The following is a 72089-nucleotide window of genomic DNA, read 5'->3' on the forward strand; positions in this document are numbered from 1 at the left end:
TTTCCACAGTTCAAGTTCAAGATTGTGCCCAAAACATTCCAAAATCCTTCAAAAATTGACTTAGCCCTTTTATGCCCAGAAAACAAGGAAAAAACTGGAGTGCTCTTAGTCTAGTTTACAGAAGAAGAAGCGATCTACTCACGCTCCTCTTCTGCTCCACATTACAGCCAGCCGATCGTTCCCAGACCCGCCGAGACACTGAAGCAAAGACGGAGGCCTCCAATGATCAGGGAAGCGCTGGAACCTCCGTGTGCAGAAAACAAAAGAAAAACGAGCGTGTGTCTGTGGGTGCGGTTCCCTTTTATAGGAGGGAACCGCCCCGTGAATTCTGTACGCTGTAGAAACGTCTATGGAGAGGCGTTGTCAATGAAGGGGTGTGGTCAAATTGCACAGGGAGCTATATGGCTGTGTTAGAATCATGGCAAAATAAAACACAGTTGCACTAGAACATGGCAAAATAAACACAGTCTGTAGAAAATAGGTGAATGACGTATTTTCTTGAACATAGCAAAATAAACACAGTTTACACTAGAAACAGAAGAACAATGTCTTTTCTTGAATGGGACCTCATAACCCAAATAAAGATTTAAGCACTGCTGAGCATCCTTTATCAAGTCAAGTCAAGTCAAAAGTCTTTATTTCGATAAGTCAAATCATAAAAGCATCACAGTAGTACAAACAAATGACATTTAGTTCAAATATAAAATTGACTGTTGAATTTAAGATTATTTACAAAGTCTTTTCAAGGTTCAATCTTAAAATACATGATTATCAGAAAAAAGTAAAAAGAATAAAAGAATTAAAATTTAAGGATAATCCTTAATTAAAAAACAATTAAACATTAGATGCTAGCCTTTTGGCTCTAATGGACCATGTCCAGGATAAGAATTTCGAGACACCACAGGCAAACAATGGCCGGGTGTCCGATGTTAAGATACGGAGTGCCTCGCTAGAATGCCTGGTTCCCATAGTCCGACATATGGGCCTAAGCCATACTTGCCTTGGTCGGACATAGGCCGGGCAGACAAAGAGAATATGGAGAACAGACTCTTCGCTTTTTTGGCAAAAGGGGCAGAAGGGAACAGTCTGGGAGGGGGGCTTCCAGTGGGCAGTTAGGGCGCGAACTGGAAGAGACCCAACCCTGAACTGAAAGTATAAAGCCCTATCATAAGGTTTCCAGACCAGGTCTAAATAAAGTTCCCGGGATGGAAGCTCCTTATGTTCAAGGAACTCTTTCGCTAACCTGCCAAGAGATGGATCTGTGCTAACTCTGTTGGTGACCCAGTTCCAGTACAAGGTCTTTAGGGTGGCTTTTGGTGGGGAGGACCGGCTATCCCAGGCTTCACCAACACCTAGCTTACCGAGGAGATGTTTAACGTCTTTTAGCCATTTAATTTTTTGCAACCCACCATTGACATCACCTCCGCTAGCCCCTTAGCATACTTAGCGAGTTCAGGCGCTCGCCACAATCTAGCCCATAATAGCAAGGGTAGAAGTTTTGCCAAATCGTTAATGGGTTTACAACCAAGGTCAAGCAAAAGAGGTATCATTGGAGTACTCTGTGGAAGTGACATGATACCCCGCAAAAATGTGTTCTCAGACCTTGTCAACAAATCCATGTTGGATGTGCCCCAAAGCTCTGCACCATAAAGGGCAGAACTAACGCCCTTAGCCTTATAGATGTCAATGACGAGTGCAATAGGCCGAGTCATGGCAGAGTGCTGTTCCTTGTAGAGAGCCCCAACAACCCTCTTGTGGCTAAGCAGCATTTTAAGGAGATGGGGAGTCCACTGCATAGTATCCGAAATTCGGATACCTAGATAATCGAATACAGTGACCCTCTCCAAGAATACATTATTAAGAACGGGGAGCCGACCAAGTTTTTTTGGAGGATTTAATACTAAAAACTTGGTTTTGTCTGTATTAATAACTAGGCCACGTTGGTCACAAAAGGCCTGAAAGTTATCTAGGAGGCTTTGGAGGCCTACCGGGGTCTTTGATATTAGGAGCGTATCATTGGCGAATAAGAGGGTGGGGATTCGCTCCCCCGCCAGGGATGGAGCGTGTGATGGTGTTTTAAGTAGGTGCTCAACAACTCCGTTCACATATAGTGAAAAAAGGGTTGGAGCAAGAACACATCCCTGGCGGACCCCTCTGTTCACTGGTATCTTGTTTGTTTTCTGCCCCTCTCGACCCCACCTCACTTGCGCGAAGGTACCTTCGTGTAGTCTCACTAGACAAGATGTTAGATGGAATCCCCATGTCTGCCAACACTCTCCATAGCTGCCCTCTGGGTACAAGGTCAAAGGCAGTCTTTAAGTCGATGAATGCGAGATAAGGACTGCCTTTGCCTATAACAACCACTTTCCAATAGAGCAACAAGAGCTTAAAGGCCTGCTCAATGGTACCGGTGCCTGCCCTGAAAACCCACTTGATAGTCTGAGAGGATCTCATTATCGCTAGCCCATTGGTGGATTCTCTCAAGTAGTACCTTCCCTACTGTCTTCTGGGTTGAATCTAATAGGCTAATAGGGCGGTAATTGGCTGGGTCCTCTCTCTGGCCCTTTTTAAAGATGGGGACGACCTCCATCCCCTTCCAGGATTCAGGGATGGCCGCACCTTTGTCAATTGCAGTGAGGAGTGTATAAATAAACTTCCCCCATTGGATAGTGTTAGATCTTAGAAGGTCCCCAGGGATACCATCCGGGCCAGCTGCTTTTTGGGGCACAATACAACTAATTGCATATTCCACTTCCTTAATTATGAAAGGGAATAAGATGTTATCTCGAAGTTTTGCCAAAGGGCTGGGAGGGGCAAGAGTGGAAGAGGTTCCTGATTGACATGAGTAAAGGCCTGAAAAGTGATCAAACCAAGTCTGGCCAGTTATATTACAGGTGATGAGGTCACTGTCGGGCCTATCCTCACCCTAATAGTGCTCCAAAAGCGACCAGCATCCCGCCCTGCCGAAGCCTCTCTAAGTGTGTGCCAATAGGCATCCTCCCATTCTTTTTTGGCATTAGTAACCACCCAATTGTAATTTTTCCTGGCTTGCTGGATCAGGGGTTGGGACTTGGTCCTGACAGCCTCAATCAGGGCAGATTTCATCTGCCTACACTTGGGTGTATACCAACCCTGCTTCACTTTTGGCCTTGGGCACCCTTTAGCCCTGTCCCCATGGGTTACCTACTGAGCTTAATTTTCTCCTGGAACAGTGCTGTAACTGTAGAAGGGTCAGGGTGTTCTAAGAGGTGAGTATCCATCTTGCTTAGGGAATCATCCACAAGTTGGCCAATGGCCTGGATTTTCCCATCATCTAGGGCAAGTTTGCGCCAATTAAGGCGCCTTCCGCAGTTAGATGGAATAGTCAAAGATGCGGACCCAAGATTGCAGGGTGTAACTGAGCTTCTACATTCTTACCAGGGGTGATTTAATATTAAAGACAGCAAGTTATGGTCGCTGTCTACAGTAGATATTACAACCATGAATAAACAAAATAGAATCCACAAGGTGGTTTTCAGTGGTCCCTAAGAGGATGGGGAGCACACTGTGTTTTTTAAAATGCCCCTCACACACCAACAGGCCCCTTGGTGTCATGCTTCATCATCGGGGCCTTCGCACCCCTCTACGGGATGCGGCGTGCTACGACAAAACGACTACGCAGGTGCACTTGACAGTGAGCTATGTGAGGGTGTGTATTAAGTGATGTGAGTGAGGTGAGGTGGGAAGGTGAATAAAAAATACCTGGCGCTAAGGATAAAAATACCTTTATTCCGTCCTTGGCCGGTATTAGTAAAAAAAAGTGCAAAGACTGGTTGAAAAAATACGTACTAGGGTATATCAACCAACAACAGTGTCAACATGTTTCGGAGCACAAGGCTCCTTCTTCAGGACGAGGATATGCACTACGATCCTCACCTTACTCACATGGAATGTAAAAGTGTTCAAAAAATATATTAAAAAAAACAATGTGTAATATACCTATCAATGTTTTAAGTGATGGTATGCTCGTTGCGCCCAATTGGCGTTTGAAATATCTGTAAAAGAAAGGCATAGTAAATAAACTAGTCGGATGTCCAGGAACATAATAACCATGCTAGTCGGATGTCCAGGAAACATGAGGAAAAGAGAATTTCTTTTATGACAATGGTAAGTATGCAGAACTCCGCTGTGGATCTGGTACCTTGTGAGAGAAAGACATTTATAGGCGGACACACAATTCTTGACACATTCGCACAAACATACATGCAATCTCCCTGATATAAATGGGAATAAAAAAGATTGGTTTTCAGCGATGGTGCAAGCTTACTTAAGTTCAAAATGCGGATGGCCTCATGAGCCTTAGCGTAGTATTGGGGGTATCACTCCTCGTTGCCCAGTCACCAACCTAAAAGATAGTAAATAGTCGTATTCAGGGAGGTGAAACAGAGATTAAAGAAGCCAGGTTACTGGTGAGTGGAGTGCACCCTCCGTCTTAACTGGCTTTACTCACGGTGACTGCATGGAACGATCGCCTGCCTTCCCCTCAACGCTGCTCCGCTGGAAGTGAACCGTGAAGGCAGAAGTTCGCTTTTTATACACTAAGGTTGGTTAATTGGTTAGGGTAAATTGAATAATTACTGGCGGAAAAAGCCCATATAAGGTACAATGCCCCGTTTCATTTCCGGAAAGGAGCATGTAAGTCCCGGAGCTGCGCTGGGCATGGAAGCGCTGGCTCCGAGGTAGTGAGTCACCAGGCGCGCATGCGCATAGTCGCGCAGGTTTAGCGGTAGTGGTGTTCGCTGGACGCGCATGCGCAGACCCCGTTTGGTAACTAGAGGGCTGTTGCATGCGACGCGCGCATGCGCAAACGCGTAACCAGTCTTTGCACTTTTTTTACTAATACCGGCCAAGGACGGAATAAAGGTATTTTTATCCTTAGCGCCAGGTATTTTTTATTCACCTTCCCACCTCACCTCACTCACATCACTTAATACACACCCTCACATAGCTCACTGTCAAGTGCTCCTGCGTAGTCGTTTTGTCGTAGCACGACGCATCCCGTAGAGGGGTGCGAAGGCCCCGATGATGAAGCATGACACCAAGGGGCCTGTTGGTGTGTGAGGGGCATTTTAAAAAACACAGTGTGCTCCCCATCCTCTTAGGGACCACTGAAAACCACCTTGTGGATTCTATTTTGTTTATTCATGACGCCTAGGGAGACTGAATCCACTTCTCTCTCTCTCCCCCCTATTGTTATTTTTCCGATATTACAACCATATCTAGGACAAATCGCCAAAAAAATAAGTCAAGGAGTATGTAATCAATTCTGGACGTATGGTTCACCCTGTTGTATGTATGTGCCCCCAGAGAATCTGGGACGGTTCTACCACTTAGAGCACGTAAACCATACTCCAGAGTAATAGCGTTCATCTGAATCACCCTCTGAGACCATCTTTTAATAGGTGGGATCGCTAGTGTGGGTATACCCCTCCTGCAGTCATTATCTGAGGTATCTAGAATGTCCTCGCCCGCAAGAGGCTCAAACGTACAGTTGAAATCACCCGCTACCAGTACTGAAGTGCCCTCGCAGATGTCACCCAGAACTTTTTCCAGCACTGCCACTGTTGGGGATAAGGAGCTACCTTTAGTACCCCTGGCATATTCATTAAATAGAACGAGGGGCCTCCCACAACCTAGACTACGCAGGGATATCGTAAGGATATCAGGTGAGGTACTATATTTTTGAGTGATGGTACAACCCAAGGAAATGCACACCCATATAAGGAGGCCTCCCGACAGGTGACCCCTCCCTGAAGGAGACATGGCTGCAGGTAAAAAGAATGTTGAATACCCAACCTTATAGATGGGTTCAAGGCTCCATGTTTCCTGGAAGATGCATATTGCATATGACTCCATCTGGGTATGCCAGTCAGGGAGAGCCATCTTCCTAGCAATTCCTGCTATGTTCCAGCTCAAAATCCTCAAAGGGGGCCCATCGATCTCCACCCTTCCTTCCGTACGGTTATAATGAGCACCAGATGGTAGTGCTAGATCTCCCACAAGTTGAATTGCCTTAGCTAGTGGTAGAACAGTATATGGCAAAGAGACCATGCTCTTTAAATCAAGGATAACTTCTGGGAGGGTAGGAGTGTCCAGGGGGCTGGCAGATACATTATTGCAAATCGGCAAGCCAAGGCCGAGGGGGGAAATAACAGCACATTGTCCCACAGGTGATATATAATTGCAAGTTCCTTCATTTGGAGAGGCTATATCAGTTCTTTCACCCCTAGGCAAGAATGCCTCAGCTTGTGCTGTGAGAGGAGAAAGAAGGGTCAGAAAGGAAGTAGTCAAGGAAGAAGTAATAAAAGACCTACTCCTGTTAGCCCCTCCAGGATCACCAAGGGGTGGGATGAGGATTGTTGAAGGGCAGCCTCTGCGTCAATACCAGGTGTTGCTACCATAGTGAGAATCTTCTCCATAAGGGTCGGGGTTTTGGCAGGGATCGTAATTTTCAGCATACCCTCCCCAGAGCTGGTTGTCAAATCTAAATCTCTGGTGCCAATTTGATTGCCCTGGGTAAAAGTACCCCAGTCCCGGGTACTTATTCCCTCCTCATCATACATATTGGGCTTGGTACAAATAAGCTTTGCCACTCTGCTGTCGTTAAAGTTGACTAAAATACAGTCCCCTTGGATGTTCTTAACTCTTCTCCCTGCCCAGCCAACTCGTCTAACAAGAGTAATCCCGCCATCTAAGCCCCTCGGGAGTGGCCTGTTGTTATTTAGCCAAAATGTAACTTTATTCTTAAGTTCAGAATATGATTCCATTTTCCCCTGTTTTAAACAAGGGACTCCTACCAAAACAGCCACATAGGGCATACAGGCTGGAGGCAAGTTGATACAGGGAGGGTTGATTTCTCTAGTGTGGACTGGGTTGGTATTTGTGGGTAGATCCTTATTATGACTCTCTGTATTTCTGCAATTCTGGGTTGCCTTTTGTGTCTGAGTAGGTGCGGTGACGCTAGACTCCTTATCCCCTTTAGGTGGTTGTTGGAGTATAGGTTTGCTGATCTTAATCTGTTTTGGCGCTATCTCTGGGGCTCTACTCTTGGGGGCCTTCCTTTTCGTGGGATTATCACCTCCTTGGGTCACTGTGGCGGCATCCGGCTTGGTAGTTGGAGGTTTCACCACTTCAGGAGGAGCTATCAAGGAATATTATTAGTATGTAGCTTGATTAGGGTCTTTATCGAGAAGAAATTATCCAAAGTTCCCTGTTCAAACCGATCAAGTCTTGTTGTGATCTCTTTCAGCCTCTCAATTAGATGCAGGATGAAAGACTTCAGAATATGCTCGAAGGAAGTAATCAAGGGAATATCCTCCTCAAGACGGGGGGACACGATGAAATGGTGTCACCACTGGCAGGGTCTTTGGGCTCCTGGCTATCGCGTAGTTTGTCACTAAGATACTCAGGTTTGTCTTGTAGGCATACGTCATGAGACAAACCTTGGGCCTCAGTAGTAACCGCAGCATCCCTATCTGCATTAATTACATTGTTCCTCGTGGCCCAGTTTCTTGCCTAATTTATTGCGAAGGCTTTCTTATTCCTGGTGCCCTCCGCTATCCCTTTGCTGCTTATTACCGTTGGACATTCATTAGCAGTACGTTTGAACTGACGCCTCGCCAGCTGCCCTCCAGTTCTTACAATAGGGCTATTGCTGCTTAGACTTGACTGCATGTCAGAGGTTGAGTTAACGTTAGCAGGGGTATTGCAGTTCTCATTAGTAATAAAGGCCCCACCCTGAGATAGAGAGTCGACAGTAGCATGGTAATGGAAAAGGGGAGGGGTCAGTGATAATCTAGTAAGGGAAGGGATACCATCTGGGAATAAATCTTCCTCCGTGGAGGTTGGGTTCTGTATCGACACGGGATTGCCACCACCTGATGCATTTACAGGCAATAGGGGAGGTACAGAACCAACAGGAATCGAGAGGCGACGCTCAGTGCTTTCAATAGCGTTAGCCACCACCACTATAGTTTTTTGGAGCATACGGTCTATGGCGGTTAGACTAGGGAGCTGAGGTTTGGCAGGTTCTTTTGTCTCAGGGGTTGTATCAGGAACAGAAATCACAGGATTGCGCTTCCCCATTCTTTTAACTCTGTATAGTTAGGCTGAATACAGCCTTTTGGTTAGACAAAGTAAAATATAGGCCTCTGATGTTACATAACCATGGACCCTAGAACATAACTGTCAAATAACAAGTGAACAATACAATAACGCGTAACACCAAGAGGGATGGCCCAGCCCGGCCTCACACGGCCACTAACGGCCAAAAACGCTCCCGCCCTTGTCCCGGGCTTCTCCCGGGACGGTCCCGCGCGCTCCCGCGCAGCAGAGAGGTGGACCAGATAAAAGGTGTCAGCAGAGGGGCGTTACTCGAGCCCCGCTGCAGGTGTGAGCGGCGAAGAGGATCCTGGTAAGTTGAGTCCGTGGGCTATTTGCGCGTCTCACACTCGCGCCAGGCCCCCACTTGTGTCCGGTTTTCACAGGGCTCTCAGGGCTCTCCACTCGGCAAAAAGACACATCCAGGGTCAAATAAGGAGTTCCTTTGTGAAACAAACAGGCAAACACCTAGCGCTGCAGCACCCGCAAAGCGGGTGCGGCAAGGTGATTTAAAGCGCCAGCAGGGGAGGTGTTACTCGAGCCCCGCTGCAGGTGTGAGCGGCAAAGAGGATCCTGGTAAGTTGAGTCCGTGGGCTATTTGCGCGTCTCACACTCGCGCCAGGCCCCCACTTGTGTCCGGTTTTCACAGGGCTCTCAGAGCTCTCCACTCGGCAAAAAGACACATCCAGGGTCAAATAAGGAGTTCCTTAGTGAAACAAACAGGCAAACACCTAGCGCTGCGGCACCCGCGAAGCGGGTGCGGCAAGGTGATTTAAACCGCCAGCAGGGGGGCGTTACTCGAGCCCCGCTGCAGGTGTGAGCGGCGAAGAAGATCCTGGTAAGTTGAGTCCGTGGGCTATTTGCGCGTCTCACACCCGCGCCAGGCCCCCACTTGTGTCCGGTTTTCACAGGGCTCTCAGGGCTCTCCACTCGGCAAAAAGACACATCCAGGGTCAAATAAGGAGTTCCTTTGTGAAACAAACAGGCAAACACCTAGCGCTGCGGCACCCACGAAGCGGGTGCGGCAAGGTGATTTAAAGCGCCAGCAGGGGGGCGTTACTCGAGCCCCGCTGCAGGTGTGAGCGGCGAAGAGGATCCTGGTAAGTTGAGTCCGTGGGCTATTTGCGCGTCTCACACTCGCCCCAGGCCCCCACTTGTGTCCGGTTTTCACAGGGCTCTCAGGGCTCTCCACTCGGCAAAAAGACACATCCAGGGTCAAATAAGGAGTTCCTTTGTGAAACAAACAGGCAAACACCTAGCGCTGCGGCACCCTTTATGGCAAAACCACCAATAGCGTGCAGAAGGGAAAACATGATGCATTTTACCACATATTCAACGAGGTGATGGACATGTGCTACATGAGCGTCTGCCATAACCAACAGCTAGGCCAATGGGCGTGACAGTGCCCCTAGGGCCGCAGCCCATAGCCATGACAGTATTACAAAAAAAAATCCAATCAAACTTCTAGGCATTATTACACTTCATAAGACAAATGGCACCAGGGTAACAGGACACGTTAGGCACCAATTGCCTTGTCCCTTCAAATTGGAAAAAAGAATCACTTATATTTTCATACCCAGAAACGCTTGCAAACCTCAAACTTTGACTAACAAAACACGTTTTCCTTACATTTCTTTGTTGGAAAGTTCTGGACTTTGCAGGGAGCCCTAAATCTCCTACCACTTCCCATTCCCCCAAGCGTCCTGATAAAAATGGTATCTGACTTGTGCTGTAGGCCTACTGCCCACGGCAGGAAAGGCCCAAAAATACAATGTGAAGACATCAGCATTTTCTGTCACAAAAATGATCTGATTTGGCAATGGGGGTAGCAGCGTTTGTTTGGCTGGAGATCGATGGACACTCATGAAAACCTACAAAACCCAGTTATATCTGAAAACTAGACACCCAGGGGAGTCCAGGGTGCTATGCATTGCATGAATCCCTCGTTTTCTTACCCGCAATGCTCTTCAAACCTCAAACTTTGCCTAAAATTCCATATATTTCTTGCTTTTCTGTGGCGTGATGAAAGTTTATTGAAAGTTGGAAAGTTTTTAAATTAATTTGCATGGTTAAATAAAACCTTTGCATCGATAAATCCACAATGTTACACTTAATGTAAAATGGTTCCATGGAACGAAGTACAAAGGATACAATTTAGGAGTGTCACTACCAAAAGATTAAAAAAAGGACACAGTACTGACAGGTCCCCATTACAGTGTCCCAAGCACACATTAAACAACATTGTCATTACAGAAATGGTTAAGAATACTTATATGCAGAGCAATAGACTTTTCAGATTAAAAGAAGAGTGGATCAAGGAAGTGACTCGACACTTGAGGTGGCTTTTGTGAAGTATAATTACTTGTTAAGCAAGTTCCAAGTATGCAGGGTGTTCCCTGTTTTGAGTCTTTTATGTACAAGTATTTGTTCCTTTTCCTTATTTATCACTGCCATGGGTTGCTGTTAGTTTCTTTTCGACCTTGATGAGAAATCTCACGAAACAGCAGTTCAATTGCGTCTCCCATGGGGAAAAAGAGGACAATACAGCCTGCCTGCATGATCTAATAGCTCTTTGGTTGAAGAGTGGGCATAACATTTTTCTCTCTCCCAAAACGTCCTTACAAGTGCATACCAAGTGCAACATGTCTTCTTTCCCGTTTCAACATAGCTGGCAGTCGATTGCGGTAGGGTTGCTTTTCCATGGAGGTAGGTTTAGGAGCGATGGTAGGATGCCCAGTCAATATATCTGGAACTTTTCTTTTAGAAAGTTAGAAAAGTCTGTATGAAAGTAGGATTGGGGTCAGGCTATGTCATAGCTTTGCAGCACAAGCCAAACATGGGTACAGCCTGCCACTACTACCTTGTCTTGGGTCAGCAAGACGAGATTGAGGGTTTTATTTACTGCATTGTTGAAGCTGGTGTGTGTTGCCACTGTTGCCCAGAGATCTTGCAGGCCAAGTTGCGTTATGGATTCATTGAGGTAGGCATGGGAGTGTGAACTTCTTCTTGTTATCAGTTCCAGCCACAGATGCAAATTTAAAGTTTTTGGTTTGGCGTTCTTAATTTTGGGCCAACAGTTACTATACGCACCTCTCCTGACAAAAAGCCCAAACTCCAGCTTTATCTGATAAGGATAGGTGTATTTTGGAAGGCCAGAGAGCATTCTATGGGACCTAAACACCATCCTTCCCAGTGTTGATACGTCCCTTCCATTTCTGTGACAAAAATTCCAGCAATCAGCAGTAACCCACAAAATTCCTACCATCCAGCGCTCTCCCACTTGTCCCGATAAAAATGCTACCTCACTTGTGTGGCTGTGCCTAGTGCATGTGACAGGTAAGCATCAAACCAAGGTCAATAGGAGTCTCGCTGGAGCTCAGTGGGAGTCTCGTGGAGCTGAGTTATGCCCCTGAGCACCGAAGCAGTGAAGGTGTAATGAGGTGATTGGCTCAATTCACTTTCACTGAAATGACAAAACCCTGCCATGCTCTCTGATCGTCATTTCAGAGAACCTCTTCCCCAGCTCCCAAAGCTGGAATAAAAACATGGAAATCTTTCTGGTGTTTACCCCATAGGGATTTCCTGCCCCAATGTAAGGCTGTGCTGGAGCAGTCCTCAGCACCCAAGCTCTGCTGCGATGGACGGCTCCAGCACATCCTCAGCATGCAAGGGGTTAACTTTGGAAGTTACTACTGTCCCCAGCGCCCCTACTTCAGCATCTGGATCATCACCCTGCAACCACAGGAATGCAAGCAAAACACTTCTTCTCTCTGAAGAATCTGTCCCGATTCTCAATCTTCTGCTGTGCCAAACCAGGGGTATCCAAAATGGATTCCATTGGCTTCAGGACTCAGGCTCACTCTCAAACATGCCCTTACTACTGCACACGTGCTTCACACACACATGCACCCAACAAATATTCATGATTCTTGCACATATGTAACAGTGGACCTTTATACAAGAGGGCTTGGAGGCTATTCTGACAGAACTACAGATAAACACGTATGGTCACACAATAAATTTCAGAAATACTGTATGTTGCCACAACCACTTTATGAGCTATACCTGTGGCAGGGTCAGTAGTCCTCTTGGAGGGCATGCTTGGTGCATCCATCCATTTCACAGGATAGACCTAGGACCTCTCTTAGTCAGAGACAGGCCTAGGCCTCTACCCACACGCTAGACTAACTTGGCATAATGGCAAAAATGAAAGTCAGGATACCAGACATATATGCAGTCGGGCACGCAGGGAAGTACACTGTTATACCCTGCTGGGAACATTTCTGCCCCAATACAAATGCATAAGTGGACAAAAAAGTGAAGAAAGGTATTTGATTATTCAAGAGCCCCAAGCTCATTTCTGTAAACAGAAATAAGGTCACATTTTCTTTAATATTGTGCACACGCCTACATTTAGCCAGCTATCTTCAGAGTGGCAGCTTTCACCTGAATCATATGAAGCCCTCTATAACATTCAGCCAGGCCCTACGATACAACTGGATATGCATGGGTGTAGCAGAGCTGGATGAAAACAATGAATTTTGAGAGATATTTTAAAAGACTATCAATACATGTGGATAACCAAATCATCAGAGCATCCAGGATTCCTCAGTAGAGTTTCTTGGAATACAAGGGACTTAACAACTCAGGATTGTCAGAGAATTACAACCCGTTCTACAGAAAAAAGAACAATATTCCCCTAATTGAATTCTGACAAACAATCAAGGTTCCATGATATAATATCATGAAAAACACTATTGGTTCAATGTATTCATCAATAAAATCCTTAGACAATGAAGGAGCAGATCATCATAAACAAGGCACTTTACACTGAAAAATACAACTTCACATTCATAAATCTGGACAAAGGCGCTTTCAAATTAAGTAAAATAAATACAGTCATAATGATAAAATCACCCACTATAGGTTAAAATGAAAACTAAAACTCTACCAACTCCACCCCCAAAATGCACCAAGCTATATTTTTAACATGTAACTAAAACAAAAAAAAAATCTCCAACAGAAAAGTAAAACTAACCCAACCCAAATCATGAGACCATCAAAACGAAATGGAAGAAATTCAAATGCAACTTAAAGCAACAAGGGTGGGAAATCATGTTAAAAATTATGTTCGCAAACAAAAGAAAACATTTTTAACACAATAATTAATTTTACATTTATGATACTTTCTGACAGAATGGAAAAAGAGATACATATATCACAGCACAGAAAGGCAAACAATTGCCTTCACACAGTTTTAGACACACACAGCTAGGAAAGCACGGCCCCAAAAACGTGATTTGGACATGCCCTAAATATTGTGCAAATGCTTGCTATGGGAGGGCCTAAAATAAAAAACAATAGACTAATTAACCTTAATGAACATAACCACCCCGTATGTAACAGACATATAAGTGAGGCAGTACTACAAGATTTAAAAACACTAATTTCCAAGAGCCCACTAGACAAATTTTAGAAGAGTTATGCCTTAAATGCATGAGCACCTTACAGGTCATCTACCAGCAATCCATACCTCAAAATGACAAATATCACCTACTGAAAAAAGCCACAAGTCAAACCCCTGCTATCCCTAGAAGATATAAAGACATACAAATTCCAGGACGCTTAATCACCTGAAGAGCCCTTCCTCCTAAACAACAACCACAATAATGATGAGAAGAATAATTATATTTGCAGCTGAAAATAAGCTTATAAGACTAGGGGCCTGATTTAGATCTTGGCGGATCTGGTCCCACCGTCACTTTTTTTTTATGTTTCACCACCTGCCTTATTGGTGGTCTGCCCGATCGATTTAGATGTTGACAGTTCTATGGACAAAAGACCATCTGAGTGCAGCCGACTCGGCCAAGATTTCCCTCCCACGTCGACTGCGCCATAGGCAAAAGTGGCTGTCGGAGGTAGTCCAGCCAGGATTATCGCCAGCCTAATCACAATGGACCTTTCCGTCGGGACAACTGTGGTGGGGATACCTCCATACTTGAGTTGGCGGAATGGAAGGAAATTAGGTAAAAAAATTACCTTTTTTCTGTTTCACACATTTCTGTCTTGATTCTAATTGACAAGGTCCGTTCTCTGCTGCTTGACCATGATGCTAATCAACTCAGTTGTCGCCGGAATTCAACGTATGTTTTTTATAAATGTCTTACTATGAATCGCGTGTTAATATTCCCTTTAGCCTTGTGTATTTTTGCACTGTCCTTACCTGCAATTGTTCTTTTGTGCAATACATCAATAGTGATTTTACAACTTATCATTGTGAAACGAACACACCTGTGTTGAAAGGTTTTTTTTGTGGTGGTTGTGGGGCATGTGGGTGCACATTCAATGATGTGTTTTATGTTATATGTGTGTATGTTCCAAAAGGGGCATGACCCATTATCTACATATATTTTTGAACCACACACAACCTAATTGTGTATTGACACATCATAATAGGGGTGCTTACCAGTCTCCACTCTACCAGGGATTCACTCCTTCGGGAAACTGCCTCTAGGACAACACCAGCACAAAGGGGAAATATAAATCCAGCTTGACGTTGATGGAGTAATGTTAACTAGCAATGAAATCCGCCATTTTTCCAGAGGTGCGCCAATTGCACAATGCTAAACTGTCTGTTGATGCACACTTCGGTTCAGCCAGCACACATCTAAATAGAGCTCGACGGAGTACTTGAAACAGCTGCCATGGAGGGACAATGGGAGTTCAGCCAAGATCTTAATCAGCCCTAAGTCAATGTGAAACTTGGTTGGTTGAACAAACTTTTAAAATGTGCCCTCTGTCATACATGGTGGACATAATACCACAAACATATCCCTCATGTATGCACTGCTGCCTAACAAACAAAGTGTAACTTATTATGAACTTTTAAACCATATCAAAGTAAAAACTATCAACTATTCTACACACAAACTTATAATAGACTTTGAACAGGCAGTGTTGCAAACACTACATATTTTATAACAACACACAGCCAATCTGCTATTACCACTACAACCAAAGAATTAGGCAGCATCTGCAAAAATCTACACTAAGTGTAGAATATGCAACAAACAACCAGTTTGCCTCTGAAATTAAAAGGTTAATAGCTCAGGCATATGTACCTACTACGGATGTAGGTAACCATTAAAACATGCTAATAGAATACCAAATTAACAAAAGAAAATGAACAAACTGAGTACTTCTAAAAAAAATCAGTTGACAGACTGCACAGCTCTGGACACAGGTGCCAACCCAAATTCCAAATACCATGGTGAAATGTCTACAACAGCACCATAGCACCATGGCTTAACAAACCAAAACCAAAAAAGCTGTGGAACAATGCAGTGGAAGAATGGCACAATGCCTTCCAAGCTACACTTGGAAGAACCCAACCAACACTTTACAATTTCATAGAAGCTCTCTAAAAAGAACAAAGCTACCAAACACTAAGGATAGAACATTCAGTGAACCAAATCAAACCTATGATAACTAAACAAGCCAGGGAAATGTATGAGATGCTACAATTCCAAGCCATACTCTTTGTAAATTACAAAGGGGCTCACTACTTAGAGATGATGCTTAACTCACTATTATAAGCTACCCACCTTCAATATATTCACAAATAAAATAGAGTAAACCCTAACATCATTATAACGTAAAGCTATTTTAAATATATTTCAGAATAATTATTTTAACAAACCAGTCTATCACCAAAATATAGTAATAAAGTAGAAAATGAGACAGAAAAATAAAAATAGTTATTTTTATTTTTTATTGAAAATTGTCATAGGAGAACAAATAATATACAATATAAAAAATGTACAAAAAAACTCACGAATTAAAACTGTCACATACAAAATAAAATGTTTCAATTGTAGTTAAAGCATAAGACACATACATATTAAAATACAATATTCCTGTCCCCCCAAAAATGAAAATATCATACTTGTGTACCTGACAATCTTGATCCAACTCCACCTCATAAAAATCCAATCCACAAAAATGTAAAAAATAACCAGTAAGCAGCCCAAAACAATGCAAAAATGAAATGTCCAAATGAAATCCACCGAAGTAATCCGCAGTCTTTGGAAACTATAAAACACCCAAAAGAATTAAAGTAAAAAGATCTCCAGGGAATACAAAAATTCAAAGGGACTTGAAAAACAATGTTGGTTTAAATTAAACAAAATGAATTTCAGTAATAATAAAAAACATCAAAAATCTCTTCAAAAGTTCCACTCTGAATTGTAATCTTTAAAAAACCATAACAAACCCACCCTCACAAAACATACATCTCAAATACATTACAAATATGTTACAATCCTACAAACATATTACAACATGCAATTATATGTACAATAATATACTACTACCAAACTATACTAAGACTTACACTAAATTACAACGCAAAACAAACTGCCACTAAAAAACCACATCAAATAAAATAAATATCATAATTTACAATAACGATAACCACCCAAATCCCCCATCCCTAAAACCCTCAAAAAAAATAAAAAAGGTCTCACATTGTCCGTCAAACCATATCTGGGAAGATTGGATATGTTGCATGTACGCAATGTTTACCTCACTACCATGTCACAACAACACATACCTACAAGTGTCTTGTCTTATAACATCTTTATTCCATTGTTCCAATAATAGGCTGGCATGAAGTCAGAGATATAGCTAGTCATACATGACTCAAATATTCTGTGTCAGTGATCACATTTTCAGGTGCGGACCTTAACAACCTGGAAGGAGGGGATACATCAGACAATTTACTCTTGAATAGGTAACATAAAATTGGTCTGTGTCATCAGCTGGAGCCATATCACCTACCTCACAAAAGGAAGCTCACATCATTAAAACCAATAAACAGACAAATGGCAGTGCCACAGTTTCTGATCACAGGGTCATTCCAATACAGTGTTGCTGTATCTTATAGAATGTCATAAACAAATGTCAGTGATGTGCCACAAGCAATTTGGCCTACAATGAGGAGACACATCAGCAGCTACAAACAGTTTATACACAATGAGGATTTAGCCGATGTGAAGGGAGACTGGCATGAATTGGGCCCACAACAACATTTTGTTGGAGCACATGATGACACATATTGCATTAGAACAACCACATGACAAGAACAAGTCCAATGGATTCCTCTTAATTTCCCTCCTATCGCTGTGCAAGCTGTCTTGATAGAGGTTTTGCACACCCAAAGTCTATGACAGTCATTCCCAGGAACAATCCATGTCCACTCCATACATCCAAACAGCATCATATACCTGCTAATGTCACAACTCTGAAATGTCCAAATGAAGATGTCATGGTGACATTAGCTATCAAACCATACGTGTGATACAATTCACAATCAACTTCTGGAGAACAATGTCAATGACAAACATCTAAACTCGGCGGCATTCTGCGGGTCGACACTAGGTACTCCCACAGTGTTCGTTCTTTGAGGAAAGTGTGACTAAAAGACAGCACTACTCTCTGGAATCGCATGACCCTTTGAAATACGGAATACAGGAAAATCCTCAGGATAGAAGACCAAGACAGGTGAGAGCCTTTGGCCTCATGAGTGTGCCTGGTGTGCATGCATTGAAAGGCAGAGATACATCTAACAAGCCTTGACAAAGGCCCCAGACCCGACCGGGCTCATAGCACGGGCCGAAACATGTTGGCACCAATAAAGGAGGTTTAATTTCAATACAAAAAACAAAAAACCTTTTTATCCATACCCCAGGTACCCTATGGATAAAGGAAACCTTTAGGGTATACCTGTAGGTAATTTTAACCACATGCCTTTCTTCTGAATCCCTGCTTATCCAGCTTGATTTAATCTAAAAACTCAAATTCTATCTTTGGTTGAGTCCACCCTGTTGGTATCATCCTACCATGGTGTGGATATACGCCGATGATGAAGTATGTTAATGTTAGTATGTATTTGTAAGCGCTCGTACGCCCGGAGGCTTCATGGCGCTGTCGGAGAGAACAAACGCACAGGTCACAGTGGAAGGGGAGCAACTCAGCAATGCGCCAGGGTAAAAAGCCAAGTTTTCAAAGATTGTCTAAAACTGAGGATGTCATCAGTCAGTTTCAGGCGAAGGGGGAGAGAGTTCCAGAAGCCAGCCGCAAGATGGTCAAAACAGCTGCCTCCAAGACGTTTCCTCTTATAGGGTGGAACAGTTAGAAGAAGTTTATGAATAGACCGAAGATTGCGGGAAGGGGTGTATCTCTTAAACATGTCTCTAATAAAAAGAGGACCAGAGTCATGAAGAGATTTGAATAAAATGCACCCTATTTTGAAGGCCACGCGCTGCTCCACAGGCAGCCAGTGTAGCTGTTTCAAACCAGATCTGACAGACTGCCTTTTGGAGAGATTCAGGAGAAGTCTGGCAGCCTGGTTCTGAACAAGCTGGAGGCGTTTAAGCTCTCCAACTTGGATTCCAAAATAGAGACTGTTGGAAAAGTCTAATCTTGACAGAACCAGGGAGATGACGATCTGGGTGAGGGCTGCTGGGGAAAAGAAGCAGGCGATTTTCTTAATTTTCTTCAGCTGGAAGAAACTAGCTGAGACAACGGCTCCTACTTGTTTTTTAAGAGAGAGGTCCTCACTAATGTGTATTCCTAAGCTCTTGACCGAGGAAGACTTAGATGGAGGAGCTCCCATGCTGGGAGGCCAGAAACTAGGGTTCCAGCTAAGAGCACTCTTTCCCGGCAAGACCAATTCGGTCTTGCCAGGATTAAGTTTCAGATGACTGCAGCTCATCCAGTTCATAATGTGGGACATCGTATTTTGAAATTCAACCACGGAGTCCTTGGTGTTTAAAGGAAAGATGAGCTGCAAATCATCTGCGTAGTTAAAGATTGTCACCTTGGCCTTCCTAAGGGAGTACAGAAGGGGGCGTAAATATAAATTAAAAAGCAAGGGTGATAACGAAGAGCCCTGAGGGACTCCACAGGTAGAAGGTATGGTGGGAGCAGTGAAAGATCCTAGTCTGACGGCCTGAGTGCGCCCGGTGATAAATGAGCGGATCCAGCTCAGTGCCGTGCCCCTGAGACCTGCCTGCTCGACACGGTCGACCAAGATGTTATGGTCGACCGTGTCTAATGCAGCCGAAAGGTCCAATAACACCAGAGCCTGATGTATTCCCTCATCTGCATTCCGTCTCAGAGTATTCTGCACCGAGAGAATAACAGCCTCGGTAGAATGGCCTGGGCGAAAGCCAGCCTGGTTCGGTGTAAGGTACTCTGATGCTTCCAGAAATCTGGAGATGCTGTTGCAGACATGAGACTCCAGAAGTTTGGCACAGTAGGGTAGCAAGGATATGGGCCTATAATTTTGCAGGTCCTGCGGGTTGGCTCCTACCTTCTTCATCAAGGGGATAAGAAGGGCTTTTTTAAAGTTGTCGGGGACTTTAACCTGAGTAAGTGTTCCATTCAGTAGAGAAAGTATACCCTCAGGAATACTAGTTCCCACTTCCTTCAAGATGTAAGGAGGACAGATGTCATCAGGGGAACCAGATTTAACTTTGGTGAGAAGTTTATGTAAAGTTGTGCTGTCAACATGGGGGAATACGGTCAGAGTCGCAGTATTGTGATCAGTGTCATCTGATAAGAGCGGGGACTGAGTGATAGGAATGCTTTGTTTGATAGTGCTAATTTTGTCGGAAAAGAATGAATTGAGAGAATTACAAACCTCTGGAGTAGGGACTGCCGGGAGAGAGGTTCTATCGCTAGCACTCAAATTCTCCACGATATTGAACAGCTCTTTGGACTTGTTATGAGCATTATGAATCTTTTTAGAAAAATAATCGGTTTTATGTTCCAAAATAAGTTTTTGGTAATCCTTACGTATCTTACAGTAAATGACTCTATCTGCTTCTAGGTAGGCTGTTCGCCATTTACGCTCCATTTGGCGGACTTCAAGTTTTAGCTTTTTCAAGAAAGGTGTAAACCACCTATGGGCGTCATTGGGACGGGAGCGATATGTGAGTGAGGAGTCTAATCCAATATCTCTGTATCAAATAAAAATGAAAATTAAGGTTAAGGTTAATAAAATACACTTACCTTTATCATGCGTCTCCAGGCTGCCCTCCTCCTCCTCACCATGTTCCTGCAGAATCCCCTACATCAGACGTAAGTCATGTAGGACTGCGCACACACTCGCCCTCACACACACCCCGCATCCATCACAGCCATACCAGTGGCCGCTGGCAAGATGTGGAACGACTTTCCTCACCAGTTCCGTACAGCCTCCTCACTGGAAGACTAGAGAAGAGACTCAAGGCCTGGCTCTTCTCCTGGTGCCCAGATACCAATCGGGGAGACAGGGTTGTTCTTTACAAATGTTGTTCATTGATTGACAGAGTAATACATATGTAACATGTTTCAACACATTTGTAGTGGTGGTGATGCACTTAACAGTCACCAATACTGTAGTTCCAGAGGCTAAAATGGCAGATGCCTGACTTCGCAAATAGGACATTCAGAACCTACCACTGCCAGCGGAGGTTGACCGTGCGGTGGGTGATTTCATTCACGACAGACACAAAAATAGGTGAATAGTGATGATAGTGTTGGCCACAGCATAATGGCTATGTCCCTCTACGCTGATGACCATGCATGTGGGGTACATGTACACCGTGGTTTGAATTATAACCCACTGGCCTCATTGACACTGCTGCTATCAATATCTCCTCAACTTTAGCTGCTGTTTGCCACCTCTGGGAACAATCATGCATGGCCTAGCAGGTGAGAGGGCCACTGCCTTTTCTCCAGCGGAGCTGGAGCTACTGGTAGAAGAAGTGCTTACCCTGTATGGCCAGCTCTGTTTCACTCCATCTTCCATTCCCATATGCTACAATATGCCTCTGAGTCCCAGAGTGAATCCTAATTCCCCTTGTAACATTTTGTGGTACCTACATAGAACAATCCTGTAATGGATTGTGGAGCACTGTACATTGTGTACCTAACATCACTATTGTTATGTTTGGTGTGTGGTAAGTCCTAGATTCTACTTGTGGTGCATGCACATATCTATGCATGTATACATTTCATGGTACCAATGATATATTAGCTAATCAGATCATGGTAAATGTACAAAGAAATGTACAGGTTTTACAACATGAGCTGTGCATGTACACTGTAAGAAGCAGTTGAGGATGAGGTTAGCTATGTGTACAGTCCCACATATCACTGAGCCCAAACCAGGGCTCGCCAAATTGTTGTCTGGGAACTAGCTATACCTCACAGACTGCTTCAGAGTGCCACACAACCTTGAGTTCACATATTGGATAGCCGAGTCAGGGACGTGGCGATGCTGCCCTCAAGAGAGATGCATGTTTATTCGAAGGTGGTATCTATTTTCTCCACAGCCAGGAGTACAGAGTCTAGTTTAGAGTCCATGGTGTCTGCTCTCAACTGCCACAGGGGTCAACGACCCTCAGCTACTCAGAGGAGTGGCCAGGTGTCGACACCGCCCCATGTGCAGACGGCCCATTGTTGCGCTAAACACCAAGGCGCTATGTATGACATGCCATGCATGCCATGCAAATCAGGTGTACGCTAGCCAGGAATCTTCATTCAGGCGGCACCAAGGGAAATCCCCGCACACCCAAAAGCATAATAACAGGGTGTGAGGAAAGGCAGCACCACCTGGTCGCCTCCTCTGATCTAACGATGGTGACTAGATTCCATGTTCCCTAGTGCCCTAGCGAGTAATGGCAGATAATGTTGCGTGCCCAAGAGCCTGGGCCCGAACTGATCCCCGTTTCCCTGGCACCCGCTGCCACCAGTGGCCAAAATCTGCGACTTGAGCCAGTTAGTGGAGCCCCCCGCCAGGCTTGTACGTTGTCCTTGGGGATGTGAGTCCACCGCAGCACAGGGATTGCTCAAGGCACAGCATACGCCTCCCACAAGCACTAGGCCTGGACCCCAGGGCCTCCTCCGATCTCCGTTCCACCTTTTCCTCACTGGACATCGTCGCCACTAAGTCCGCTGGGGAACCTACCGATGCAGGTGATCCAACAGGGCCCTCTTAGGCATGATGTCACAGCGATCCTGCTACACAAGTTTGGTACAGCTCAGGGGCCTCACCCTCCATGGCGTCTAGGCAGTGCCACCTCCTCCGGCCTGTGATGCAGAGATGCGCAGCCCACATCGGAACTCTCCTCTATGCACCCCTGTGTAGTGGTGGCCCGTGTTATGCAATGCAGACCTCCCCACGTTGGTGCACAGGAGCGCCTCTCCCGATCACAGCTCCATGGGGCACCGGGTCTCACACTGGTCAGCAATGTGTCTCCATGCGACCTACCGGACTTCGCCACCAGGTAAGGGCAATCAGCAGTCCACACCCATCCACCCCTTCCAAGGGTCCCTTTCCAAAATGTCAGACCACCCCTTCCAACTCCCAAACCCCCCTCCTAAACATCAGTCCACCCCTCTTCTTCCAAACCCCCACCTTCCAAACCCAAGGACACCCCTCCCAAACCCAAACGTCCCCCTCCCAAGTAACATCTTCGAGGTGCCTGCCATGCCCCTTTGTGAGGAGGCTCCCTAGCAGTGCCACAAAAGGCAGGTTGAGTGGCACAACGGTGTTTTGGACTACACAATGTGAAAATGGACTGGCCATTGGCATACTATATTTATTGTTTTTACAAAATTAAACATTTGCTTTGTTTAGACCATATTAGTATTGCTATTACTTTTCTAACTATTTGATGTTATTGGATACTTTGTGATGTGTGACTAATGTTTGTTAAATCCCTGATTGCAGATCCATTTGTAGTGATTAGTATGATCAGACCTTGGAACCAGTGCTGGAGTTACAAAGCACAAGGGTAAAAGTTCAATGGATGGATATGTGTGATGAAAACCAATTGAGGCTGACAACACATTAGGCGGTATTTGATATGGTCAGTATTTCAGCTTGAGGTGGCCAATGTCAACATCATTTAGCTTGCACTTCTCCTCATGATGTAAGTTGGATATGTGTTTGATGTGTACAAGTTAGTGATTTGTCCATCCACACATGAACAGTGTTAAATTGTCATACAGCCAAATTCATCAAACTAAAATCGGCTCGCAAAGGGCCAGATTCTGAGACTCTGGCCCTTTGCGAGCACTATTTTTGCATTTGGGATTCATCATCCCAAATGCAAAAATCGCAATTCCAGAAATCGCTAAATTGCGATGAATTGCATTTAAGGAATCTCAATTTGAGATTCCTTAAATGCAATTCATGAATCATTTTAAAATTGCGAATTCGCAATCTGGGGCCGCTATTTACCGCGAAGTCTAACTACGTGGTAAATAGCAAAAACTTTGAAAAATGCACTAAAGTGCATTTTTCAAAGTTTCATGTTGTGCACACACATGCCCTAAGGGCATGTGTGTGCGCAACATATGTGCACACATCAATTTAAGGGGTGCAACAGGATGTCCTTTGGACACCCCTGCACCCTTGAAATCGCAATCTCAATTTGCGAATCGCTAATTGCGATTAGCAAATTGAGATTGTCTTCCCGTTCATTCCTATGGGCCTCTAGGCCCATAGGAATGAATGGGGAGATATTCCTTAATTGCGACTCGCAATTTGCGAGTCGGAATTAAGGAATTATTAGAAATCGCTATTTTTTCAGTGAATTCTTGATGAATAGCATTTTGCTATTCCTTAATAGCGAATCGGTATTTTTCGCTATTAAGGAATAGCAAAATGTGTTCTTGATGAATCTGGGGGATACTTTATTAGGAATTTTAATTGATGTGTCCATTTTTGTGCTTGTACTTTACACCTACTTTATATTAATCTGAGACAAATTTTGTTACTGCTGTGTTTGCTTTCATGACTTGCGCTTACACATTACACACAAATGCATGGCATTTGGGTATGCTTATGGTTGTCCCTGAGATACTTCCAGCCCGAGGTCCTGTGCACATGGAAGTTTTGAGGCATGGGCAAAATGGACTGTGGCCCAGGGCCGCAGCTTTCAAGGGGTCCCCCTGGTATAGGCAAACCTAATTTGCATCAATTCTTTACATTGTGACCTTTGAATGTTTCTCACACTGATTATTTGAAATCCCTTTTACCTGACATTACCTTTTAATGTGGGTTATGTGTGAGAGTCCATTATAGAGATTTAGCTGAGAAGGTGTGTTTCAGTTTCATGTATCTTTAATATTACAACAAGGACCTAGCATGCGAGCAATGTAAGGGTGTCACAGAGATAAATTGGTGTGATATTGACAAGAAGTTGCTGCTATGTGACTCAATTAAATGCACCTCACTATCCCTGATTATGAGATGTGATACTTTTGTAGAGTGTACCTGGCCAAAGAGGGTATCATGGAACTGTAATTGGATCATACATTGAGAACAATTATCAACAGGGGCCCACAAAATATGTTTGTCCCAGGGACCACAAACACCTTGCCAAGTCCATGACAAGGCATCTGTTTGCCGAGTAGTCGATGGTAACAGGTATGAGTATAGCTTACCGTCAGTTGCGCCCACAACTGTGTCGATTTTGGACATCATCAAGTAGGAACAGCAGCGGCAGGATGTGTAGGATGAGATCCATGGCAGCACAGGAAGTGTGAAGCTGAGTACAGTTGAGTTTCAGCCTTTTATATGTCCCTTTCCACCAGCTCAGATGTAGAGGTTGGACCGCCACAGTCATGTTGGCAGGAAGGCACATCGTAATTGGGTCGGTGGTAACATTGGCGGTCCCCCCTTCGACAGATGCTACAGTCTTTCGTCTATGTAACTGCATGCATTGTCATAGGACGGTCGTACCACCAACGGCAGTGATTCCGACACCGTTTTGATGACAGTACCATGACCGCCAAACTCGTAATCAGGTCCTTAATGTTTTTGAGGCCTACCACCATAAATTGCGATTTTCTGAAATGTATAGATAGGTCCAAGTTATTCATTGAAGGTGCTGCAGACTCCTTGCAGTACGAGCAATTAGAACAGCATCATTGGTATATACTAAACAGGTATAACTCTTCCTCCAGCTTTGGGGACATCAGCTCCGATGTCAATTAGCACCTCCTCTATTTGGATAATATACATAGCAAATAAAAGAGGAGCAAGGATACTGCCCTGACAGACAGCTCTGTTTATTTCAAAGGGCTGGGTGCATTCCCCGTCTGGTCTGTATCGAACCACCCCTGTTAGGTCTCTATGTATGTCCCTCATAAAATTTATAGGTTTCTGATCCACCCACAGGGACCAAATCTTATCCATGCTAACACAATCAAAGGCTGAGCTGAGGTCCATTAAGGCCCTACTGTATTCATCCACCATGAGGTAAAGATTTAGATTTTTCTCAACTGTCCTACTCCCAGATTTGAACCCATATTGCAGGTCAGAAAGAATCCCTTTCTCATTGGCCTAAGTCAAAAGTCTCTCCAGGATCACTTTCCCTAGAATCTTTACTTCAACATCAATTAATGATATTGGCCTACAGCATGCGGTTTCCAATCTGACCCCTTTTTAAAAAATATGAACTATTATTGAGCGCTTCCAGGCTTCTGGATGCTGACCTTTAATGCTGCATTTATATGTAAGGTGAGAACAGAGGCCAGAGGTCCAAAATTATTTCAGCACTGGATGATGAATGTTTCATAAATATTAGTGAGATTGAGCTTGGATCCGGATACCTCATAAGTATGCAGGGCTGAAAAATGGTATGTCCAGGCCTGTGCCTATTCCTACTCCAATCTAAACCATTTTGAGGAAGGTGTTGAGCTGTAAAGGAGTTAAACTCTCACTCCATTTTGGGGAAGGTGTTGTACACTAAAGAGATTACATTTAATATTCCCACTCCAATCAAAATCATTATGAGGAAGGTGTTGGACACTAAAGGTGTTAGATTTAATAATCACACTCATACATCAACTATTTTGAGGAAGGTGTTAGATCCTAAAGAGGTTACATTTGCTATACCCTCTGCAATCTAAAGCATTTCCAAGTAAGTATTGGACCCTAAAGGGTTAAATGTACTTTGCCCATTCCAATCTAAAACAGTTTGGGAAGGTGTTGGATACTAAAAGGGCTACATTTAATATCCCTACAAGACAATACATACTTTTCCTAAATAACAAATGATAATAAAAAAATATATAGCTTACAATACACATCTACAATTTACAAAAACATCCAAAACCTAAAAATAAAACAATATAAAATAAAACACAAAAAAGAACATTTAAAAATAAACAAAAAAATTAACAATCCTGTAATTGAATTTGATGTAGTAAATAAAAAAATACTACAATAATATACGTTCAATATTTATTAACCAAAACATTTTGTTTCAATCAATTCAATTCAAATCTTTATTTAGGCTGATTAAAAATAGGCCATAAAGGACATCACATCTAAAACAGATCCATAATATATCAGTAGTATAAGCTCAAATTTACATTAATTTAAAAATAGATCAAGTATGTTCACCGTAGTATAAGTTAAGTCACCAGTTTCATCATACGTCCAAATTAAAAAGGAGCATAAGCACACATTTCCGTAAACATTTTTTACCATCACTACCCACATGTCACAGTTGGCTGAGATTAAACGGAGATAGTGCAAAAGAAGAGAACAAAAACCTCAAATAGGATCCGCCATGTACTCCTACTATTACAAACATAAAAAGGGGCGCCTCAGCCTAACTCCACCTATCAAAGGCGGGTTCAGTGCAGGTCTTGACTTATTCAGCATGAACACATTAGAAAAGAGAGAGAGGAACTCACATAGAACTTGACTACCTAAATGACCCAGGACATAGTTGTAGTTCAGAAAGTTAGCCTTCCATAATTTTTCTAGCCTGAATGACTGCTTTCAGGAAGATACAGACAAAGTAGGAGGTTTCATGTGACCTTAAAAACTGCAAGTGAAGAAGAGCTACTCTACACCAACGGAAACCTAACTTGCATAACAAAGGCTTCAGAAAGTGCTTGTGTGCTAAGATGTACAGTTTGCAAAAAAACATAAAGTGCAAAAGTGATTGTGTAAATTGATTATCAGTGGGGCAAATTGATTCTGTGTTTCCCTCCAAGTCTGGGGAATTTTTAAAGGACAAGGACCGAAAATGAGTTTATAATATAACTACATATAAGACGGTTGGGATGGGAAGTGAGAAAGCTAGGTTTCCTTTAGTACATTTGTTTTGTTGTAGATGGTTGTATTTTATTTTCAGAAAACCCGAGAGAAGAGAATATTTCAAAATAATAATCGTGCACACGTTTATTTCAATTAGTCTTCATTTTATGTCCAACCCAAGTAATGTGGGACTGACGAGTAATATTTTGTAGCTTCTGTTTTTATGGTGTTTTGGTGCAATAATCAGAATCATAAGAGGAAGAAACATGGAGCATGAATGAAATTACAGAAAACCAGAAGCAAACAGCTGTTTTTGGCACACTCATATCCTACAAGGGAAATAGACTGACTAAGGAAACGAGATGCTAAGCCTCCATCTTAACGTCTGTAGACAATAATGAGAAGCATAAGGGAAAAGCAGACACAAAAGAAGTGCCGTGCACCCCCGAGGGAGGGGGTGGTGGGGAAGAGAGGTAATTGCCTTCCGTTTATAAAAAATAAAAAAACTTTACGAGGCTGCGGTACACACTTCCCCAGTCGGATCGCATTTCAGCATCAGTTCTCCGGGAAAGTTCAAATGGTTTCCTGATAAACACCATTTGAGCTTGATTTCGGTGGAAAAGAACAAACAGCTCAGCTAAAAGTATACCTTCACCTAATAAATGCTTCTCAATCCGTTGTTTTTCACAAAAACAAACTTTGATTTCAACCAGTTCACACGATGTTCTACTTCCTGCCAAAAACAACAGAAATCAAGGTTTTGAAGATAACTAGAGAGTGTAAAATTACGAAAAATGTATTGTCCTGTTAACCACTATTTAAAAGCGTGCACAAAACAAGCCTGGTTCCATCAATTATTATTCTTCTTCAATAGGACCCAATCAGCCTTTTTGTTGTTACCTAAACGTTGGTAATATATATTGCACGCATTGGCAAAATGCAGCTCAACTACTCAAAAGTAGTTTAAAGATTATTCCTGAAACATTTCTCTCTTAGAATGTCCACATTACACTAATACGCCAAGTGAAATAATAAATGATAATTACTACACTTGTATAGCTGCCTCGTTTCTAGGTGCTAATAAAACGTGTTAATTATTAAACTGCGGCCTTCATTACGAGCGGCTCCGTTAATTAAGATATGCACGTTAACTCCTGTAAGTGCCCATTATGCAAATTATGGGTTTGGTGACAAATATCGACAGGTTAAGACGGTCGCTTTTTATCTGGGAATAATGTCCAGTATTTACCAGAATATGTTGCTTTTGGTGCAGTAAACGCCCAAACCTGCATGCCATTCCACAAAAACTCGTGACTGGGTGGTACTTATCTCACCTAAGAAATCCCAACTCAAAGGTATCTGATTTTTTCAAGTATGATATATTTCACACCAATTACCATGCTACTCATAATGAGTGCCTAAATCGAACTTCATTTTCAGAAGGATGAAATGCTGAGTCGATCTACCAGAATATAAAACTGCGATGTTCATTTTTCACGCACATTTCTGCAATCGATGCATTAATCCACTAAGCTTTTTTACCAGTAATTTGTGTGCTAGTCTTAGGCACTACCTTAAAATAGATATTCTAAGAGGTGTGTAGTTACTATTGGTGCAGGAGTTGCAGTGGCAGCAGCGCACAGAGCCCTCAGTGGCTCATTGAACCCTGATAATTGCTGTATTTTACTGCATACAACAGGGCAATTTTTCTTTCTTGCAAAAGGGCCCGAGGTATCCAAGCTGTGCTACTGTATTCTGAACTAGTCTGTCTTGGGTAAGAATTTTACCGAGTGAGCTGAAATGAATGACAGATTCCATGTGTCACTTTTTGTGATTAGTTTTATAAATTAATATGCACAAATGCGCAAATAATGATAGAGCGCGCGAGGTCACCCAGCCAATGATTCCGCCGTTTCCGGCTTCAGGGCCCATATACTTTCAATTCACACTATTCATTGACCAGGCGACTTCACGGGCTGCTATCAATTGTGTGTGCTTCCCTACTTGTTATGACTCAGTGTACCCGACTTACCATCCACCGACACGGGTACCTATGACTTCAATGGATCAGGGGCCTAGCTGTAAAAGGAAAGGCAGCAAATGCAAATTTCAAATAACATTCAATATTGTTTAAATGACCACGGACAACTGGAAGTTTTAAAATGTTTATCTAAAGATCGTTATCATCAAGCATTAGATACACAAAGATAAAGCAATCAATAACCAAGATAATGTAAATGATATAACTATAGAGAAATAACGACAGGGTAACCATTCAAATGTAATATGGAATGCAAATGGGAAAAAATACTAAAATCTCAGAAATGTTTAAGCCTGGGCAGACTATGCATGGGTTACTATAGGAGGGCCTATAAAGAGTAACACGCTAAACTTAAAGTAAAGGGACCTTTAAACAGTCTAGGTAAGGAGGTTCTAGACCATATCAGAAAATGACAAACAGCAATGCAAAATATAATCTCTAAAAGATTGAGAGACATGGGAACATATCATGAAAAATATGCAGATGACTTTCGTTTAATAGTATGCGGTAAAAGCATGGAAAATCAACATATGCAAAGGTGTCACTTTATTATAGCAAAAGGTAGAAATATAGAAAGGTGCAAGTTTAAAAGAACTTAGAACAGTATTTACCTAGACTGGTGTGGAAACCAAACCCTGGCCACGGGTCAGTTAAGGACAGGAAACCCTCAAGGAAGGATACCCCTCAAAGGACAGCAGGTGCAGAATGGACACCCCGGACAGGACAGGATACCCTCAGATTAGGAATCAGGACAGGACCTCAGGACAGGACAGCAAACCCTCAGGACAGGACCGCTCAGGACAGGACCGCACCCGCAGTTTGGAAGCAACGCCTGCGTTCCACCCTCTCTGCAGCTATCGATCAAGACCCCGATTGGGTCAGCGAACTCCCAGCAAAGTGCTTTGCCAGCACTTTAAGGTTCAGTAAAACCTTAGTCTATGGTCAATTTCGGACAGAGTGCTCTGCAGCGCTCTGTATCTTCAGTCACCTAATGAGTACGATGGGTCAGTGACAGGTCAGCTAAACCAGACAAGTCGGACAATTCCCTAGGTAAACCCAGGGTAGATATACTCTTTTGGGACGGTGTACCACCCCCCAATGTTGCAAAGTGTCAGAATCCCTCAATTTGGATTGGTCCTAAAGTAGGATTTGGGTAACACACCAATCAGAACACGCTAATTTGAGCCTATATTAGCATACTTGGGTACCGCCTAGAGAGATTGGGGTTCTCATGAGAAACTGTGCAGAAATACGAGTGAAAATTAACATTGTAACACATGAGGAGCAACATTCGCCGTTCTCGTAGCGCAGAGGTGGCTTTCCCAGGCGCATCTTGACTGTGGCTGCCAGCTGGCTGAGTTCCACTGTCCAAAGTGGCCACCTTTCAATGCTCCCTGGTCATGCGCAGAAGAGACCGTCAATATGGCTCCCAATCAGTTTGGACCCCCATTCCCCGCGGTACATGAAAAGTAAGCGAGAACAAATTAATACACAGAAATAACGTTATGAAATCACATTCACAGGGTTGTACTTTCAACTTATCATCATAACATATACTTATGCAGTCTAAATGTTAGCTACATGGAAACAGGCACAAGAGCAGTGGCACGAGCAGTACCACATGATGGGCAGAGCTATGTATTACGCATGCGCAAAATTTTCCCTCCAACTCTGCAGACGCGTCAGGACACGTGAGTGTGGCTGACGCATGCGCAGTAACTAAATACAAGCGGCAGCCATTTTAAGTGACTCGAGTAAATTATTTTAGTAAAACATATAGGCAAGCGTCTTAATCTTTATTTAAACTAAATATAAACGTTAGTAAGACTTACACTTATTACTTTGTTACACATAAACGAGGTTCTTGACTTCAGCAAGTCGCAAAATATGCGAAGCTTTGCTTCATCAATCCCCTCTTTGATGATATTTACTATCATCACAAATAAATGGAACCAGATGCCAACTTTCTTTCACACTTTATACAATTCTATCTCTTCCAGCAATCGTTCCAATTTCTCTCTTTCAGTTTTGGTAGGGTGAGAAGTCTTCACCTTTTTGTATATCTGATCATTCACTTCTTCCAATTCAATCTCATCCACACTTCGTTTCACCCCTCTGGCATTCACTTCATGCTTTCCGGTGCGCTTGCGGCATTTGCAGCAGACAAATATGAAAAATAGGATGAGACCTATAATTCCAATTGGCATCAGTACTTTGAGCAATAAGCCTTTACCTATACTAGCGAACCAATGACCTATATTTGAGAGACCATCTACCAGTCTCTTCCAGGCACTATCAACCTCGAGTGGTCTGAGTTCCTTTGCCAAATTAGTAATATTTTTCACATATCTTTTGATCTGTACACTTTTATCCGGAATATAAGTGCAACAATGTTGCGCCTTCAACATCCGGCAGACTCCGCCCTCTTTCGCTAATAAGGTGTCAAGAGCAAGTCGATTCTGCAAAACCATTGATCTGATCGCAACCATTTCGGTATTGACCAGCAGAAATCCATGAGCTGTCTCAGTAGACAATACATCCACTATAGTAGACAATTTACAAATTCTATGAGTGTTCAGAACCACTCCCACTCCAGGTATCAGTGCACTGAAAATACTACCCATTATTTCACCTATGCTTTCTCTTTTACTACGCACTAAGCCATTAGTATTTTCATTGCTTCCAGCGCCTCCATTCACATGGTATATTTTCGGGAAGACAATGCCAAAATAGCAACTTCCATACCAGTGATCCGGCAATTTGAAATAAGCCTTGTCCCCACAAATATAATAAATTCCAGGAAACACAGGCTCTGACCCATTTTTGAAACCCCAACCTCCAATTACCTTGTAATTATGTTCGCATTCACTGGAACCAATGAAAATGTTATTATAATAGCTAGTCTTCTCGCGGTGAAGACATAGCTTGCCTTTCTTTTCAAAATCCAGCAACAGAGCAGGACCCGCCCCACCAGTTGAGGTGCCTTCCATGTTCTCTGCCCACTTTGGCTTTTTCTGACTTTCGTCATTAGCCTTCTTTTGTATTTTAATTCTCCTTTTCTCTGCCATGTTTAGGAACATCTTTTCCTGCTCATGCAAAGAACAAGTCAAGTTATCTCTGTGTGCGTCCGCTATGTCAATGTTACCTATAGTCAGGAAATAATCTCCCATGTATCGTATTGCGTCACTTTTGGTATGTACAGGATTCAAGTTCCCACGTATAGGAAGTTCAGAAAAGATCACGTCATTGTTAGAGTAATAGTACTGTAACGGTCCTCTTTTGTAAAATAAGCTAGCTAAAATGCTACAGGAAATTCCGTATGTCAGTGGCAAGTGATGGTATTTCACGCCTTCAGCTACAGAAGTAGGTAGCTTCATGCAGACATAGCAATCTTCAATTTCCATAGTCTCTACATAGTGTATTAACAAGTTTGCGAAAACATTTAAGCGTGTCCTGTTTTTGATTCTATGATAATGTAGTTCCTCATCTGATGCTTCTAAGTCTCGTTTTGTTTGTCTCAGTGCTCTTTCATGTCTAGCTACACTCTGTGTTGTCAGCTCTTCACTGTCAGCATTTACAATTTCAGTAGGGACAATGTTAGTATCTTTACTCACAGCAAAGGGTATAAAGATTGTTAGTCCTATCCAGAGTAATATCAGGACAACTACACTACAGACACATACCTTGCAGCAAGTTTTGCAACAGCTGCAACTAGGTCTACCACTCACGTTTGAATCAGTCATTTTGGCTCAGAAGAAGTTTCTCGACCCCTCTTTGTGTCTTTACACGAGTATCTTACTTTGTGCAAATTCACGGCGGCTCTTCTTCCTCTTCGTCAGAATACTCAGGGACGGGCTCTCCGTCGCTTACGTCAGTGATGTCGAGATCTTCAAGCTCTTCTAACACAAGTGTCCATTCAGGTGACTTGTACTTTTTGTTTTGTCTCTTTATCCGATCACTCCTTCTTTTGGAAGAGTCTTCTGGTTGTTCTGCTATACGAGCACTTCTCCTTTCTTCTGCACGTTTTTCTTCTACTGTTTTTATTCTCAATCTCAATTTCTTTATGTATTTAGGCTCAAGATGCTTTCTTTTCTTAAGTCTCTTGGTTGGTACTTGGACTTCGTTTCCTTCTCTTGCCCTTTTATTCTCATTAGCTTGTGGCAATTCTGTTTCAGTTTCTTCTTCTTCTATCTGACTAATTCCAGGGCTAGTATCTGTTTCTTCTGCCTGGGTACTAATCTGGCCTTGTTCAGGTATACCGTGTGTTTGTTCTTCAAGTGTCTCTGATTCTATTTCCTGAACACTTTCTCCTAATCCTATCTGATCCTGTTCAAGCTCTTCGATCTCTTGATTTTCTTCTGCTCGAACTATTACACTATGTCTAGTCTGTCCCTTCCCGATATCAGGTGTCAGTGGAGGAGTATCAATCACTTGTTCTGTATTCCTCTCTTGTTCAAGATCCTTCACTTGTTCAGTATCGGGCACTTGTTCAGTCTTATTCACTTGTTCTGTATCAATCACGTGCTCTGTCCCTGTCTGACCTTCTCCTTCCTCAGTTTTGATGTGAATCTCAAGATTCTGAGGCTCTTCGCCTATGCCTTGCTTTTCCTGACTAGTCCACTCTCTACCTTCCCAAAGTCTTTCATTTGTTCGAATAGGGTCTTCAGTGAGGTCAATCAATGGAATCCACTCTTCTGGCCATATGCTTGGCAGCTCGTCTTCAGCTACTTCTGGCTCAGCTTCTTGGACCCCTTCAGCAGGCTGGACTCCTGGTAGTTCATTGTCAACTATTCTTGGGCCAACGTCTGCTGATTCTGCAGCTTGACTGGTACTGGGCTGTACGCTGTCAGCTACTTCTGGTCTGGCTCCTGCAGAGTCCTCTGCTGGACGTCCTTCAGCTTCAGGCACTTCGTCTGGTGGTACCTTCTGGGTGTGGCTGGCGTGTATCCAACGCGGAACCCCAGCACACTTGACTGCTGTGGTAGTAACCAGAATCACCTGACGTTTTTCTCCCCACCTTGGCTCCAGGCAGGTCTTCCGAGTGTGCTTCTTTATCTTCACCCAGTCCCCCGGGACCAGTTTGTGGAGAGGAGTCGTTGGATTGAGGATGGCGTCTTCTCCGATCTGGCGAGAGATAGAACGCACTTGGTCACCCAATCTCTTGCAGTATTCAAGTACCAAATCACCAGTAATACTCAACAGTTTGCTTCCTGGTACCCATGCTTGTCTCATTATTCTTCCCATAATTATTTCATGGGGACTTAGGCCTGTTTTGCGATCAGGAATACTTCTGAGTCCCATTAGGACCAAGGGCAGGGCCTTCACCCAGTTCAATTTAGTTGCATCACACAGTTTTGCTAGTCTGTTTTTGATAGTTCCATTTATTTGTTCCACCACTCCAGAAGCCTCTGGACGGTAGGCACAGTGTAGCTTTTGTGCAATTCCAAAGGCCTTACAGAGTTCATCGATGACGTCATTATGAAAATGTGAGCCTTGATCTGATTCAATAGTGACTGGCACCCCGAATCTAGGTATCAGTTCTTTTAATAAACACTTAGCTACCGTTTTTGCGTCATTTTTGGGAGTAGGGAAAGCTTCCACCCATTTTGAAAATAAACAGACCATGACAAGGACATATCGTTTCCCTTCACAATGGGGCATGGTGATGAAATCAACCTGTATCCTTACAAAGGGACCCCCGGACCTCCCAATTTTTCCCAGTTCCACTACAGTCTTCTTCCCTGGGTTCATCTTTTGACATGACAGGCACCTCTGGCAGAGGGACTCTGCTACTTTCCTGAACTTTTTACTGTACCAAGTCTGTTGGAACACTAGAATCATGGCGTCCCTACCAATGTGTGATCCTTCATGTATCAACCTCGCCATTGCGCTAAGTAGGTGTCTAGGTAACACAGGCATACCAGTTGGACCTATAATGACACCATCCACACGTCTTGGTCTACATCCATCTTCCTTCCACTTCTCTCTTTCTTGCCAAGGTGCCGCCTGCTGCCACTCTTTCACCTCATCCCATGTAGGCACTTCCTCAAACACCTGAAGTTGGCAGCTGGTTCCTGGCCCCCCTCGTTTTGGATTCACGATATACCGATCTCTTGCGCACCATTGGGCCACTCGATCAGCATAATCGTTCCCCAGTGATACCTTGTCCATGCTCTTCTTATGAGCAGCACATTTTACCACTGCCAGTTCCTTTGGTAACTGGATTGCCTCTAAAAGGTCTTGAATAACTTTTCCATTTCGAATAGGAGTACCCGATGAAGTCAGGAACTCCCTCTGCAGCCACAACTGGCCAAAGTCATGCACAACCCCATAACAGTACTGACTGTCAGTATACACTGTTATGCGTATGTTCTTCCCAATTTGGCAAGCTTTTATCATAGCAATCAATTCGGCTACTTGTGCAGACTTGATGTGATATAAATAACCTGCTTCCTCAATTTTCTCGAAGGACACTACTGCATAGGCAGCACTCAAGCCTCCTTGTTCATGCCTTAGACATGAACCATCTACAAATAATTCTTTGTCATGCTCAGGCAAGGGCGTTTCTTTTATGTCTGGGCGTGGCTTGGTATTGAATTCGGTTAGGTCAATACAATCGTGTTCATCATCCACCCCCCCTTCCATATCCTTTGGGTCGGGGAGTAAGGTGGCTGGGTTCAGAATACTGCACCTAACAATGTTTACATTTGCAGCACCCACAAGAATCCTCTCATATTTAGTCAGCCGACTAGGGGTGAGATACTGTGTTTTTGTTCTGGTCAACAAAATTACCACTCCATGCGGAACATACACAGTTACCGGATGTCCCATGACAATTGACTCACTCTGTTCCAAACTAGCACAGGTAGCAGCTACTGCTTTCAGACAACCTGGTAATCCAGCAGCCACTGGATCTAAGGTGGCAGAGAAATATGCCACAGGCCTTCTCGTTGTGCCATGTTCTTGAGTTAGGACTGACAATGCGCAATTATCGCGAGTGTCACAGAATAGGGCAAACTCTTTGGAATAGTCTGGCATTCCCAGTGCAGGAGCAGTACACAGACAATCTCGTAGTTTGGTGAAGGCTGTTAAGCTTTCATCATCCCATTCTACAATCTCGGGTGTTCCTCTCTTAGTCATTTTTATCAAGGGCCTGGCTAGAACTGCAAATCCCAGAATCCACTGCCTGCAGTATCCTATCACACCCAGGAACATTCTTATTTCTTTCTGAGTACGGGGCAACTGCATCTTTTGAATTATTCTCACTCTTTCCGATGTCACTTTTCTGACACCTTTTTCTATCTGGTGCCCCAGATATTTCACTGATTTTGCACAAAACTGTAACTTGTCAGGGGACACTTTATGTCCCTTTTCACACAGATGATTCAGTAGGGCAATGGTGTCAATCACACAATCCTTATGACTTTTAGACGCCACCAAGAGGTCGTCTATGTATTGCACTAAGACAGAGTTCCCAGGTAAGACCAAAGTTTCCAAACATTTTTTCAAGATCTGATTAAAGATAGAGGGGCTCTCTGTATACCCTTGAGGGACCCGGTTCCAGCAATACACGTGACCTTCGAAGGCAAATGAGAAAAGAAATTTGCTATCTGGATGCAAAGGAATGGAAAAGAATGCATGACACAAGTATATCACTGTGAACCACTCAGCATCCCAGGGAATCTGATACAGAATCACTGCCGGGTTCGGGACAATAGGGCAACAGGGAACTACTATTTTGTTAACTTTTCGCAAATCCTGCACTACTCTGTACTTGCCACTAGGTTTCTTAATGCCCATAATCGGAGAGTTACATGGGCTACTCATCACCTCCTGTATGATGTTTCCTTCTAACAATTTCTTGATTTCCACAGCAACACCAGCTTTCACTTCTGCATTCATCCTGTAGGGTTTAGTATTGGGGTATACCGCATTGTCCTTTATTGCTATCTGTATGGGGTCCACATTTTTCATCAACCCTACATCTTTCCCAGTAAAGTCCCACACCTCCGGCTTCACTGCTTCCTGGAGTTCTTTGGGTAAATCCTGCTTGGTCATTCGTTTAATTTCCGAGTCAGGGCGGACTAACATTAATTTATAAATGCCGTCTTCATCTGGGGTCTGAATTTCAACACCCTTTGGTGTGCAAAAGATGGTACAGTTCATTTTGCATAGCAAATCACGTCCCAGTAAGTTTACTGGACTGGTGTCGCAAACTACAAATCTATGCATTTCCTTAAAGTTTCCGATTGAGATCTCCATGGGCTTGGTAACAGGAGTACTAATCAATTAATTAGATACACCCACTACTTGGATGGCTTCTCCCGAGAGGGGTAGGTTTGGAACGTCCACTGTTCTCACAGTAGAACGGGTAGCGCCAGTGTCCAACAGAAAGGTGACATCGTTTCCGTCAACCTTTCCTTCAATGTATGGTCCGGACTGGTCTACCGGCAAGGAGGCGCCAAGTACGCACTCCTCGTCCTCCCCTCTCAGGCCCCGTCAGTACTGGTCATCACAAAGGAAGGTATCATTTAAAAGATACTGCGAAGTTGCTGCATTTCTGTTCTCATTGCTTTCCCAGACTTCTATTTCATCTCCCTCTGCCTGTTTTCCCCTGTATACTTGCTTTGGTGCTCGGGGCACCTGAACTGTTTTTACCTGTGGTTGAGTCTTTCTCGGTCTCTCTTTCTGCGTCTGTGGAGTTAAATCAGGAGTTTTGGAGTTATCTTCGGGCAAGTAAGGACACTCGTTACGCCAATGTCCAATTTCGCCGCACTGATGGCAGGGAAATTTCTTCATAGCCTCTTCCCTGCTCATTTTGGGCCGGGGCTTGCCTCCTCCCCCTCCCCCAGGGCCTTCATTCTTAGCATTTTTGACCATGTTACTCAACTGCTTTTCCTGCTGCTCTGCGAGCTTCACCTGAGCCCACATCACTTTTTCCTTTAGAGCCTTTTTCTTTTCTGCCATCTCGTCCTCGCAGTACTTTGCGTACCGCAGGACCTCATCTACCTTTTTGGAGTGCCAACAGATTTTGTTATCTTTTATCCACTGACAAATCTCAGGTCTTAAACCATTTACAAACCTGTAAATGAAGTGCGTCATGTCCTTCATCTCGATGTTATCTATACCACTGTATGTTTTAAACACCTGTAACAGCCTTTCATAATAGGAGTGCACTGTCTCCTCTCTTTCCTGCGTTGTTCTGTCTATCCTGGTCCAACCAGTTTCCTTTGCTGGGACCTTTAGTTTCAGATGCTGAATTACTTGCTCATATTTTCTCATCACTTCTTTCGATGGTTCCCCAGTTTTTTCATCTCTCGGGTATTCCTCACTAGGCCAGGCTATAGCTATTTTACACTCGGTCCATAGATCGACTGGGACCACAATGTCGAAAAACCCATCCAGGTCTTTCCACAGGCATTTCTGTACCTTTACAAACCTTTCCACTTGCCGGTACCATTCAACTGGCTTCTCCCGCAATTTTGGGAAATCGTTAGTAAAGGACACAATATCCTGTCTGGACCACGGAACGTGCACATACCTCCCACCGGGTACTTCGCGCATGGGGCATAAAGTTTCGGGCTTGTCTACTTCTCTCAGAGGGAACTCAGGAGTAGCTTGTCTGGAGCGGGCCTCCTCTTTCTTATGTGCCCACCTCGTTTTCCACCTTTCCACGTCTCCCCATTTTTGCAAAACTGCAGGCAACTCTTTAATCTGCAATTTTCTTCCTGACACATTCAGACTTTCTAAATCTTTGTCGGAAAACTCAGCTCGGTATGGTTTCTGCAAGGGCTTCGATCTTGATATATCTATCCCCATACTAGCTGCAGTGTCGGTCAGTTTTTCATGGAGCACCCTAGTACTCCGGGTAAGACTTTTACACATAAACAGCAACTCTTCTTCAGAATAGGTATTCAATCTGTCTAACCCCACATTTCCTGCCATTAATTCCTCTATTTCTACTCTCAGTTTGTAGAGGTCTAAAGGTTTCGTTTGCGGAGCCTGTTTTTCTAATTCACGACTCCAAATTTCAATTTCTTCCGGCGTTACCAAAGAGACACTCCTAGTCCCTGTTGCTGATTCTAATTTAATTTCTTTCGCATCAAAAGGATTATGCCTCTTCTGCACTCCCTTTCCGGTCTGTTTGTTTGGCAGATCCAAGAACACAACATCAGACTCACACTCACTGGACTGATCATCTATTAGTAAGGGCTCTTGCCTCGGCGGGGCCATTATCGGGTTCATAACTGGAGGGTTCAGACCTCCTTGATTATTCCCGTACAACCGAACCACGGGTCCGATCGTTACCGGAATAGTCAAAGCTTCAGGACTGGTATTTAACTGGGAAATTTTCTGAATTATTTCTGACCTCTGTTTAGCTATGGCCTCTTGCTCCCTTTCATCTAACACTCTTCCTAATGTTCGGTCAGGTATCATCTGTGGGGTCAGTTGAGGCGTAAAACTCGGGGCAGTAGGATGCGTCTCACTTGGTCCCCCACCATAATTTGGTTTCGGGAACAAAGTTCCCGTGCCAAATGACCTACGCTTTTCCCCATATGGAGGCTGCAAAAAGGGTACCCCTGATCCTACTGGTTTTTCTTCGTTCTCATAAAGAGGTCTGGGGTAAAATGTTCTTTCACGGGAATATTTTTCCTCTGAGCTCTCGGGCATTCTAGGATATATATTGCGTACCTCCGGGGGCTCGGGTTTCTCAAAATAGGGCAATACCTGGCCCCCTCCCCCCCTACATAGGGATCTGTCCTCCTCCTTAATAGATGGACGCTGGTGGTTCTCTCCTGTACTGGAAGTTCGGGCTCCCTCATTATAAGGGGGCGGACTTCTCGTAAAGATGTCATCTAACAATTCATCATCTGACTCTCCAAGAGCTCCCCAATGCTTACACTTTTCTGTCCTTTTTTCTTCCCCCGAAGGGTACATGCTGGCATCATAGGAAACAGACCCTCAACAATCATGCTCTGCCTCCACTGTTTCATCCTCTTATCCCTGGTCTCTTGTTTCAGCCTGGGGTACCATTTGGTCAGACCTTTGTCCATTCGGGGTTTCTCTCTTTCAAAAGCCTCAATCTCCCATTCCTCTAATGCCTCATACTGCGTTAGTCTCGGTCTGGGATGCAATTCATTCATGCGGGTTCTCAAATTGAATAAAATTCTACCATTAAAAGTACCGTCTAACGGAAAAGCCAATACTCCGTCATCTTTTGTGTACTTCACCCAATTCTCCAACCACACACAGGTGTTGTACCCTCGGTCAAACATCATGAATGAGGCAGGAGTATTCGGTGGCGGGACAACAACGCCTTCCCTAGATTTAATCGGTTTGTCCGTTTTGAAATAATTCTTCACCCTACTTACAAGGGACATCTTTCTCTTTCCTCCGTACATAATATCGTATCTATTGGCTTTCCACTGATCCCTTTCGAACCCTTGGTTTCTTGGATCGGGTCTAGTCTCTGGACAATACGAGTGCCACATACGATTTCTACTCTCAACTTTGTTTACAAAGCTACCTCCAATCAGAACGCGCCTTGCAATTCTGTGCGACCAATGAGGTGCACGCGTTCAAATAGTTTCGACCAATGGGTGCGCGGCCCCTTCGTGAGACAGTTCCCACTCCTCGGCGCTTCACCCCTCCTTTACAATTCCAGCCCCGCTACCCGCCCGCTGTTTCTACCAGTCCCAGCGCGGCACGGAGTGACGTCAGAGGCTCTTCGCGGCTGACTCCCTCCCTTCACAAGGTAACGGAAACTTTCTTTCTTTCTTTCTAAAGTGCTCAGTGCTTGGTTATTTAACAACGAATACACATTCGCCACAGTGCTCAAGTGTCTAGACAGAAAGATTTCTTTTACTGCAAGTAAACTACTTCCATTTACTTTTCACACGCTGCGGGCAGATCTTTTCCGCCTACCCTTCACTCTAGCATCGGTGAACCTGTTATTCCCCTAAACTCATCCACTTCTTTCCGGGATATGTTCCGAGTCTAAGGTTTCTCAGCGGACCCCTTTGCTTTCACCCAAGCTCCGAGGAACCTGCTACTTTTCCGATGTGACCCTTACTAGGTTACGCCACTATGGGAATTTTGCCAATGAACCTCGTTACTGACATTTATTCACACATGTATTCAGAAAACCCTAGTTAGTGCTTCCCGGTTATCCTAACCTGCACCTAACTTTCCTTTAAGCCTGTGACCTCAGGACAATGGATTCTATTCACCACTTGCCCTTTCAATTCCCCGGGGAGTTCGGACAACAAGAAACTAAACGGTTGACAAACGCATGGATTAATACATATAACAATATAAGAACAAGAATAATAATGAAAAAACAGTTCATTGATTTCAGCAGCGTATTCACAAGAGAGTGATCAGTTCCCTCGGAACAGCCGCTCTTATAGCAGCATTAATGTACTAGCAGCTTCCGACTCAACTAGTCTAACTAGTTCTACCTAACCTTTAGCTAGTCCCTAACCATCCTCTGCTACCAGAAAACTGATAGAGCGCGCGAGGTCACCCAGCCAATGATTCCGCCGTTTCCGGCTTCAGGGCCCATATACTTTCAATTCACACTATTCATTGACCAGGCGACTTCACGGGCTGCTATCAATTGTGTGTGCTTCCCTACTTGTTATGACTCAGTGTACCCGACTTACCATCCACCGACACGGGTACCTATGACTTCAATGGATCAGGGGCCTAGCTGTAAAAGGAAAGGCAGCAAATGCAAATTTCAAATAACATTCAATATTGTTTAAATGACCACGGACAACTGGAAGTTTTAAAATGTTTATCTAAAGATCGTTATCATCAAGCATTAGATACACAAAGATAAAGCAATCAATAACCAAGATAATGTAAATGATATAACTATAGAGAAATAACGACAGGGTAACCATTCAAATGTAATATGGAATGCAAATGGGAAAAAATACTAAAATCTCAGAAATGTTTAAGCCTGGGCAGACTATGCATGGGTTACTATAGGAGGGCCTATAAAGAGTAACACGCTAAACTTAAAGTAAAGGGACCTTTAAACAGTCTAGGTAAGGAGGTTCTAGACCATATCAGAAAATGACAAACAGCAATGCAAAATATAATCTCTAAAAGATTGAGAGACATGGGAACATATCATGAAAAATATGCAGATGACTTTCGTTTAATAGTATGCGGTAAAAGCATGGAAAATCAACATATGCAAAGGTGTCACTTTATTATAGCAAAAGGTAGAAATATAGAAAGGTGCAAGTTTAAAAGAACTTAGAACAGTATTTACCTAGACTGGTGTGGAAACCAAACCCTGGCCACGGGTCAGTTAAGGACAGGAAACCCTCAAGGAAGGATACCCCTCAAAGGACAGCAGGTGCAGAATGGACACCCCGGACAGGACAGGATACCCTCAGATTAGGAATCAGGACAGGACCTCAGGACAGGACAGCAAACCCTCAGGACAGGACCGCTCAGGACAGGACCGCACCCGCAGTTTGGAAGCAACGCCTGCGTTCCACCCTCTCTGCAGCTATCGATCAAGACCCCGATTGGGTCAGCGAACTCCCAGCAAAGTGCTTTGCCAGCACTTTAAGGTTCAGTAAAACCTTAGTCTATGGTCAATTTCGGACAGAGTGCTCTGCAGCGCTCTGTATCTTCAGTCACCTAATGAGTACGATGGGTCAGTGACAGGTCAGCTAAACCAGACAAGTCGGACAATTCCCTAGGTAAACCCAGGGTAGATATACTCTTTTGGGACGGTGTACCACCCCCCAATGTTGCAAAGTGTCAGAATCCCTCAATTTGGATTGGTCCTAAAGTAGGATTTGGGTAACACACCAATCAGAACACGCTAATTTGAGCCTATATTAGCATACTTGGGTACCGCCTAGAGAGATTGGGGTTCTCATGAGAAACTGTGCAGAAATACGAGTGAAAATTAACATTGTAACACATGAGGAGCAACATTCGCCGTTCTCGTAGCGCAGAGGTGGCTTTCCCAGGCGCATCTTGACTGTGGCTGCCAGCTGGCTGAGTTCCACTGTCCAAAGTGGCCACCTTTCAATGCTCCCTGGTCATGCGCAGAAGAGACCGTCAATATGGCTCCCAATCAGTTTGGACCCCCATTCCCCGCGGTACATGAAAAGTAAGCGAGAACAAATTAATACACAGAAATAACGTTATGAAATCACATTCACAGGGTTGTACTTTCAACTTATCATCATAACATATACTTATGCAGTCTAAATGTTAGCTACATGGAAACAGGCACAAGAGCAGTGGCACGAGCAGTACCACATGATGGGCACAGCTATGTATTACGCATGCGCAAAATTTTCCCTCCAACTCTGCAGACGCGTCAGGACACGTGAGTGTGGCTGACGCATGCGCAGTAACTAAATACAAGCGGCAGCCATTTTAAGTGACTCGAGTAAATTATTTTAGTAAAACATATAGGCAAGCGTCTTAATCTTTATTTAAACTAAATATAAACGTTAGTAAGACTTACACTTATTACTTTGTTACACATAAACGAGGTTCTTGAATTCAGCAAGTCGCAAAATATGCGAAGCTTTGCTTCATCAATAAGATGCCATGTGGTAAATAAAGACAGCACGACTACTGTCCCAAACATGAGCATCGTCATTAATTTTATCAAAATGAGCAGTAAAATAATACAGACATGACAAATGAAGCACCATTGTCTGTACCTGTTTACAGAAGTCTAGTCTAGCAACAGAACTTGGGGTAAAATTTACAAAGCAATGATGAAACATAGGATAGCAAGTAAAGTTGGTATGCCGCATTGCATCAAAGAGAGAGAACAGAACAGTGCTGTATCTACTAAGGGGTGGCACTGTGCTGCTCTCTCCTTGCGTTGACATGCTCCAACTCAGACACTCCGCTCCATAGTGCAGGGGTTTCTGCTTTGTGATAAGTATAGTTTTTGTTCAGGAAGGGTTACCTTTTGTAACAAGGTGGTTGCACAAAACAAGAGCTTTTATTAATGAACACCTCATCCATCAGGAACAAGCAGCAATGGTCACTGGCCCCCACTACTGCTAACATTGCATATTCTTTATTCCTCAGATTGCAGTGTACAGGAAGATACCACGCGTCTCCTTACTTTAAAGACCCAACAATTTACAACTAGAACTCCTGAAGACAGTACATTCTAAATCTAATGAATAAATCTATAAACATCTACCCACTTAGGAGTCAATAAGTTATATGATTATTACATTCATTTACAAAATATTGTGAAATCAACTAACATAGTCTTTTGGTTACTCCAGACACTTACAATTATGAACCCTCTTCCTACATGTTGCGAGCTCTTCTTTGGAAGACTCACCCTCTTCCTCAGATGTTCTTGCATCACCTTCTGATGACCCAACCTAAATTGAAACAACTACACAGAATCTAATACAGCCAGACAGCTATTATTCTACATTCTCCCATCTTCTGTTTTAACAGCATTTTAAAAACATTTTACAACGTTCAAAGCTTTAGTGAATTTATACCAAGGCACAAATCCTGCAGGAGCCCTTATTCTCACCCAATCCTTTTGTCAAAATTCAGCTTCCTTTTCCTTTGTAGCTCTACTTCTCATTCCCTCCAACTATTTAACCATTACATTTCACATATTTGTCCCAAATTATCCAACCGTGACATAGCAAAGTGCTAGGAGCTCTCTCTTTAAATAGTTCAAAACGAGATTGTCCCGTGGAAGCATGTGATGGCATACAATAAACTGTAATTCTTTGTGTATCTCAACCTTCTAATCCAAATAATTTACTCTTGACAGTCAAATACTCTCTTTTAATATTCTATTGAAACTCTCTACCACGCCATTCGTTTCTTGATGATATATAGAATTCATTTTATGAACAATCCAACAAGAAACAAAAAACTCTGTCATAATTTTTTACCGAATTGTGGCCCATTATTCAAGAGAATAGATAATGGGAAACTCTCTTTTAAACACTTTTTCTAAGAACGTGATAACACTGAAAGAAGAAACATCCTGCACACATACAGCTTCCACTTTCTAGAATATAAATTCAGCAAAACTAAAAAATATTGTGTCCGATGTTCGCCTCTCGAAGGATCTATAATATCAATGGCAACTTCCTGCCAGGGATGATCTGAACATTTCTTGTAAATCATTGGCATTTTAGTGCACCATACATATACTCAATATTCTCTCAACTCTTGATCTACCCCCAAATCCATACCGGGCTACCAGAAACTCACTCTTAACCTTTCCTTGATTTTGACTATACCCATTTGATCCTGGTGTGCAACAGATATAGAACTATTTCTCAGATTAGAGGGAGGGATATATATTTTTCCCTATAATAAGATCCCTCTGTCCACTGATAACTCATCTTTTATCGAAAACCAGGATTTGAACAGTAACCTATTACCTGAACCACTTTTATTACGTCAATCATCTCAGAGTCATTAGTCAATTCCTCCTTCTAAACATCGTCAGTCAACAAACCCAACATTTTCTCACACACATTTATACACTCATCAAAAAACTTTTCCACCATCTCTTTTTGATCCAACTCAGAAACTGAGACAAACAGTCTGCCGATACATTATTAACTACAGGTAAATGCTCTATTTCTAAATCAAATTCTTGCAAAGCAATAACTTAATGCCAAATGCCTGATCCTCGAGGAAGTAAAATCAAGACCTCCTTTCTTCTGAAAAATCTCTCTCAATGGTTTATGATCTTTACAAAGTTTACATTTAGTTCCCCAAACAAAATTACAAAACTTATTCAATACCCAATATATTTCTAATGCTTCCCTCTCAATTACAGAATAATTCTTCTCTGCTCCTCATAAACCACTTAAAGCACAGGAAATTAAAAACTCCTAACCATTTTATTTCTGCTTCAAAATTGCTCCAAGTCCTTTGGAACTCATATCAGTGATAATTATAGTTTCTGCACCAGGTAGAAAAGCTTGCAAATTAGGCACATATATCAAATCCTCTTTCAAATTCACAAATTCTTCCTGACATTCTGAACTCTACAAAATGTTTTCATTCCTCCAAACTAGAGCTCTTAAATGTGTTGATTTTCTCAGCCACATTTTCTAAAAGCTTGCTAATGTACTGCACCATGCCTGGGAAAAAAAACTTTTCTTTAGAAAATGGTTATTTCAGTCTCACAATTTGTTTTCTGAGTTTTATATCGCGTGAACTCAACCTGAAGGTTTTCACAGTATTTTACATGAGCACCAGTTGTGTTACAGAAAGACAAATTCATTTTGTTAGGCACGGAGAGATTAGGGGGCAGATGTATCATCTTTGCAGATTGCTAGTCCTTAATGGCAAATTTTAATTAATCGCTAATAAAGACTCGCAAAATGCAATGTATGTAGGTTTCGCAATAATAATTGTGATTCCTACATATTCCTTAATTGCGAATCGCAAATTGCGATTCGCAATTAAGGAATACCTTCCCATTCATTCCTATGGGCCATGAGGCCCATAGGAATGAATGGGAAGACATTCGCAATTTGCCAATAGGTACTTGCAAACTGCAAATGCAATTTCAAGGCTGAAAGGGTGCCAAAAGGAGACCCTGTTGCACGCCTGAAATAATCAGGTGTAACATATGGCTCACATGCATGCCCTACGGGCATGTATGTGCGCCACATGGCACTTTAAAAAATGCAAATAGTTAATTTTTCAAGGTAATCGCGAATTACCACCAACTTGAAGTTGGTGATAATTTGCGATTTCGTAAGGCAAATTCGCAAAACTTGGGTGCTTCCAGAATTGCATTTAAGGAATCGCAATTTGCGATTCCTTAAATGCATTCACAAAATAGGGTATCGCAAATTTTGCGATTCCCTATTTTGCGAGGGCCTTTTGGCATTTTACATACCAAAAGGCTTTTTCCTGTTCACAAACGGGACAATTCTGAGAATCGGCCCGTTTGTGAATGGGAAAAAGGCTTTATACATCTGGCCCTAAGTGATTTGCCCAGATTCACAGGATGTTGAGCGTCCCAGCCAAGACTCAAACCTGATTCCTGCGGTTCAAGGTCAACCACTTTGGTGTAACTTAAATATTTTATAAGTGCTACACCTTTCCCAGAGATCAGAGGTCCTAAATAATTAACCTCATGCACAGCAAACTTACACTTTTCTTTTTTTAAAGTCAAACCAGCTGCTGAAGTCTTTTCAGCACCAATCTCACTCTAAATGTGTGTTCATTCAAATTACTCCCAAAAATTAAAAAAATCATCTTGATACTATTTCACTCTGTTAATGCCCTTCAACACAGATATTATTGCTTTCTGATGTAAATGTAAATGTAGTGGTACTTGTATAGCGCACGAATCACTCATGAGGCATCTCGGTGCTTGTACGAATACCGCTGAGGAACCCTTCCTGGCCTTTTCCCTGTGAAGTGCCCACTCCTGGGCACCCCCAAGGTGAAGCCAGGCATCCTAGCGTTGTTGGGGCCGTTGCGGAGATTAAGCAAGCTATTGCCCAGAGTTGCAGAGTGGGACCCATGATTAGAATAGGCACCGAGGCGAGAATTATCAGGTCAGAGGAAGTTGAGCCCAGGACCCGCCGAGGCAGAAATTGAACCCTGGTCCCGGGCTAGACCTCTGCATCGGGGTTTGCCGCTCTAACCATTGAGCCAGACTTCTTCTGATAAACAGATGAAAAGAAACAAGACTAAATGGCATTCTTTAAAACGTAAATGCGCCCACCGGAGTAATAATAGCTGTGAGCTGCTGGGAACTACTTGATGATATGCTGTTATTAGATCAAGTGTGGTGAAATATTTTGCCCCAGCCAGGGTAGACACAATCTCATCAATATTTGGAATAGGAAACCTATCAACTATAACCTTATGATTGAGCGCTCTCAGGTCCACACAAAGCCTAATGTCGCCACTGGCCTTACTATTGGAGCCACCCACTCAGTATTCTCAACAGGTGTTATTATACCCTGATTAATTAACTTTTGTAATTCCTGATCAACTATGTCCTGAAAACCTACAGGAATATGTCTGATTTGATCTATTACAGGCACTGCTCCCTTCCTCTACCTCATATGATGTTGATAACCCTGGATTTGTGATCTCATCTAACCATAATTTCAAATCAAACTTATGATCAATGGTTTGAAAAGAAAAACAAACTGTGTGGTATGGATGTATGTCCTAAGAGTTATGGTGATCAACCAATAAAAATGTCAGGATAATACTACACCTTTTTGTCCAAAATTATACTTTAAGGCATTTTCCTCTTTGTATGTGTTCTGTAGAATGAAGAACACAAGTAAAGAGGAGAAAACAATGAGAAATGAAAACAGCCCTTCTTGTTTATGCCTACCTCATTTTGGTACAGGATTTTGGTGCAATTCCCTTCTCTACAAAGATTTGTAGAGAGGCATTTATATCAAAGCCCATGAGTGGTTGCTTGGGAACGCCGATGTACCAACGGATTAGTGACATAATATCGATCATTATAATATCAAAACACAAAAATATTGGAAATTAAATATTGATCACAACATTTCTAACTTCCTATGCTTACTATAAAAAGCACAAATATCGAGAATACAAATATTGTTGTAAAAAATATTGATTTTTACTAATATTGAAAACAAAAATATGAGAAACAAAAATATTGTTACCTTTAAACAAACATAGAGGTGTCGATTCCGATTTGGGAAAAAGCGCTCCGATTAGCTGTACCGAGCGTTTTTCCCTTACGAATCGTACACCTACAACGTCCCCGTACAATCTAGCAAGTACGATCCTACCCCAAAGCAGCACTCCGTACGACTCGTACCAAACAACTTACAACTAGAAAGTACATACGGATTGTATCCGGGTGACGCGGTACACTACGTCCGAACGTAAATAGGCAGCTCCTTCCGGACCAGGAAGTACGATCCGTGTTGACGACACTCCGTACGGCCCTTTTGCTACGGGAGCTGAAAATAGCCGTAAAAGCAGAGTCCGGCCCGAACCCCACCCCGGTACGCGACATACACGACATGAATCCCATCGTCCGTGTCATCCCAGTACTGTACGCCTACGACCTCGTACATAGAAACTGACAACAACGCAGACGGTGAGTATAACCTACCGCAACAACGGAAGTATACCTGTATGGTGCGCCACACGCGCACATCACCATTGCAACAGTGAAACGTGACGCACATACGCCATTAATGTCAGGGTACGGTATCGCATATCACCATTGCAATAGTGATACGTGCAGCATATACGCCATTAATGTCTGGGTAGGGTGCACCACACGCACGCATCACCATTGCAACAGTGAAACATGCCGCACATATGCCATTAATGTCGGGGTCAGGTGCGCCACACGCAGGCATATATCACCATTGCAATAGTGATACGTGCTGCACACACGTCTGTAATGTCTGGGTACGGTGCGTCACACGCTATCGCATATCACCATTGCAATAGTGATACGTGCCGCACACACGTTTGTAATGTCTGGGTACGGTGCGCCACACGCTATCGCATATCACCATTGCAATAGTGATACGTGCCGCACACACGTCTGTAATGTCTGGGTACGGTGCGTCACATCGGAGTGGTGGGTGGAAAAGACTCCCAGCAGTGCATAACAGTATAGGGGTGGGTGCAGAGGACTCCCAGCAGTGCCCAGACATAGGAGGGGTGGGTGCAGAGGACTCCCAGCAGTGCCCAGCAGTGCTCAACAGTATAGGGGGTGGGTGCAGAGGACTCCCAGCAGTGCCAAGCAGTGCCCAACAGTATAGGGGGTCGGTGCACAAGACTCCCAGCAGTGCCCAGACATAGGAGGGCTGGGTGCACAGGACTCCCAGCAGTGCCCAGACATAGGAGGGGTGGGTGCAGAGGACTCCCAGCAGTGCCCAGCAGTGCCCAACAGTATAGGGGGTGGGTGCAGAGGACTCCCAGCAGTGCCCAGCAGTGCCTAACAGTATAGGGGGTGGGTGCAGAGGACTCCCAGCAGTGCCTAGACATAGGAGGGGTGGGTGCACAGGACTCCCAGCAGTGCCCAGCAGTGCCCAACAGTATATGTGGTGGGTGCAGAGGACTCCCAGCAGTGCCCAGCAGTGCCTAACAGTATAGGGAGTGGGTGCAGAGGACTCCCAGCAGTGCCCATACATAGGAGGGGTAGGTGCAGAGGACTCCCAGCAGTGCCCAGCAGGGCCCAGCAGTGCCCAACAGTATAGGGAGTGGGTGCAGAGGACTCCCAGCAGTGCCCATACATAGGAGGGGTAGGTGCAGAGGACTTCCAGCAGTGCCCAGCAGTGCCTAACAGTATAGGGGGTCGGTGCAGAGGACTCCCAGCATTGCCCAGCAGTGCCCAACAGTATAGGCAGACCCCCCAGGATATAGCGGCATAGAGTTGCAAATTTAACGGCACAAAAAAGTAAATTTAGCGGCACAACAATGAAAATTTAGCTGCATTATTGCGGCACTTTATTTTACTCTTAATCATTCCTTTTCAGCCTTAAATCTACGCAAACTGATTTAGCAGAGTATTTAACTATGCAATAGGCATAATAAACTTGAGTTTTTTTGCTATATTCTCCTTTGTGGTAACATTCCAGGAGTATAAGCTCAGTCAAGCACAATAGACCCCAGGGACGCCCCTGACCATGAAGACGTCAGAGACACTCCGGACCATGGAGATGTTGGAGACACCCCATGCCATGGAGACATCTCCCCCCCCTTTGTACAGACAACAATGCTGGTTCAGGAAAGAGTTTAAAACGCCAGCACTATTAACTGGCCCAATCTGAAAAGTGGCGCTAATGTCTTTGCATGTGACAGAAAACATTCTGGTCACTTTGCAAACACTTTGTCTAGTTGGATGCAGTTATTTTCCATGTATTGTATTGTATCTTTCATTTATTTACCCCTGCTGTCCCGAGTCTGCAGCTCGAACAGAATATGCCAGGGAAAGACCAACAAAATGTTTCTTTCCTTTTTTGGATCCATTTCACAAGGCAACGAATGGAGAGTTAAGAGCCGCTTGCTGAAGTCACGGTTTTCCTTCAGCAAGCTTGGATGTGGGAGGACATAGTGCTCCACGGACCACTGACCAACAATCCTCCCCAATCCCCCCCCCTGCCTCCCGCCTCCCGCCCCTTCCTTCCTGAGGCTGCCGTAGGAACAGAAGAAAATGCCCGAGAAAGATGAAAGAGCACTTTCTCGAGCTGAAATTCAAACACTGCCTGGCTTTCTCGAAATTCTCGGAGACTCACCTCATCTTCCAAAGCGCATGGACATAAATCCCTTAATGCAGTAAAGGCGTGCAACAGGAGTTAACAGGCTATTACGGCTGTACAGTGCCACGGAGTGACGTGTGCGCGTCAGCCAATAAGATGTCACCATCTTTTCTGCTGCCTGCCGGAGTCCATTTTTCGCGGCCAAAATGTTCAATATCGCGGCCATCGCGCTCTTCTGCTAATTTCGCGATTATTTTGCAAATCGTGAAATCGCGAAATGCTGGAGCATCTGTATAGTGGGTGGGTGCACAGGACTCCCAGCAGTGCCCAGACATAGGAGGGGTGGGTGCACAGGACTCCCAGCAGTGCCCAGACATAGAAGGGGTGGGTGTACAGGACTCCCAGCAGTGCCCAGCAGTGCCTAACAGTATAGGGGGTGAGTGAAGAGGACTCCCAGCAGTGCCCAACAGTGCCTAACAGTATAGGGGATGGGTGCAGAGGACTCCCAGCAGTGCCCAGCAGTGCCCAACAGTATGGGGGCGGGTGCACAGGACTCCCAGCAGTGGCCAGACATAGGAGGGGTGGGTGCACAGGACTCACAGCAGTGCCCAGACATAGGAGGGGTGGGTGCAGAGGACTCCCAGCAGTGCCCAACAGTATAGGGGGTGGGTGCAGAGGACTCCCAGCAGTGCCCAGCAGTGCCTAACAGTATAGGGGGTGGGTGCAGAGGACTCCCAGCAGTGCCCAGACATAGGAGGGGAGGTGCAGAGGACTCCCAGCAGTGTCCAACAGTATAGGGACTGGGTGCACAGGACTCCCAGCAGTGCTCAGTCATAGGGGTGTGCATTTCCAACATAATACAACAACTACATACCTGTATGTGTCCATCCATAACCTGTAACCCTCATGATAGTTGCATATCAACACATCGCTCACAGCAGTGACCTACTCCATGGAGAATGGTATCCTGTCACACACTGGGTGACACACCACATGTGGTTGTTTTGTCTGATCCCACATGCATATTTACCCACGTATTTTGCTGGCACACACACCCCCCCCACCCCCTCTATCATGACTCAATAGTGTCTAGTCATGTAACAGAACACCAAAGAAATGAAGCACAAATGGACTAATAAAGTGTCATGTACATCCCGGACATGATGTGAATGTCCAGGTGGTGAAACATGTACTCCCTCATGGAAGGAACAGGGTTGAAAACCCCTAGATACAAAGCACCCAAATGTGTTTTGGGTGCCCAAATGTCAAATTTTACAATCTGAATCATGAGGTCAAGGCCGATAATATTGTCATGCATAGTGTGAAAAATTACGATGGACTCCCTGAAGGCATTACTACACACTACAAACCCAAGCACAGTGAGTAGCATGGATGGCACTGACCAATTATCTGATTTCATTTGTGAGCAGGCATGGCCATTGAGGAAGGGAATGTACAAATCTATGGGAAATCCATACAAAAGTCACCACAACAACTGTGCAACAGTCTGAAGATCTCATGTGTCACTGAGGAAGGGACACTTTTTCGAATAATGTCTGTATGCAAACTGCACACACACCAATCTAGATAAATTGTTGCAACATTGGGATAGCATAGAGATACCATGGTCCACCTCATTCCCACCTGAAAAATAGACATCTTTCACAATACCAAAACATTAACATTACACCAACTCGTAGGCACATAGCACCATGAAATGCAATAGTTCAGAATGAAAAATAAAATGCTTGATTCAGCGCGATAATGTAAGTGAATAAATAAATGAGTCCAGGCTCACAAAAGGCCAATGGCCAGTCCAAAATACTGTCCATTACAGTGGTGACTTTGTGGAGGTTGTCACCCCTAAACTTGCCTGCACATGGTGGAGTTAGAGGTCTGTGGACCCATGGGGGGCATCATCGGAGTCAGTGTCCGGCACCGCAGGGACAGGAGAGGGAAGGGTAGGTGTAGTGGGTGCAGGTGGGAGGATTCCTCCACAGTGGCAGGTGCAGCGCAAAAGGTTGAAACATATTCAGCGCTGCACACTGCTGCCAGTTCTGACAGGCTACCACCTGAACCCGGGGACCCCATGGGAGTAGAGGTAGAGGGCTGTGAGTCAGGTGTAGTGTGTCTGTGGGTGGGTGTGTGATGTCTGTCCCCTTTCCTTGTGAGTGTGCGTACATCCCCCTGAGATTGGGTGAATGGAGGTCTGGGCTTAGACTTACGTGTGGGTGTGCTGGGTGTCTCTGTTGGGGTGTGTGATCTGGTGCGTCTGCGTGTATGGTGGAGAGGTATGGGAGAGGGGGATGTGGATGGGTCAGAAGGAGTGGGGAGGTTTTGACGCTGCAGGATGGCAAGTGCTGCCGTCAGTGTAGAGTCCATGGACGACAAACTCCGACGTTGATCAGACATGTCAGCTGACATGCCCTCCATGAATGACAACAACTGTGTCATGATTTGTGTTTGGCTACGGAGGACAGTCAGCATTGACGTCTGACCAACTAGAATCTGCCGGAGAAGGTCCACAGACTCAGCACTGAGGGCAGCAGGGGAGACAGGGGCAGGGGCTGCGGTGCCGGGGTCAAAGGAGACACGGGGGACAGCACAGACCGAAGGGACCCTAGCAACTGGGAGGGTGATGATGGGTCTGGAGGAGGAGGGGACAGACATAGTGGGTGCAGATGCCATTGCTGCGTATTCCCCCTCCTCCTGGGGGCCCGAAGCCGAGCCGTCTGCATGATATGATGTGTCTTGCTCATGAGGTCCGGCCGCCTGACTCCCCTCACCCTCTGTGCCACTGCCTCACTCTGATACCTCACAGCTGGTGGCACTGTGGCTGGGTCCCTCTGCCTGGTCCGTGCTTGTGTCTCCTCCACTTTCGGGTGATGATGCTGTTGGCAAGGAGAAAGTAAAAATATATATCAGTCACCTGTACACATCAGACATATGAGCAACAAATCATTTAGGGACATTTCTAATCATGGCATGCATCATGATTCACATGCCACATAACTCAGCACATATTTAAGTCTAGTACTGCACAATTGTCAGAGACACAATGCTCCTTGTATACAAAGATACAAGTAACAGACCAGGCCACAACTTGAATGAGAGTCACAATGGTGAGCCACTGTATGTCAACAGGTCAGGTGTTGATCCATCACCGTTCTGTTGCCCACTCTGCCACCCCAGTCTAGACATGGTCATGTTTAAATCTGTCTGACCCTGTGCCACATGTGAACAGTCCTGCCCGAACTGCCATGTAATGCCATCCCCGGACCTCAAACAAGCTTTCTATCACCTCTCATTGGCATCACAGCCGTCTACAGCCAGGCTTGCATGAAACAAAGATGTGTATACAAATAAGCATGGCTGAAGACGGCTGTAATGCCAGAAATTGGTCCCAGGAACCTTGTTTCCAATACAGGGAAGGCATGGCTTTACATTTTAGGCTGGACTGGTCCCATGAGTCACATGGACATACAGATTTGCACATGACCATGTTTGAACTTGGGGGGCAGAGTGTGCAACAGAAATTTGATGGATAAAACCCTGACCTGTTGACTGGGTGTGAGTATATGATTGGTACAGAGCCTCCCTCCATCACCACACACTATTGTGACACTCCTCACAGGGGCATCTATCACCAGATCATACAGTTGCTAGCACATAACACACACTGGCTGTCAAGTGAAGTGGCCCACATGTCCAAAATCCTGAAAATGCCTAAGCTAATGTGCCTGCAATTGTGAATATTACAAACATCGCTGCATTGTTCACACACCCTCAACCACATGGGAAATGTGAATACAGTAGTGGGCACACCAAGACAAAACTGTGTTGCACCACCAATACATACATGTTGCACAAATCTATGTGTAACAATCATCTCTGTGAGCCAACAACATAGCCTCTAAATCCAACAATGACAGCATTGTCCAGCATCACAGGGTAAGTGCATAGTGATGAGTACACATCAGAAATTACATACACAGCTCACCACTGACAAGGCAAAACTGGCAGGCCCATCACACCTCCCCTGCACAACACCCCCATCACTCCGTAAATGTGAGTGATACAGCTGAAGTAGTGAATACTCTGTTTCAGGGTATCAATAACCGTGCAGCAAATTAAATTAACACAAGGTCTCCTCGTGTGGCTGCCCATCCATATTGGTCACAAACAACCAGCAACATATTCTTGTGACTATGCACACACACACTGCCCAGTGTGAGTATGCACAAGCCAAACATTGTATACATGGGATGTGTGCACATGTAGCTAACACATGCTAAATACAAAGTATACCAGGGTCAAAGGCCACTGAGGCAGACCCGTCCTGAACTCCATGTTGAGACTCATGATCAGTTCCAAATAATCATAAAGGGCAAACACAGTGCACAGGTCGTGGAGCAGGTAAGGTACCAACATGTGTCACAGACCTCCCTCCAACATGATGACGTGCTAAGCAATATGCATACTAATACATTGCACCCTAGGAGTACATGCGCAAAAATGAAGTACCCAAAGCAGGGTACACATGTGGAGGAGGAGAAGGGATGTAAAAGAGCATCAGCTGAATATGGGGCATTGAAATGACAATGCATAAATTGCCTGTCTGACCAGACCACCCTAACTGTGGGAGTGTTACCAGGCTTCTGAGCACTGCAGGTAGCATGTGACACATATTACAACAAACAGACATGTACCTACCCCCCTCCTTGCTGCTGCCCCTCCTGCAACTGCATATGGAGGTCAAGAAAAACCACTTCCAGGACGTGGGGGTGAGGTTACGGGTGCCGCCAATCCGGCGTGGAGCTTCAAGCTTCAGCTGGACCCGGGCGATACGGCGGATCCAGCACTGGATGTCTTGCCACCTCTTTCTGATGTTCCGGATCCTTCGGCGAGTGCCCCCCACAGACCTGACAGCCCTGGCTATGTCCAGCCAGATCTCCCCCTTCTCATAGACAGTTACCTGTGAGGAATACAAAGTGAAACAATATCAGTACACCTGCTCCATGTCCCAAAGACACACACTTGCACCACAATGACGATGAAAGCATTCACTGATTGGCTTCTATCTGCCTGTGACGTACATGTCCCCCTAACCAAGTTCTCCCGTGCTCGCCGTATGGACGCCCATAGGTGGTTTTCCACAGACCTAAAAAATCAAAAGTTAGAACTCCGCCAACTAGAAAGAAAATGGAGGCAGGGTTATCATGACAAAGATAGACGGTTATTCACGACAGCTCGTAGAAATTACAAAAGCTCCATCTTATCTGCTAAAGCAGCCTTCTTCTCAGAAAAAATATCCAAGGCTCAAAATAAATCGAGAGAAATCTTTAGAGTCGTAAACGATCTATGCAATGATACCAGAACCTCTCCTTCTCAACCCCCAACTCAACTGATGTGTAATCAGCTTAACGATTTCTTTAAGGAGAAGATTGATATCATAAAGGCTAGTATTCAAACTACTCATGTCACGGTAGCCAGCGAGGAAATCTGTAGAAACCCACACAAACTTCAGTCTATCCCGCCTATCGACCTACCCAAATTGATGGAGTTAATGAACCGTGTAAAGTCTGGGTCTCCCAATGACCCCTGTCCCCCGCATATACTGAATGAAGTCTACTCAACACTCCCTCATGGAATACACCCCCTCCTGAATAGATCCTTATCAGAGGGAATAGTTCCCAACTCATTTAAAAACGCTATTTTAGTCCCATTAATCAAGAAACCGGGTGCTGATCTATCTATTTTATCAAACTATCGCCCCATATCTCTCCTTCCGTTTGGTGCCAAGTTGCTCGAAGCCCATGTGCAAGCTGTATTTCTAACTTCATAGAGACATCTGACTACCTGGAGCCAAACCAAGCCGGATTCCGCCAGGCACACTCTACCGAGGCGGTGATCCTTGCTGTCCTGGATACTTTAAGGTCCAACGCCGATAACGGCACACATCAGGCCCTTGTACTCCTGGACCTGTCGGCCGCGTTCGACACGGTGGATCATACCATCTTATTACACCGTGTCGAACAAGCCGGCCTTAGCGGCTTGGCTCTTGGCTGGATCAAGTCCTTTCTGAAGGACCGATCCCAGGCAGTTAAGCTGGAGAACTTTATGGCACCTAAACTCCCCACTACCTGCGGCGTGCCGCAGGGTTCATCATTATCTCCCCTCTTATTTAACTTATACCTTAAACCACTGCTGCAATCCCTAAAAAACAGAAAAGTCACCATTTACAATTATGCGGATGACCTGCAGCTGGTCTTCCCTTTAAACTCAACGGATTCTGTTGAGGAATTCCAGACCACTATGCTGCACATTCAGGGTTGGATGGACGAGAACCATCTAAAGCTCAACCCTGGAAATACCGAGTTGGTACTCCCAGGTAATAGTGCAATGAGTTGGGGTCCTCACTTTTGGCCAACCTCGATGGGGTCCCCTCCAAATCCTTCTCAGTCGGTGAAGAGCCTCGGGGTCACTATTAACTCCGACCTCTCACTGAAAAGTCAGGTCGGAACAGTGATCTCCTCCAGCTTCTTCCAATTACGAAAGATCAAGAAAATTGCCCATCTATTCACACACTCTGCTCTTATCCAGGTGGTAATCGCCTTGGTCCTCTCCCGACTAGACTTTACCAACTCCATATATTTGGGCCTCCCCCTTGTTCTTTCCAAACACCTGCAGATTGTTCAAAACCAAGCTGCTAGGTTAATATTTAAAAGCAATCGCAGGAATTCGGCGAAACCTCTGCTAGCCTCTCTTCATTGGCTTCCTATTGCTCACCGGTTTACCTTCAAAGTAGGCTGCTTAGTTTGTAAGGCCCTCCATGGTGTGGTAAATAAATAAATAATACCCTATTTTTGACTAGACTTATAGCATAACAGATAGCTCAATAAATAAGAGTCAAGATTCGAGGTAGTAGGAGTTTCTGCAGGTTTATTACAGCATAAGGACAGGATCAGGACAACCTGCATAGGAACAGAATGACAGGGCCCAGCAGGACAACTGGGGCCCAGCAGGGGAAAAGAGGCCCAGCAGCTGCTGGGGCTAGGTCTGGGATGAGCGCGCTAACATTTAATAACAAAACATTGACTTATATACATAGCGCAAACACATAGCATTACATTGCAGTAGGCGTAACAGTAGGTGGAGTAGAAGGCGTGACGCGTAGCAGTCGCGAGAGATAAGAGAAATAAGAGGTGTAACTGGGAGTTTACTTAGACATGTGATGCAAAACGTAACAGAATATGTCATGAATGGGCGGAAACACTGGAGGGGGCTACCTAAGGAGCCGGGACCTCTAACCTAATGGTGCGCGGAAACTAGCAATGACGTATTACTAGGAGAAGCTGGGGGCTACGAACTCTGTGCTAGGAGCAGAGACTGGAGTCTGGAGGGTCGGAGCGACATGTACCTAAACCCTATCTGGTATCTAATGTTTAGGGAACATGTTGATATAAACTAGAAGTCATGAGGGGAGAGGCTAACCTGATTCTAAGACTGGACCATGCATTATTCTACATGTAGTGCGTGAAGAATATTAAATGACCATTAAATACAGTATTTCTCTAACATGGAGACGAGAAGGCTAGACAATGACGGAAACTATTGATGCAGTTCAGTAGCTTAGGAATGCAGAGGAGGAGGACTGAACTGATAACTGAAACTATAACATACTTTTGGCAGACTCAGAGGCAGAGCCGGGGTGCACCGGGCACTGCAAGGCAGGAAATAAGTGAAGGGTCGAGGATACAGGTGGGGGCTGTATCGCTCCTCAGCGAGGCTTTCAGGAGACAGGAGATGAATCTGTGGTCCGGGCCCTTTTTGAGGCCTGGAAACGGGGACTTTATAATTGAATAACGTGCACACTGAGAAACGTGGCAACATTACTTACATAGGCCTGATATTCGTAGTATTCACGAGGACTGGAGACTAACATATTAGAGGTGGACACAACTGTAATTGCGTCTTCAATCAGAAATGGGGAATAACATATGCATATTGATCATGCACACATAACATATGATGGATGAGGCGTAGGGACACAGAACATGGCAAAATTTACTTTTCCACATTCCCTCCTTGTCACTACGTTTCCATCAGGAAACATCAATATTCATGATACCGTCTATCATTTCATACAGTACCATCTGCTCGTCTCGAATTGTCTTGGAACGAGATTTAGAACGGGGCTTGGGACTGGAAATACAAGAGGTAGCACACATGCTGCAAATCGCAGGGCCACATTGTATACAGAGGCAGCAGCTAAATATAATCGCTACTGCAATACCTAGAAAGGACAGGACTTTCCATCCCCATGCGGAAATTACATTCCAGAACCAACCGGACCATGTCCAGGTGCCTGGATCTTGGTGTAACAGATGGGCAATTTTATGGAGTCTGGTTATAGCTGAATAAACAGACGGCGCGTTATTTGGAATGAAAATACAACAACTGGATCCGAGAATTCTACAGGCCCCGCCCCTATCGGCCAGTATGACGTCAAGGACGAGACGATTCTGTAAAACGACAATTCTCATAAAGGATTGCTCTTCAGTTAAGTTACCTAGAGCGGAGGCAGTCTCATCTACTACTGCTTCAAGGGTTCTTGCTAACCTACGGATGAGCTTACTATTTACAACTGTGCCTAAATAAGGGAAAACACCTTTATCTATATCAATGAATTGCTCTGCGGCAGTTTCAGTATAATCGACAATCGGAAGATTTCTCTTGTGTCTAGTGTGTACTAAGAAAGAATTCCTATGATAGTCAGGTGGGGCTAGGAAAACAGGTGGCAGTAGGAAAGCAATGTAACAGGTTCCCTCCCAATCGAGGGGCAGACGGACATATGCAGTTTGACCACAAATAAAATAAGAATGACGTGAAGCTTTGAAAATAGATTTCCCACTGTCACTATACTGGATAACAGTAGTACATTCACTATGACCTATATGTACAGAACCATAACTACGGACACATAATTCGCCTTTGACTGGTAGTACTGAAATAGCGGGTGAGTCTGGAGTAGTATCAGACTGAACATTCAGAACCATGAAATTCGACGAATAATTTCCTAAATTATATACTTCATTTTCTAAATCTAAACCTGTTCTGTGGGGGAAACCTTGCTTGTCTGGGAAACATGTACTGTTAAGAAAAGACATATCTGTTGAGGATGACGTTAACGTGGACCATGCTCCACACGAACCATTGTGTGAGAATGGATAAGGAAAGAGTGGCAGAACTCCCTTCGGTGTCTGGAAAGGGGGGAGTCGACCACACACCCAACAATTTGTGGCATTGCTGGTCTGGTGTGAATAATGTAACATACGGATAAATGTGTTATTACGCATAGCGAGGCGGTATGCATATTCGTGAGGAGGCAGATCACTAAACGTGTGCTCTACTGTAGCATGAGCAGACATATTTACATGAGGAACTGAAAAACACAGATAGAAAGCATAGCTGGTGCAAGAAATCATTATGCTGATGAATAATACGAAACTCAGAAAAACGATACATGTGATTGAGCTTTGACTGACTCTCTCACTATGGGGGTCTATTTTATACATGTCAGAAACAGTCTAACCGTTTCACCTAGGGGAGGACTTATACAATCAAACTGGCTGACTTATTAGACCTGAGCTTTAACTTATACTCCTGTTGCGGAGTTTTCTCTAACAAGGGAGGGGTTGTAATAGTGTCTTGTGCGGGACAGTCCTTTAAAACAATGTTCTGGCAATCCTTCAAATCCTGGGAAATGTTCTTGGAAATGTTTTTGAAGTCTGGTCTCGGTCCTTTGAAAAGTTTTACATGAGAAAGGTGAACCCACCCCTTCCTGCCTTCCAACTTGACGGCAGTTCGGGTGGTCAAGAGGACTTGACGTGGCTCCTTCCAACGTGGTTCCAGCGGACTTGACCTGTCGAAATTTCTGATCATCACCAAGGAACCTGGAACGATCTCGTGCGGTGCCACCTCGGTGTTGTCTGGAAATGCGGCGGCAACCTGTGAACGACATGAGTTGAGGGCAGACATCAAGGAAGCTAGGTAATCTGTCAGCATATTACATGAAACATCGGTAATACTTCGGGGTCTAGGAGTACCCCACATATTAGGGGGGCGGCCGAATACGACCTCATACGGGGACAGACCTGATCTGGAATGTGCGACCATACGCATATAAAATAAAGCGACTGGCAAAGCTACTAACCAGTCCACACCCTTGTCTTTACAGACTTTTGCTATACGGATTTTCAGAGTCTGATTATGCCTTTCGACTAGTCCAGCTGCTTCTGGATGGCGTACACAATGGAACTTCCACTGGTACCCTAACAACAGGGAAACGTGTTTCATGAGTTCGGATGAGAATGGCTGGCCGTTATCAGAATATACGACTCTAGGGAGTCCATATCTAGGGAAGAATTCACGAACCAGCTGCTTGGCAGTGGTCGCGGCTGTGTAATCTGGGACTGGATATGCTTCTGTCCACCTGGACAAGGCGCATACAACTACAAGGACATACTTGAAACCTCGACATCGCTCCATTTGAATATAATCCATCTGGAGGACCTCAAAAGGGTGGTCAGGGGGCTGGAAACCACCTTGTTCCACCGGGACACTTTTACCTGGATTAAACTGGCAACATATCATACAGGTACGGACTTTCTGCTTGGCTGCAGCTCGTAAATGCTTGTTGAACCAAATGTTCTGGATACTGTCTAACATAGCTTTTTCTCCTAAATGTGCTGGACTATGTGCGGTATTGATAATAACTTGAACCATAGAATCGGGGAGAAACCATGTGGCTCTACCCTTCGTTACCCATCCCTGATCTGTCTGGACCCCTCCTTGTACAGACCATTTCTTGATTTCATCGGGAGTAGCATGTGACTGGATATCTATGACATCTTGAGTAGGGTCCTTAACTGTCATGCATGTAATCGGATCTGGAATATGTGTCTGATTAACTGGAATGTCTGGAGTCTGTGCTGTAAGCTTGGCTGTGCGGTCTGCTAAATCATTACCTTGGGAAATAATGTCAGTAACTTTCGTATGTGCTTTGCACTTCATGATAGCAATAGATGTCGGTAAATGTATGGCATCTAACAGGGCTTGAATAAGGAGACCATGCTGAATCTTGGTTCCATGAGAAGTCATAAAACCTCTCTCCTGCCAGAGCACTCCGAAGTCGTGTACAACTCCGAATGCATAACGTGAATCTGTGTAAACATTAACCTTCAGGTTCTTGGCATGTATACAGGCTTGTGTCAGAGCGACTAGCTCTGCTGCTTGAGCGGACAGGGTATCAATACGGTGTGTTTCAATAACTTCAGTGTCAGTAGTCACTGCATACGCGGCGACTAGTTCTCCTGTACTAGTTCTCATACATGAACCATCCACATAAAGTGTCAGGTCAGGATCTGGTAACGGAATGTCTGTCAGGTCTTGTCTTGGCTTTGTCGTAATATTAACTACTTCCACACAATCATGTGTGTCTGGATTTGAACTAACTGATGGTAACAGTGTAGCAGGATTCAGGACGTTGCAGCGTCTAATTTCTATGTGTGGCTGGAACAGTGTCAATTCATAACCTGTTAAACGTGCAATTGTCAAGTGCTGAGTTTGTGTTCTGTTTAAAAGAACTTCTACTGAATGTGGAACTTGTACTGTCAGGGAATGTCCTAAAACTATAGAATCACTTTGTCTGATAGCTAGTGCTGTGGCTGCAACTGACTTGAGGCACGCAGGCAACGCCTGGGCGACTGGATCTAATGTGCTCGAAAAATAAGCACAGGGCTTGTATTGTCCTGCTTGATCTTGTGTGAGAACAGATAATGCTGTACCTTCGCGTTCTGTAACGAAAAGTGTAAAAGGCTTACTGTAGTTCGGTGTAGCTAGAACTGGAGCTTGACATAGGGCTTTCTTTAACTCGTTGAAACTAAGTGTATGGTCAGATGTCCAAGGGAGGACAGTCGATACGGCTGCCTCCTGTGTCGTTAACTGTATCAGTGGCTTGGCTAGGAATGCATACTGGGGAATCCATTGTCTACAATAAGAAGTAAGGCCGATAAAAGCACGTACCTCCTTCTGGGTTCTGGGCTGGGGAAGACTCGCTATTAACTGGATACGGTCGGGTGTCAACTGCCTACCCCTCTTGGACAGCAAGTGTCCTAAGTATACCACTTGCTGGACACAGAATTGAAGCTTCGAAGGTGACACCTTGTGCCCCATCTCGGCTAGAAAATACAGAACTGTAAGGGATGCTCGCTCGCAGTCACGTTCAGAACGGGCCGTGATCAGTAGATCATCGACATACTGGAGTAGGGCAGTGTCAGTTGGCATGTGAATGTTGTCTAGTTGTCTCTTGAGTGCTTGACTGTAAATACTAGGGCTTTCTGTGAAACCTTGAGGAGCGCGTGTAAACATATAGCTCCTTCCATTTAAACAAAATCCGAAAAGAAACTGACTGTCTGGATGAATTGGAACACTAAAAAATGCATTCTTGAGGTCAATAACAGTGAAAAACATGGCTTCGGAATCAATGGCTGTTAACAGGGAAGAAATATCTGGAACAACTGGGTACTGAGGAATAATACATTTATTAAGCTCTCGTAAATCAATCACTAATCGATATACTGGGGGTGCATTTGGATCAGTACGTTTCATGACTGGAATGATCGGAGAATTACACACATTGGAGTCAGTTTCTACAACTACTCCTTGAGCCATGAGCTCGTCAATAATTTTGGATAAGGCTGCTACAGCCTCAGGTGGCAATCTGTACTGCCTGATTCGTGGTAACACTACACCTGGTTTGAGAGTCACACGATAGGGTGTGATTTGCATGTAACCTACATCAGTTGGACCTTGCGCCCATAAATGCTGCGGAACATTAGACAATCTTGAATCAAAATCTCGTAATACATAGTGACCCTTAAAGTCACGTAGGAACAGACGTATTCCCTCTGGGGAACAGCAAATAACTGCACCTAATTCTTTCAATGTCTTAATGCCTAATAGGTTTTCTGGACATGACTTAGTAAGTAACAGATCAGTAGTACGGGACAATGGACCTACTTCTAGAGTAACTGGCTTAGATATTTCATTAACTATGGGTTTTCCTGAAAATCCAAGGGAAACATTTCTTGAGCCTGAGAGCGGAGCCCCTGGAACTTCGGCATGACTAATTGTGGTCCTACTTGCCCCTGTATCGATCAAAAACTTTCTGTCTTTCCCTAATACTTGACTATGAACATAGGGACCTTCCTGGTCTACAGGTATCTCGATGAGAGGCAAACCTACCTCCCTCTCTAGGCTGTTTCATGAATATGACTGATACTCTGGATACTCGGACTGTGCATACTGGTACATCTGCGATGTAACGTGCTGTGTTGCAGCAATAGGCTGCGGTACTGTAACTGTCTGTTGTGCATTCTGTGACTGAGGAGTCTGTGAAACTTGTTCTTGTCTTGGCGGACGTGGCCTTTCTTTAGTCTTACCAGTAGCTATGTTGTGTTTCAGAACTGCACACTCGTTTATAAAATGACCTGGCTGTTTACAATAATTGCAGTTCCCTTTAACGGGAGCCGCAGGGTGACTGGCTTGATTCGGACCTCTCTTCTGACTGTCTTGAGGAATAGATTGTGCAACTAGCACTTTCATTTTTGTGTCTTTCATACGTTTTCTTTCGTGTTCTTGCTCTTCTCTAATTCTATTCTGGTGATACTGAAGCATCTGGAGCATCTGGGACGGAGTATTTGCTTGCCAGGTGCTTTCGACTTTCAAAACTCGGTTTTTAATTTGTGGACTTGAATTCTCGACTAATTTGGTAACGAAAAGATGAGGGTATGACTCACTACTTGTCTTGAGACCACTGTTAATACTGAAACATTTCTCAAATCTAGAATAAAAATCACTAATGTCTTCATCTTGTTTCTGTTTACAGGCTGAGATTGCATCCCAGTCTTCTTTCCTAGTTGTCAATAATCTGGGTAAAACTTGAATCAATAATTCTGGTAATTCTTTACATTTATCTCCAAGACCGGTACCTGGTACTCGTGCCTTGTCTTCAGCTTCTAGAGCTGCCCAATCGATCTTTTTCTCTCCCACCTCCCATTCTTTTTCCTTTAACTTTTCATACACCCCTGCGGGTAGCAGGACCTTTAACATTTTAATGATATCTGGGTAAGTGTATTCTCCCATACGGAGCATGTCTTTTAATTCTCTATGGAACCCCGCTGGATCTTTGTCATGACTGGGAATTAATTTCTTCATTTCAAGAAGTTCCATCTTTGATATCGGAGTGTATACAAACACTCGTTGCATTACGCCACCCGCCCCTTGGATCGGGTGGACTTCTCGTAGCGGATTCTGTCTGTCTATGTAGAATGGTTTACTTTCTGGGGGTGAGACATGAACAAAACGCGGGTTCAGGAACGTTCTATACTTGTGGCGCTGTTCTAGAATGACACTAATTAAATCGGTACCTAGACCTCTCCATCTGTACTGGAGTAACTCGTTCAGGATATCATGTAACGGGCCTGGATCAGAATGTTGACCCTCATACAGGGTAATGAGGTGCTGGATCATATACATACCCACCAGTCGTTGCTCGGCTGGGGGCAGTTTCAGAAACATTTGTGCCACTATCTCGTCTGGAAAAGTGGTAGAATCAGTAATCCATCGGACTGCTGATCGGGCTAGTTCTTGTTCATGCATAGTACTTAGTTCACTGTAACCGACTCGTGATTTCAGAATGTGATCGGTAGCTTGAAATACTTGTTCTAGAGAGCCTCGTTCTGGTGCTGGATGATGAAACATAGACTTAGGTTCTGGACGTAAATGGCGATCTGGAAATCTGGATTTTCCTACATACGCTATTCTGGCGGGATTCTCGTCTTCCTCTTCAGGATCAGAGATACTTTCTTTCTCGCTTACTTGTGCTGCTTTACGCTGTTCGTGTAACCTTATTATTTCTTTACGAATTTTCTTGTACATACTTTCCATGGCACTAATGGTCTTGTGCTTACCCTCGGCTATATTATCACTCCACCTTGTTAGGATTCTCATTTCGGCGGGATCTTTAGACGGATAATCTTGTTCTCTTATTAGACAATTGATCAGGAACTTTAATATCATGAGCTGAATCTCGGCTTTCCTTTGAGACATAATCTCGCCAATACTTTCTGGATCATCCCCTGTACGGATGAAACGATATATTCTGTCTAGATCTTCTTTCATATTTGGTAAGGTGACTAGATACTCGGTCACCCTTCTTACGCGTACGGAATATAAAACCATATTATACTCGCCTGGGACTGTGTCATAGACACATTCGTTAAGGGCTTGCCTGATTTCTGTAACAGACTTATTACTTTTAGGAGTACGCTGTGATGCTTGAGCATGTAATTCGAGTGCTGATAGACGCTTGTGTGGCGGCGGGGTTTGAGGAGGACCTCCCCCTGCGGCCCCTAGACTGGAATCGTCGACTGACATTCTTCGTGCTTGCAGGGTCGGTAATTGCAACGTGGGCTGAACTTGTATGACAGGCTGACCCGGGGGTACCGTAACAGGTACTCCGGTGTCTGGAGGAACGGAAAGTGCCTGATTTACAGGGACAGGTGGAGCGCGAACTGGATTGGCATATTCTGGAACTGTGTCGTCCAAATAGGACGAAATAAAAATATCAGCTGCGGTCGGTTGGTGACGTAGCTTGGTCGGAACTAATGGTGGCGGGAAATTACTGGGTGCCTCTGGGGTCGCTTTTGGCAAACCTTCGGCAAGGAGAGGATACATACCCTTAATAAGGGCATGCCTCTGTCTGTCTGACTGTTCGACTTTGACTTGTTCACCTATCTCGATTAATTCTCTTTCTTGGGCTCGTTCTTGGGATTCTCTACTTAACTCTGACTTTCTGACTTCCTTTTCCGTTCTTCTATGCGCTTCCTTACGCCATAACTCGATGGCATCTTTCTGTGACTGTCTGGCTTTCTTTTTCCATAATGCTTCTTCTACTCGCATGATACATTCGGCATCCCATGTACCCGATACGGGCCATCTATACTTTTCTTCTAACTGTTTGGTATACTCTACCCATAAATCTAGATACAATATGGCGCTTATGCCATGTTTCTGATACATAAAGTGACCTGGACTGTCCCTAGGCAGAACAGGAACTGCTGCTTCCAGCAGACCCTTTCTAGTTTTTAACTGACGTAGCTTGGAAAAGAGCGGCATTCTAAACTTGAATCGGAACACAATATAATACACGAAAAACAATAACAATTGGGAAAACAATTCAGGCATACCACGACATTGGAAATACATTAAACAACATTATAAATAACAGTTTTCGAACAGAATACTACCTGAAAATACTGAAAACAGAAACAGAACAGAATTCTCGAGAACGGAACAGACTAGAGTTACTGGATGCACTGCTGTAACAGTACGGAACATACCGGTCCCATAAAGGAACGCATCAAGACCCGTATCCACCTAGGTGAACACTTCGTTTGTGGGCTTGGGTACCACCAACCCACGGACCAGGAGTCAATTTAGACTGACCCTGTCTAGATACTACCCCAGCAATGGTACTCACCGGGCAGCACGGAACGGAAAGCCTCGGACGGGACTGGACTACGACGACGAACTTCGGACTTCGGACTTCAGTTACGGGTGGACCTCCGGATACCTCGGACCTTGGACTCTCGGCTTGGGCTCTGGTCGGGACTCGCCGCGTTCCTCCACCGTCTCGTTCGGATGCTGGACCGCCTCCTCCGTCTCCTCCGTGGGCCTGAGGGATACTTGAAGCAGAAATATCTGCACTTGGCCAATATGGTTCCGTCACGACTGCAGAGGGTCAGGGGGTCGGCGTGGCTTCACCGACGCGTGGGGAAAGGGCAAGTCCCTATTCGGGCGCCATTATGTGGTAAATAAATAAATAATACCCTATTTTTGACTAGACTTATAGCATAACAGATAGCTCAATAAATAAGAGTCAAGATTCGAGGTAGTAGGAGTTTCTGCAGGTTTATTACAGCATAAGGACAGGATCAGGACAACCTGCATAGGAACAGAATGACAGGGCCCAGCAGGACAACTGGGGCCCAGCAGGGGAAAAGAGGCCCAGCAGCTGCTGGGGCTAGGTCTGGGATGAGCGCGCTAACATTTAATAACAAAACATTGACTTATATACATAGCGCAAACACATAGCATTACATTGCAGTAGGCGTAACAGTAGGTGGAGTAGAAGGCGTGACGCGTAGCAGTCGCGAGAGATAAGAGAAATAAGAGGTGTAACTGGGAGTTTACTTAGACATGTGATGCAAAACGTAACAGAATATGTCATGAATGGGCGGAAACACTGGAGGGGGCTACCTAAGGAGCCGGGACCTCTAACCTAATGGTGCGCGGAAACTAGCAATGACGTATTACTAGGAGAAGCTGGGGGCTACGAACTCTGTGCTAGGAGCAGAGACTGGAGTCTGGAGGGTCGGAGCGACATGTACCTAAACCCTATCTGGTATCTAATGTTTAGGGAACATGTTGATATAAACTAGAAGTCATGAGGGGAGAGGCTAACCTGATTCTAAGACTGGACCATGCATTATTCTACATGTAGTGCGTGAAGAATATTAAATGACCATTAAATACAGTATTTCTCTAACATGGAGACGAGAAGGCTAGACAATGACGGAAACTATTGATGCAGTTCAGTAGCTTAGGAATGCAGAGGAGGAGGACTGAACTGATAACTGAAACTATAACATACTTTTGGCAGACTCAGAGGCAGAGCCGGGGTGCACCGGGCACTGCAAGGCAGGAAATAAGTGAAGGGTCGAGGATACAGGTGGGGGCTGTATCGCTCCTCAGCGAGGCTTTCAGGAGACAGGAGCTGAATCTGTGGTCCGGGCCCTTTTTGAGGCCTGGAAACGGGGACTTTATAATTGAATAACGTGCACACTGAGAAACGTGGCAACATTACTTACATAGGCCTGATATTCGTAGTATTCACGAGGACTGGAGACTAACATATTAGAGGTGGACACAACTGTAATTGCGTCTTCAATCAGAAATGGGGAATAACATATGCATATTGATCATGCACACATAACATATGATGGATGAGGCGTAGGGACACAGAACATGGCAAAATTTACTTTTCCACAATGGCAAAAGCCCAAGGTTCGTTAATCATCTAATAAGTAAATACGAACCGACCCGTAACCTTCGCTCTGCCCACTTGTCCCTCCTCACGCTGCCATTGTTCAAAAGGAAACGACTGGGCGGATGCCGATTCGCTTACTTTGCCCCTAAGATATGGAACTCCTTCCCCCTGTCACTCCGGACCTGCACTAATCTGGCGAAGTTCAGGGGTGCTCTGAAGACTTGGTTATTCAAGCAAGCGCACGGTTAGGCTACTGTTTTACCATCTGTCTCACTTTAGCGCCATGAAACCTCTGGGTGACCGTGCGCTTGACAAATTCCGAATAACATAACATAACAACAGGACATAGGATGCTGACAGAACTTGCATCATTGTCCATGTGAATGTGGCCTGTAAGCAAACACCAATGCACTACATGCCTTACAAAGGCAACAGATGCCATAAGGGGTGCAAACCACACACTGATCATGGCACACACTGAACAAGATATGCAACTTCAGGGTGGTGGACAGCACATGACATGCTGTCACATATCACACCACACCTAAGAACCCTCAGCAGACCACACATGCACACCATGGCACAGATCATTAGCTTCTCATTGTCAACAGTGTATACAACCTCACTTTGCACATGTCACACTTGACAAAGATGTGACACGGGCGTCATGTCATGGCACTGCATACTTGGCACATCAGATGGGTACAGCTGTGGCATACGCCATGCATCAGTGTTGCCAAACATCACATACACAAAAAGCCAGGTGACAAAGAACATTCACACTCTTCAATGTCTATGACTTCAAAGCATGCATTTGCCCAACATCCACACAGGTCAAGAAAAACAAATAACAACAGTGAGTACATTCTTCTGTCACTCTGGGGGAACACTCTTACACCTCAGTAAATCATGGCTAAAAACATGCAATGTGTGGCACCGCAGTAAGTGTGATTCACATTGCATTGAATGTCACAGTTCGCACAATGCAGGTAAGCAGTAAACACTATTAAACTACATCATTCACTGCATGGGAGATACCACAATGTACACACCCGGCATTCACTCCAAACAACATTGCATCTCTGTTCTATAAATACACAATGGCTGTAGTGACACTCACACATTCATCACTCACCTGATCCCCTGGTTTCCCATACAGCTTGCTGAAGTTTGGTAGGAGGGCATCTAGCAGGGCCTGGTTCTCCTCCTCACTGAATGCAGGTGCCCTCTCCATGGTCAGAAAAATCAGGACAGGGAATTCAGAGACAGCAGCAGTGTTGTCCACTCCAATGTTGTGCAGGCAAGTGCCCTCTCACAGCCACATGCAGCCTTAAATCAGTGCTGCTGGGGGGCTGTCAGTCCCAGGAGTACAGTGTGATAGGCCAGATTACGTTGCATCCTATGTTTCATCCAATCCCATTACACAGAAGGCCATGACACACATTTGCATAGTTTGAAAATTTAGCTTGAGCACCACAACAAATTTTGCAACATTTTATAGTTTTGGCCAACTGAATTTTTCAGAACACCTGTAGAACACACTCAAATCTCTGTTTCCTTGACAACTAGCCTGCATTCTGAGCATTCTAATAATCCCCTAGATGTTCCCTATGTATTTTCTGGGATCCCCACACAAGTATGGTGTGTTTTTCGTCGCAAATGCAACTTTTTCAATAGTGAAACGTCCCGCACACACACAAGCAATGGCGGGGTATGATCCTATCGCGTATGGCTCAAATGCAATGTTGAAAGACCCGTACACAGGCACGTACTATTTGGGTACGGTCCAATCGCGTATGGCTCGAATGCAATGTTAAAACGAGCCGTACACAGGCGTGTACTTTAGGGGTCCAGTCCAATCGCGTATGGCTCGAATGCAATGTTGAAACGACCCGCACACAGGCACGTACTATAGGGGTCCGGTCCAATCTCGTATGGCTCGAATGCAATGTTGAAACGACCCGTACAGAGGCACTTACTATAGGGGTCCGGTCCAATCACGTATGGCTCGAATGCAATGTTGAAACGACCCGTACACAGGCACGTACTATTGGGGTACGGTCCAATCGCGTATGGTTCGAATGCAATGTTGAAACGACCCAGACACAGGCACGTACTATTGGGGTACGGTCAAATCGCGTATGGCTCGAATGCAATGTTGAAACGAGCAGTACACAGGCACGTACTATAGGGTTCCGGTCCAATCGTGTATGGCTCGAATGCAATGTTGAAACGACCTGTACACAGGCACGTACTATAGGGGTCCAGTCCAAACGTGTATGGCTCGAATGCAATGTTGAAACGACCCGTACACAGGCACGTACTATTGGGGTCCGGTCCAATCGCGTATGGTTTGAATGCAATATTTAAACGACCCATACACAG

Source organism: Lissotriton helveticus, chromosome 3_1 (assembly GCF_964261635.1).
Source record: "Lissotriton helveticus chromosome 3_1, aLisHel1.1, whole genome shotgun sequence".
Classification (NCBI taxonomy): Eukaryota; Metazoa; Chordata; class Amphibia; order Caudata; family Salamandridae; genus Lissotriton; species Lissotriton helveticus.